Source organism: Nansenia antarctica (assembly GCF_963989245.1).
Source record: "Nansenia antarctica genome assembly, chromosome: 2".
Lineage (NCBI taxonomy): Eukaryota > Metazoa > Chordata > Actinopteri > Argentiniformes > Microstomatidae > Nansenia > Nansenia antarctica.
In genome coordinates, this window is record NC_137675.1 from 81,936,749 (window position 1) to 82,008,837 (window position 72,089).

At 44.2% G+C, this 72,089-nt stretch overlaps 5 protein-coding genes across 5 annotated transcripts in view; all 5 read left to right on the plus strand.

Moving 5' to 3' along the window:
* Positions 1-1,774: 1,774 nt before the first annotated feature.
* On the plus strand, positions 1,775-14,516 carry LOC308150737 (E3 ubiquitin-protein ligase rififylin-like). Its single transcript, XM_080523537.1, has 7 exons — positions 1,775-1,883; positions 3,597-3,775; positions 4,857-5,015; positions 7,858-8,343; positions 12,138-12,348; positions 13,203-13,226; positions 14,297-14,516. Exons 2-7 carry the CDS (start codon positions 3,605-3,607, stop codon positions 14,476-14,478), a joined length of 1,233 nt encoding a protein of 410 aa, XP_080379663.1. The 5' UTR covers positions 1,775-1,883; positions 3,597-3,604; the 3' UTR covers positions 14,479-14,516.
* A 4,173-nt stretch (positions 14,517-18,689) lies between these two features.
* LOC308150738 (inactive peptidyl-prolyl cis-trans isomerase FKBP6-like) lies at positions 18,690-27,678 on the plus strand (the record flags this gene model as incomplete). Its single annotated transcript, XM_080523538.1, has 9 exons — positions 18,690-18,761; positions 21,082-21,199; positions 23,164-23,253; positions 24,204-24,424; positions 25,143-25,262; positions 25,743-25,940; positions 26,365-26,474; positions 26,561-26,643; positions 27,497-27,678. The coding sequence occupies 9 exons, from the start codon at positions 18,690-18,692 to the stop codon at positions 27,676-27,678; spliced, it is 1,194 nt and encodes a 397-aa protein (XP_080379664.1).
* Positions 27,679-29,260: 1,582 nt separating this feature from the next.
* Positions 29,261-39,792, plus strand: LOC308150739 (inactive peptidyl-prolyl cis-trans isomerase FKBP6-like; the record flags this gene model as incomplete). Its single annotated transcript, XM_080523539.1, has 10 exons — positions 29,261-29,332; positions 30,105-30,233; positions 31,766-31,883; positions 33,614-33,703; positions 35,037-35,263; positions 36,852-36,971; positions 37,582-37,779; positions 38,204-38,313; positions 38,400-38,482; positions 39,611-39,792. The coding sequence occupies 10 exons, from the start codon at positions 29,261-29,263 to the stop codon at positions 39,790-39,792; spliced, it is 1,329 nt and encodes a 442-aa protein (XP_080379665.1).
* Positions 39,793-41,274: 1,482 nt separating this feature from the next.
* Positions 41,275-53,033, plus strand: LOC308150740 (inactive peptidyl-prolyl cis-trans isomerase FKBP6-like; the record flags this gene model as incomplete). Its single annotated transcript, XM_080523540.1, has 9 exons — positions 41,275-41,346; positions 42,885-43,002; positions 43,580-43,669; positions 50,384-50,586; positions 50,951-51,070; positions 51,907-52,104; positions 52,568-52,677; positions 52,764-52,841; positions 52,970-53,033. 9 exons carry the CDS (start codon positions 41,275-41,277, stop codon positions 53,031-53,033), a joined length of 1,053 nt encoding a protein of 350 aa, XP_080379666.1.
* A 14,891-nt stretch (positions 53,034-67,924) lies between these two features.
* The window catches only part of LOC308150741 (beta-1,4 N-acetylgalactosaminyltransferase 2-like), a gene marked incomplete at both ends in the record, with an annotated part of 16,538 nt that continues 12,373 nt past the window's right edge, over positions 67,925-72,089 (plus strand). The window contains 3 exons of the mRNA XM_080523541.1: positions 67,925-68,064; positions 68,348-68,426; positions 69,253-69,430. Coding sequence (XP_080379667.1) covers positions 67,925-68,064; positions 68,348-68,426; positions 69,253-69,430 — 397 coding nt within the window. The remainder of the gene's footprint in view (positions 68,065-68,347; positions 68,427-69,252; positions 69,431-72,089) is intronic.

Below are 72,089 nucleotides of genomic sequence, written 5' to 3' on the forward strand. Positions count from 1 at the left end.
CCAGCGGAGAAAAACTTTAGACGGGATACTGTCATTTACCTTATTAGGCCTATTACCAGGCAGTGACAGTCTATGGCTGCAAAAGACACGGTCGCCCCTAAGCTTTAGCAAATATATTGTGGTTTACTTAATACTGCTCAGCACTTAAGGTTACATTCAATGCATGACTTGTGCATATAGGCTAAATAAAAAATATGAAAGCGGCAAGTAGCAAGTGTGCGCATCAAAGGCATTAGTCACGTAACATCCATGCTGTGTAAATACGTGACAACCGTGATGCGTTATTTCCCGAACTTTGCCCGAACCCGCCCCGCCTCCCCCCTGCTATCAGACTGGCCGCAGAAAATCTGAAAAACTGAATCATGAATAGAGATTCAAATTATGTGATTCAAATTCATTTAAAAAATTAAAGTATTCAAATTGAGCCATTCAAGTTCAAACGTCAGTAATTCAAATTCAGTGTCTAGTGGCACAGATCTCTGCCCATACTATCCTTCAGTTTACCCTGCTCAAGTCGACTTGAGCTACTGATTCAGTGACTGTATTGTAGCCGCTGTAGTTGAGGAAAAACACTTGGAATTTAAACATATTTATATATTGTTCACATATTTGTATTTTGCAAAGCATTACTTTATCTAATGCTTTTGGATACATTTGTTAATTCATCCTGAAAAGATTGGGAAAATACCACTCCCGAGTGTTGATATTAAAAACACCCACCTGCACAAGCGTAACACGCCCAAGTCTTCCATCTGCGCTCCATTCCTTTTTCATTCAAACGTTTTCATCAGAGGCGGCCACAGGTAATACCACTTGCAGTTTAGTTAAATGATGATATTTGTGCTTGTTTTTTCATGATATTGAGTCTTAAAATGTAAATTGGCTATATATCCAGCTTGTATCGTTTTGGAACATTAAAACAATAGGCTATTTGTCTCCTAATGTATTATTGTATTGCTAAACAAGTAATTTCTTACGAAGAAAGACAAATTAGAAAGACAAAAAAAGTTAACCAGATGGTGATTTGTGTTTAATTTGGCATTGTATTAGAGAGCATGTCCTGTGTGGGAGGCACTATAACGGGTAAATGTAACTTGAACTACACTGATTAACAACTGTTTAGTTACTGAAGACCCGTTTTCTATCCCTTTTTTCTCATCCGGACCAATATTTTTAATCGCAGGCGACGACAGGTTAATGCTTTAGGTAAATGAAGATATTTATTATGGTCAATTGACATTGTCGTGTTTGTTTCATGATGTTGGGTTTTGAAATGTCTCCATGGGCTCTCCTGCATATCCTATATTATATATCAGACGTAGAATCGTGTTTTTCGTAAGGTTTTTAATATATTCAAATGAGTCAAGAAAGACTAGGCTATGGTCGAATTAGAAACACAAACAGGTTAACCAGAATGGCATTTTGTGTTTAGTTTAACACTGTACAGGGGAACTGAAATTAATTCCAACAACTTAGAAAATAATCTGTTTTTATGAGTATAGGCGGTTCATTGTATTTCCTGGATAATTAACGACATACATGCATATTATGTGCTTGCAGCTACAGACAGCCGTCTTGCCAGTGGAGAGCGGAGTTATCTAAAACCTGTTCGATACTGCTGGGGAGGCTGCTGCCCGGCAGGGGGCGCTGATAGGCGGAGAGGGGAGGAGGAGAGGGAGGGAGGAGGAGAGGGAGGGAGGAAGGGAGGGTTTGTTGTGTCACCTTCTTCCTGGAGTTCGCTATGATCGAAAAGTTGTTTGGTTGCCTCTCCTAACTCGACTCTAGTAATACTTTGTTGTTGTTTAATGTGAATCAAAACGTCATCTTGTCTGCTGATCGCCTGTGGACGCGGAGGTCAGTTTTACCTTCAACCTGCAAGAGAGGTTTGTTCTGGAGCTCCAGAGACTCTGATAGTTACAGAGACTCTGATAGTTACAGAGACATTGTTAGTGTTCAGACATAGACATTGTTAGTGTTCAGAGACATTGTTAGTGTTCAGAGACATTGTTAGTGTTCAGTTCAGTTGTTAAGTAGCAGCAACTTGATACCAGAAACCGAACTTCGACCGGCTGGTTCAGTGCCAGAAGTTGGGACATATCCTGGAAAGGTAAAAAGTAGCAGGGGCAAGAAATACATACAGAAATACTCCAAACTGTTTCATTGTGATGAAGAAATGATAAAATAATTGACAGCATTTGATGAAATTGAAAAAGAAAATGAAAAAGTCTAACCCTAAACAAAGTCTGTTTGATGATGACATCACACATGACATCACACATGACACTGAATACCTTCAGCCTCTCCTCCTGCCCCAGCCCAGCCTCTTCTGCTGCCCCAGCCCAGCCCAGCCCAGCCTCTCTTCTCTCTGCACAGCACATCCAGAGGGTTAGGGTTAGAGAGGGTCTGGCCTCTCCAGAGGGTTAGGGTTAGAGAGGGTCTGGTGTTTCCAGAGGGTTAGGGTTAGAGAGGGTCTGGCCTCTCCAGAGGGTTAGGGTTAGAGAGGGTCTGGCAGAGGGTTAGGGTTAGAGAGGCTCTGGTGTTTCCAGAGGGTTAGGGTTAGAGAGGCTCTGGCAGAGGGTTAGGGTTAGAGAGGGTCTGGCCTCTCCAGAGGGTTAGGGTTAGAGAGGGTCTGGCAGAGGGTTAGGGTTAGAGAGGCTCTGGTGTTTCCAGAGGGTTAGGGTTAGAGAGGCTCTGGCAGAGGGTTAGGGTTAGAGAGGGTCTGGCCTCTCCAGAGGGTTAGGGTTAGAGAGGGTCTGGTGTTTCCAGAGGGTTAGGGTTAGAGAGGGTCTGGTGTTTCCAGAGGGTTAGGGTTAGAGAGGCTCTGGCAGAGGGTTAGGGTTAGAGAGGGTCTGGTGTTTCCAGAGGGTTAGGGTTAGAGAGGGGCTGGCAGAGGGTTAGGGTTAGAGCGGGTCTGGCGTTTCCAGCATAATTCTGGGCCTTGAGAACAATGACACACAGTTCTCATTGTCCCTGAGCCCAGTTGGCAGCAGATCTGATCAGACACTTGTTCCTCTTTTCCTGTTTTCATGTTTCAGCGGCGTAGGAGAACATTACAGCCCACTGTGGAAAGGCTCTGGTATTATTTTTGAAAGTCAGAGTTGTGCTGCTGAGACTGTGAGGGTTAGGGTTAGACTGTGAGGTTTGAGACTGTGAGGTTTGGAAAACATTCAAGTCACACATTGAATCCACAGGATGTATCACCTCAGCATTTTCTTGACTTTCAGATCTAAAATGGTGGCTGAAGGTTTCTTGGGAATGTTGTTCTACTTAAATACAATCATTCCTTTGCACGTCACTGCAGCCTGCAGGAGTCATAGACAGTTAAAGTCGATCTCGTTTTAAACTGCTAATGCTGCAAATTCGTGACTAACAGGTTTAAATGGTTTATTGAAATATCGCTCCTTCAATGTTGTGTGTGTCAACTCATTTGTTTGTTGTAAGTGATGTTCAGGGTTGGTGTTAGCTTAGGTCACATGACACACTGTCCAGCACTGAACATTCCTGCTGCTCCACTTTCTCTTCCCATGAAACTTTGTATGCAAATGTCTCCGTCAGAGTAACAAGAACGTGATGTCATTTCCTGTTTGTGTGGACAGGCAGGAGCATGTTTACATCCTGTTGTAGCTGGTCCTGTTTGGAAACCACCGCCACCGTGGATGAGAACGGCAGCGCATGGCGCCAGGCCTACAGCAACTCAGGCTACAGCCAGTCCCCCACCTCCCCCGGACACCTCTGCCAGGCCTGCGGAGGACACTTTGACACCATCGCTAGGAAGGTAAGGCTAACCCTAACCCTAACCCAGCCAACGGTAATGAGCCACTGATAAATATTGTAGAGTGAGGCTCTGAGCCTGACGCTGGGGGTGTGAAGCGAATGGAAGCACAAAGTGTCCAAAGCAACAAGTTATCATCCGGGGATAGGGATGTCCCGATACTGGTACCTGGGCTTCAGATACCTGTCTCTAATAGATACCTGTCTCTAATAGATACCTGGGCTTCAGGTACCTGCGATACCGATATCAATCCCATATTTGTATTTCTTTTTTTACTCCTGAATAATAACAAATACTTCCCCAGTATATAGTCCACAACAACAGTTGGCTATTAAAGACTGCCAGCCTTTATTCAAGCAACAAAACCAGTACTCTGCAGTACTCAGTGACCACCTGGTTTAAAGTTTAAAACATGTAAACAGCAGCATTCAGCATTGTAGGAAAAAAGTTACTGTCTGATTTCTAGTTTTAGTGCCTTCAGGTTTTTATTCTATTTATCTTCTCTTATCCAAATCAATTATAGCACCCTTTTATAAATGTAGCCTAGTGACACCCGCTGGTGAGACCACAAACCAGTCCTGTCCCTCCTCCTCTTCCTCAGCATGTGTAACATGTCCCTCCTCCTCCTCCTCCTCCTCCTCCCCCTCCTCCTCCTCCCCCTCCTCCTCCTCCCCCTCCTCCTCCTCCCCCTCCTCCTCCTCCTCCTCCCCCCCCCTCCTCCTCCTCCTCCTCCCCCTCCTCCTCCTCCTCCTCCTCCCCCTCCTCCTCCTCCTCCCCCTCCTCCTCCTCCCCCTCCTCCTCCTCCTCCTCCTCCTCCTCCTCCCCCTCCTCCTCCTCCTCCTCCCCCTCCTCCTCCTCCTTCTCCTCCTCCTCCTCCTCCTCCTCCTCAGCATGTGTAACATGTCCCTCCTCCTCCTCCTCCTCCTCCCCCTCCTCCTCCTCCTCCTCCTCCTCCTCTTCCTCAGCATGTGTAACATGTCCCTCCTCCTCCTCCTCCTCCCCCTCCTCCTCCTCCTCCTCCTCCTCCTCCCCTCCTCCTCCTCCTCTTCCTCAGCATGTGTAACATGTCCTTCCTCTTCCTCAGCATGTGTGTGTGGACTGTAAGAAGAGTTTCTGCGGGCGTTGCTCCGTGCAGCTGGACCCCCCCCGGCCCCCCCTGGACCCCCCCCGGCCGCGCCTCTGCCACACCTGCCAGCGTTTCCACGGCACCCTGTTCGACCGCGCCCAGCTGATGAGGCTCAAGGTCTGTCACCTGACCTCTGACCTAACCCAGCTACCTGACCTCTGACCTAACCCACCTGACCTCTGACCTAACCCACCTGACCTCTGACCTAACCCACCTGACCTCTGACCTAACCCACCTGACCTGACCTAACCCAGCTACCTGACCTCTGACCTAACCCACCTGACCTCTGACCTAACCCAGCTACCTGACCTCTGACCTAACCCACCTGACCTCTGACCTAACCCAGCTACCTGACCTCTGACCTAACCCACCTGACCTCTGACCTAACCCTAACCCAGCTTCAAACAGACCTGTCATGCTGTGTTGATGTTGATGGTTAAACTGATTGAAACATCGTCCTTGTTGTCCTTGTTCTCCATGTTAGACTGTAGTTGAGGGTTATATACAGTATATCTCAAAAGTGAGTACACCCTTTAGATTTTTGCAAATATTCTGTTATATCCTTTCTGGGGATAACATTATCCTACTGAAACTTTGATATAACTTAAAGTAGTCAGTATGCTGCTTGAATAACAGTATAGATTTATTGTCCTTTGAAAATTACTCAGTACACAGCTGTTAATGTCTAAACAGCTGGCAACAAAAGTGTGTACACCCCATAGTGAACATGTCCTAATTGTGCCCAATGATGTTGTTTTCCTGCCCTGGTGTCATGTGACTCGTTAGTGTTACAAGGATTCAGGTGTAAATGATAAGCAGGGCTGTTAAATTTGGTGTTTTGGGCAAAATTCTCTCTGAATGCTGGACAACATGGCACCTCATGGCAAGGAACTCTCTGAGCGGCTGAAAAAAAAAGGATTATTGTGCTTCACAAAGATGGCCTTGGCTATAGGAAGATTGCCAACACCCTGAAAATGAGTTGCAGCACAGTGGCTAAGATCATACAGCGGTTTTCCAGGACAGGTTCCACTCGGAACAGGCCTCGCCAGGGTCGACCAAAGAAGTTGAGTCCACGTGCTCAGCGTCATATCCAGAGGTTGGTTTCCAAAAATAGACGTGCGAGTGCTTCCAGCATTGCTGCAGAGGTTGCAGAAGTGGGATGTCAGCCTGTCAGTGCCCAGACCATACGCCGCACACTGCATCAAATCGGTTTGTATGGCCGTCGCCCCAGACAGAAGCCTCTTCTGAAACCGATGCATAAGAAAGCCCGCAAACAGTTTGCTGAAGACAATGAATCCAAGAGCATGAGTTACTGGAACCATGTCCTGTGGTCTGATGAGACCAAAATAAACCTGTTTGGGTCAGATGGTGTCCGGCGTGTGTGGCGGCACCCTGGTGAGGAGTACCAAGACAAATGTGTTTTGCCTACAGTCAAGCATGGTGGTGGCAGCATCATGGTCTGGGGCTGCATGAGTGCTGCCGGCACTGGGGAGCTGCATTTCATTGAGGGACACATGAATTCCAATATATACTGTGACATCCTGCAGCAGAGCATGATCCCCTCTCTTCGGAAACTGGGCCGTAGGGCAGTTTTCCAACATGATAATGATCCTAAACACACCTCCAAGATGACAACGGCCTTGCTGAAGAAGCTGAAGGTTAAGGTGATGGACTGGCCAAGTATGTCTCCAGACCTAAACCCAATTGAGCACATGTGGGGCATCCTCAAGAGGAAGGTGGAGGAGTGCAAGGTGTCCAACATCCGTGGGCTCCGTGATGTCGTCATGGAGGAGTGGAAGAAGATTCCAGAAGCAACCTGTGCAGCTCTGGTGAATTCCATGCCCAGGAGGGTTAAAGCAGTGCTAGATAACAATGGTGGTCACACAAAATATTGACACTTTGGGCACAATTTAGACATGTTCACTATGGGGTGTACTCACTTTTGTTGCCAGCTGTTTAGACATTAACAGCTGTGTACTGAGTAATGTTCAATGGACAATAAATCTATACTGTTATTCAAGCAGCACACTGACTACTTTAAGTTATATCAAAGTTTCATTAAGATAGTGTTATCCCCTGAAAGGATATGACAGAATATTTGCAAAAATCTAAGGGGTGTACTCACTTTTGAGATATAGTATATATATATTATATGAGGGTTATATATATATATATATATATATATATATATTATATGAGGGTTATTTTGGGATGTGCAGCACAGTAACGGGACAGAGAAGCATCTTTCTTCCTCTGGCTCTACAGTCCTAACATGTTGGATTTTAAATCAAACCATGACTGAGGTTAACGTAGAGATGACCAGGTTTTATCTGAGGGTATTTGTGTACATGTTGGTTCCACCGTGCCCTCCTATTTTAGGGTTCCCAAAAGTAATGGGACAAGCCAAGTGTATTCTGTCACATCATTTGTTTAGGCATAAGAGAGCTCAGAGAGATAATAGAGTCAACATGCTGTCAATATGTACTTCCTGTCCTTGTCCGTCAACATGAGGACTAAAGAGTCATTATTATCAACCCTCAGGCCTCCAGTAGCAACAGTTTGAAACATTGGTGAGCTCAGGACGACCCTAACCTCCCTCCAGGTGCGGGAGCTGCGTGACTACCTGCACCCTAACCCTGTACCCTCCCTCCAGGTGCCCTAACCCTAACCCTCCCTCCAGGTGCCCCCTAACCCTGTACCCTCCCTCCAGGTGCCCTAACCCTGTACCCTCCCTCCAGGTGCACCCTAACCCTGTACCCTCCCTCCAGGTGCCCTAACCCTGTACCCTCCCTCCAGGTGCCCCCTAACCCTGTACCCTCCCTCCAGGTGCACCCTAACCCTGTACCCTCCCTCCAGGTGCCCTAACCCTCCCCCTCCCTCCAGGTGCCCTAACCCTGTACCCTCCCCCTCCCTCCAGGTGCACCCTAACCCTGTACCCTCCCCCTCCCCCTCCCTCCAGGTGCGGGAGCTGCGTGACTACCTGCACCTACATGAGGTGGAGACGCAGACCTGCCGGGAGAAGGAGGAGCTGGTGGAGCTGGTCCTGGGCCAGCAGACGGTCCTGGGCCAGCAGACGGTCCTGGGCCAGCAGACGCCCAGCAGCAGCAGCAGCAGCGAGACGGTGTCCCACCCTGGTGCTTCCCTGGACACCACACCTCAGCACGGCCCCCCCACACCTCACCACGGCCCTCCCAGCTTCCTTGCGCCTCACCATGGCCCCCCCACACCTCACCACGGCCCCCCCAGCCTCCCTACACCTCACCACGGCCCCCCCGCACCTCACCGCGGCCCTCCCAGCCTCCCTACACCTCACCACGGCCCCCCCAGCCAGCAGCCACCACCAGAGGAGCCAGAGACACCTGGACTGGAGCCTGAAGCTGAGCCTGAGCAGACCTCTGACGATGATGAGGAGGAGGAAGAGGAAGAAGATGATGATGAGGAGGAGGTAAAAGTTGTGTACAAAGTTGTGACATTGATTGGTTGGTTGCTGTTGGATTATTAACCGGACGTCATTTCTCAGTTCAGCTAGGAGAATGTTTCTCCTCTAAGGCCCCTCTCACCTGCGGGGTTCCTCATGGGTCGATACTGGGCCGGCTTCTATTTCTCCTCTACATGCTGCTGCTAGGCTCTATACATGCTGCTAGGCTCTATACATGCTGCCCCTAGGCCCTATAGATGCTGCTAGGCTCTATACATGCTGCTAGGCCCTATACATGCTGCTAGGCTCTATACATGCTGCTAGGCCCTATACATGCTGCTAGGCTCTATACATGCTGCTAGGCCCTATAGATGCTGCTAGGCTCTATACATGCTGCTAGACTGTTAAACGTTGGTTATTGCGTATTGGCTAAGACCTTCAGCTGTCTTTGGACTCGCGTCCCTTTGCTTAGTCGTGCTGGCCCTTTGTGGCACATCACAGTCCTCATCATCTATTGATATCTCAGTCTGTGTCTGCTGCTCACCCATCGTCTTTGGCATAAATCTGACCAGTCTGTGCTTCCTCACCTTTCCACTGTCAGAATAGAAAACCAGGTAAGCTGGGCTTTTCTTGTCATGCCCTACAAAGAAGCCCTTCTCACTCCTTGGGTCTAGCTTTTTCTTATCCTGTTTGTAGGCATAACACACTGTTCCAAACTTCTGCATCCTAGACATATTGGGACGTCTCCCTGTCAGCATCATGTAAGGTGTCTGTTTTGTGCGATTGTTAAAACACCTATTTCTCACTACAGATGCAGTCTGTACTGCATAAGGCCATAACACCTTGGGTAGCTTGCTCTCTAATAACATGCATCGAGCCATGTCAAAGAGAGTCCTAAACTGGCGTTCTGCAGTGCCATTCTGATGTGGCGAATATGGAGATGATGTCTCATGTCTGATACCATTTCTTCTCAGTAGCCCTTGGTACTCTTTCCCTGTAAATTCAGTACCATTATCTGACCTGATACGTCTGATCCTACCATACGGGGCGTTGTCAGCTATGAACTGCTCTGTCGCCTGTACAGTATCACTCTTGTGCTTAAGAAAGTAGAAAAACACAGTACTAGTATAGTCATCTGTGAACGAAAGTGCAAATCTATGTCCATCTATGGACACTGGGTCAATTGGACTCGCTAGGTCTGTGTGCACCAACTCTAGAGCATTTTTGGCCCTTCTATCAGGCTTCCTGTTGAAGCTCTGTACAAACTTTCCCCGAGTGCACACTTCACAGTTCAGGTTAGACTTATCAAATTTTCCCTTAATTGACATACCATCAACAACATTCTGGAGTTTCAGAACATCCTCAAAATTACAATGTCCTAGAATTTCATGCCATGTCTTTAGATCAAAACAGCTCTTACTTTGATCACATTGGTCATCCACTGTGGGCAAATAATATAGTCTATTATGCTCATGGATGTGAAATGCAGTACCGTCTCTGTGCTGTAGAATGTCTTCTCCTGTTCTGAAGATCACAGTTGCCCCAGTGTCTGTGGCTGCTCTCACCGAGAAGATGTCCTGGGGGAATGAGGGGATGTACAGCGCCCCTCGCAGCGTTGTAGTCAGTCGCCTTCCTCGGCTGTCCACCAAGCACACCTCCGCATCTCCTCTGCGCTCTGCGACCCCTTTGCTCCTCGTGCCGTCCGCCAGCTCCACGCAGTGCGTCTCGGCCTGGAAACCGTCATCGAACACCTTGAACCTGGCCAGGTCGGTGATAATATGCGCAGTCGCACCGGTGTCCACCATCAGGCCCCTCGTAACACTGCGTCCTGGCTTGTCCTTAGCCAGAAACGCGTAAGTGTTGTCATGACCACTCACTTGCTCGGACACCCCTCGCGCGTCGTCCTGGTCCGGTCTCCTCCTGCAGGCGGCTCCTTGATGTGTGGAGCTCCTACAGTGGTTACACCACACCTTGCGTCGACAGGTCCTTTTGATATGTCCCTTTTGGCCACATTTGTAGCACACAATGTCTGTTCGCTGTGCGCTCTGGCTACGTGCGCTTTGGGCGTTCTGGGCACCCCGGTCAGACAGGGCTTGGGCTCGCATAACATTGTCCTCCGACGCCGTTACGCGCATTTTCTCAGTGTCCTCAAAACTCCTGAGCTTAGTTTTAAACACAGAAAAAGGCATGGTCTCGTCACTCTGTGTGACATGTATCGCAAAGGGTTTAAATGACTCGGGCAGTCCTTTCAATACCATAGCCACAAGTAGGCTATCACTCAAAGTCTCATCTGCATTCCTCAGTGCAGTTATTGCCCTTTCTGCACGAATGATATAGTCGGTCACTGTTTCACTGTTAGACTTTTGCAGTGTGGTCAACTCTGTATAGAGACTTATAACCCTTGGCTTCCCTGAACCCGCATAATAATTGCGCAATATCTCTAGGGCTTTTCGTCCGTCATCTGGTGCGTCTCGCATTATGAGCGACAAACTTTTGTCATCTAGAAACTGAATGAGCTCTGCGTAAATCTCTGCATTTTTCTCCTCATCTTCTCTCAACTCCTGAGCCGAAGCTGTTAAGGGAAGGTCTGTTTTGAGAGTGTCTTTCAGTTTCTGTAGCCGGAGATGGCCCATGAACTTTGTTTCCCACAGTTCGTACCTTTCCTCATCTCCGTCAAACGCTAGTCGAGACCAACGCGAACTTCTTTCCGATTGTCTCGCCATGGTAGCACTCTGGGCCCATAACCTGTTAAACGTTGGTTATTGCGTATTGGCTAAGACCATAACGATCGGACTACACACTGAACGGAGGAATCATACGCTGTCAGACAGGGTTCATGTTATCAAATAAGTAACTTTTATTGTGGGAATGGTCACATATATAGGATCAGCTGGCTCAATCATTCATGTCACACAGCTGGTGTCAATCAACCAATTATGCCCCACTCACACTGGGATAGGGATGACTGGAGAGCACACTCATGTCAACATAGACTCTATACATGCTGCTAGACTCTATACATGCTGCTAGACTCTATACATGCTGCTAGACTCTATACATGCTGCTAGGCCCTATAGATGCTGCTAGGCCCTATAGATGCTGCTAGACTCTATACATGCTGCTAGGCTCTATACATTCTGCTAGACTCTATACATGCTGCTAGACTCTATACATGCTGCTAGACTCTATACATGCTGCTAGACTCTATACATGCTGCTAGACTCTATACATGCTGCTAGGCCCTATACATGCTGCTAGGCTCTATACATGCTGCCCCTAGGCTCTATACATGCTGCTAGACTCTATACATGCTGCTAGGCCCTATACATGCTGCTAGACTCTATACATGCTGCTAGGCTCTATACATGCTGCTAGGCTCTATACATGCTGCCCCTAGGCCCTATACATGCTGCTAGACTCTATACATGCTGCTAGGCTCTATACATGCTGCTAGACTCTATACATGCTGCTAGACTCTATACATGCTGCTAGACTCTATACATGCTGCTAGACTCTATACATGCTGCTAGACTCTATACATGCTGCTAGACTCTATACATGCTGCTAGGCCCTATACATGCTGCTAGGCTCTATACATGCTGCCCCTAGGCCCTATACATGCTGCTAGGCCCTATACATGCTGCCCCTAGGCCCTATACATGCTGCTAGGCTCTATACATGCTGCTAGACTCTATACATTCTGCTAGGCTCTATACATGCTGCCCCTAGGCCCTATACATGCTGTACCTAACCCTGTACCTCTGTACCCTAACCCTGTACCCTAACCCTGTACCCTAACCCTGTACCTCTGTACCCTGTAGTCGTCAGACAGCGAGGAGACCCTGATGCCGGGCCGCAGGGCGAGCCTGTCAGACCTGGCCCGGGTGGAGGACATCGAGGGGCTGAGCGTTCGCCAGCTGAAGGAGATCCTCGCCCGCAACTTCGTCAACTTCAAGGGCTGCTGTGAGAAGTGGGAGCTGATGGAGAGGGTGACCCGCCTCTACAACGACCAGAAAGACCTCCAGAACCTCGGTAACCCTGACCCTAACCCTGACTCTGACTCTGACTCTGACCCTGACCCTAACCCTAACCCTGACCCTAACCCTGACTCTGACTCTGACCCTAACCCTAACCCTAACCCTAACCCTGACCCTGACCCTAACCCTGACTCTGACTCTGACTCTGACCCTGACCCTAACCCTAACCCTGACCCTGACCCTAACCCTAACCCTAACCCTAACCCTAACCCTAACCCTGACCCTGACCCTGACCCTGACCCTAACCCTGACTCTAACCCTGACCCTGACTCTGACCCTGACCCTGACCCTGGCCCTGACCCTAACCTTGAACCTGACCCTTACCCTGACCTTGACCCTAACCCTGACCCTGACTCTGACCCTGACTCTGACCCTAACCCTGACCCTAACCCTGACCCTAACCCTGACCCTGACCCTGACCTTGACCTTGGTTGTAGTTGATCAGCCCAGACAGTTTTGTTGCTTCCTTTGATACTGAGTAGTAATATAACTGAGTAGTAATATAACTGAGTAGTAATATAACTGAGTAGTAATATAACTGTAATATTACTGAGTAGTAATATTTCTGCATGAAAATATGTCAGAAACACTATCAGACTGAATGGCCACTCAGTGTCCAAGGAAGCAGCATACTGTATCTGGACTCAGACCCCTTTTTCCACATGTTGTTATAGACTCAAATGGATTAAAATTGGACTTAAAAAATAATAATTAAAAGAATGTGCCATAAATCCACACACAACACCCCAGAATGACAAAGCAAAAACATATATATATATATATATACGTTGATATAACATTTGAGTCTGTTTTTGAGGTGTTACATTAAATGGTGTTTCTTTCCTACAGTTTCAAATACCAGGAATAAAGAAGGTAAGTGTCTTTTTTAAGCATATCCTGTCAGGGAACCCTAACCCTAGCCTCAGGAACTAGCCTCAGGAACTAGCCTCGTGAACTAGCCTCGTGAACTAGCCTCGTGAACTAGCCTCGTGAACTAGCCTCGTGAACTAGCCTCGTGAACTAGCCTCAGGAACTAGCTTCAGGAACTAGTCTCATGAACTAGCCTCAGGAACTAGCCTCAGGAACTAGTCTCATGAACTAGCCTCAGGAACTAGCCTCAGGAACTAGCCTCAGGAACTAGCCTCAGGAACTAGCCTCATGAACTAGCCTCATGAACTAGCCTCAGGAACTAGCCTCATGAACTAGCCTCAGGAACTAGCCTCAGGAACTAGCCTCAGGAACTAGCATCATAAGTACATGGTCCTAACCCTAAAGTACTGGTCTACTTGAGACTCCTAACTAAAGAGCTCCTGGCGTAACTTGAATCAAGAACTTCTGCCACTAGTACCTCATACCTATATATACACCTATATACCTATACATACCTATATATACCTATATACACCTATACATACCTATATACACCTATATACACCTATATACACCTATATACACTTATATATACCTATATATACCTATATACACCTATATACACCTATACATACCTATATATACACCTATATACACCTATATATACCTATACATACCTATATACACACCTATACATACATACACACCTATATACACCTATATATACCTATACATACCTATATACACCTATATATACCTATACATACCTATATACACCTATATATACCTATATACCTATATATACCTATATACACCTATATATACCTCATACAAGCCTTCATCCCTTCAGTCAGGACGTTTACTCTGCTAAGGGGAAAATCTGAAACAATGGATGATGATGATGATGATGATGATGATGATGATGGTGATGATGATGATGATGATGATGGTGATGATGATGATGGTGATGATGATGATGATGATGATGATGATGATGGTGATGGTGATGATGATGGTGATGATGATGATGATGAAGGTGACCCATATAGAGTTATTTATCCTCCCTGTCTCAGCCTCTGCGGCCCCTCAGACTCAGGAGGAGAACATCTGTCGTATCTGCATGGACGCGCCCATCGACTGTGTGCTGCTGGAGTGCGGTCACATGGTCACATGCAGCAAGTGTGGCAAGCGCATGTCTGAGTGTCCCATCTGCAGGCAGTACGTGGTGCGGGCTGTGCACGTCTTCAGGTCCTGATGCATTGTGGGACACGTGGGGACATGTTGGACATGTTGGACATGTGGGACACAGAAGACAACGGCACTGTCGCTCAGAGACGCTCACGGCTTATTTTACAGTCAAGCAAGCAAACGCACACACAAACACACACACACACACACACACACACACACACACACACACACACACTCTTACACTTTCTTAATACCATTCCAGAGCAATTACCTGTCTATCACATTTTTCAAAAATAACAATTAGCATCACGATGGCTTATGTTCAGTTTTGTAAAAGAGATTTTGGGAATGACCTTATGACCTTTAGACCATATCAATTAAATCAACTTGGTTCTACGAAAGAGTTGAGCAGATGACATCATGTTAGAGGTATCCCACATACCTAACATACCTAACAACACAGACACCCAGCATGAGGAGCAGGAGCTCATTGGAAGGGCTTCTGTCTTCCTCTAAACAACACAAGGCTGCATCTCTCTGGCGCTGGTCTCTACGCCTGTAGGTGTGTGTGGATGAGAGGCTCATAGCTGAAGAACATGGGGGGGGTAGAGAGGAACTGAACAATGTTCTCACTCTGAAGTGGGTTAGGGTTAGGGTTCATACATCTTCATAGAGCGTGAGGCTGTTCTGCTGTACATATCAATAATAAAACAGATTGAGTGACAGCCCGACCAAGGCAGGGAGCTGAACCACCAGACAAGGCAAGGTGCTATCTGTCCAGAGGAGACCCCTCAGCGCTATCTGTCCAGAGGAGACCCCTCAGTGCTATCTGTCCAGAGGAGGCCCCTCAGGGCCCAGCTGTTCTTCAGGTTACAGTTCTGCTGAGCGTAGAACCCAGGTCTCTCTTATTCACTCTTCAGCATTGTGCTTCCCTGGAGGGAGAATAACCCTTTAAATACAAGTGTCTGCTTGGAGCTCATCTGCAGTACCTGAGGGTCAGGGAGTGATGAGGGTTAGGGGTAGGAGGGTTGGGGTCAGGGAGTGATGAGGGTTAGGGGTAGGAGGGTTGGGGTCAGGGAGTGATGAGGGTTAGGGGTAGGAGGGTTGAGGGTCAGGGAGTGATGAGGGTTAGGGGTAGGAGGGTTGAGGGTCAGGGAGTGATGAGGGTTAAGGGTAGGAGGGTTGGGGTCAGGGAGTGATGAGGTTTGGTTTCTTTCGCTCTTTCATCCAAATCCGTGTCACCCTGCCCTTCTGTACCGTAACCCTTCTGTACCTCAACCCTTCTGTACCTCAACCCTTCTGTACCTCAACCCTTCTGTACCTCAACCCTTCTGTACCGTAACCCTTCTGTAACCCTGTGCATAAGCAACATAGGGTGAGTTTTCTAAGATGCAAACTATATACTGTAGAAACTTGTATGTCGTTTTTCTGTTCTTTGAAGGTCATGGGTTCTCGACTCCTACACCATTGTTTGCTGTAGTTTGAGGTTGCTGCCATGACCTTACTTCAAATTCAGTTTGGGGTAAAGAGAGCTGATCTCATTTGGCAAAATGTTTAATTTCGAGACTTTTATGACCTTTCTCCTTTCAGCAAGTACCTGGAACAGAATGCTCATTGGCAAACCAGCCACTTCTTTGGCAAATATCTTCCACAGAACCACAGAACTCACTCATTCCATAAGTTAATGGATTGTGGAAACAACAATTTCTGCGCTTGACTAAGTTTGTGAATGTTTTTTTAGTAGGACTGAGGTCAATTCCATTCTAGCTTCAGCTCATTCAAGAAATTAATTGATACAGTATTGATACAGTATTGATGCAGTATTGATACAGTATTGATGCAGTATTGATACAGTACTGATACAGTATTGATACAGTATTGATGCAGTATTGCTACAGTATTGATGCAGTATTGATACAGTACTGATACAATATTGATACAGTATTGATACAGTATTGATACAGTATTAGGGTCGGTTTTAAATCATGAGTGGAAATTCAATATTGTGATGGTATCAACCCCAACATGTTGTTTAAATCATGGACATGGTCTTTCTACATGTCCAGTAGGTAATGAATGTACTATAAAACTGCACTTATACTAATTACTATGTCTGTTTTAGGAATGCATTTCTCATCCCAAATACTTGGTCTGCCTCAACTGAATGTAACTGGGTTTAAGTTGTTTTCAATAACAAAACTGTTTCTTACGCTCCAACTGTGACTGCCAATATCACAAATAGATTTTTACAATAGCCCATTTTGATATGTTTGTTGTCTGACTAAGCTCATATAATGATGCTCATATAACCAAGGACAACAATGGATCTTTTCACTTCCCATTTCCTGTTTTCACCCACTACATGTTTTCACCCCCTACATGGGTCTTCAGTGTATACAAGATCAGCTGTCAGTTAAGCCTCATACATTCTCTGTGTAGAGTTATCCTCTCTGGAGAGTCAGGGTCAGGGTTAGGATTAGGGTCAGGGTCAGGGTCAGGTTATCCTTACATGTGAGAAGGTAAAGCCAGGACTGCGTACAGTACACTTAGCTAACACCAACTCAACATGGAGATATTCAGCAGATAACCATTAACCGAACACTCAACAAAGACAGCTCATGGGAAATTTCCACGAACAGAATACTTGATGAGTAGTATGGTACTACTACTGCTGCTTGAGTATCAGATTTACTTTCAAGGCAAGGTCTGTTGAATCGTCTCTTAAAGTATATCAAATGTGTGACAGACTTAGGGTTTGGGTCGTAGTTAGGGTTGTAACAGAGTTAGGGTTATGGGTTAGGGTTGTAGTTAGGGTTATGGGTTAGGGTTAGGGTTATGGGTTAGGGTTGTAACAGAGTTAAGGTTAGGGTTGTAGTTAGGGTTATGGGTTAGGGTTGTAACAGAGTTAAGGTTAGGGTTGTAACAGAGTTAGGGTTATTGCTGTCAGAGGGTTAGGGTGATTTTAAGATGCAGGTGTTTTTGAATTTGGAAGACAATGTACCGTTGAGCTTTTTCTGACATGTCTGTCTTTATATTGGAAGTCTGACGACATTTACTGTATCTTTGATGCTCCACTATGTCAGTGAGTCCAAATTCTGAATCAAATGTATTGCCTTGGAGTGCTGTGTAACACCCCACCAGTTTTAGATTAGAGATTGCTTCACTAGCCTTCCCCAAGGAGAAACATGGCTCCTTATTACTATGAAGTTCAACTTTAATGGAGAGATCTGCATGCAGACTGAAACACCTGGAATGACGTGTGTATCTGTATGTGTGGATACTTCTGTTGTGTTTTGACTCATTTAACTTTTTTGTTGTTCAGCGTTTGTGAAATTGTATAAAATTATCCCATGCCACAGTATCATCTTAAATATGTTTGAGTGTGTTGCACATTTGTCAGTTTTCGAGCATGGACCATCATGGACCATCATGGACCATCATGGACCATCATGGACCATCATGGACTATTGCCTTTGTTGTAGTTTGAACATCAGCTGGATCAGTTCTGAAAGCTACAATGGAAGCTAATAGGATTTATAATTCAGAAAAACATATCTTTTTGAAAATGTAATATATGATATTGATGTTCTCTTGTGCATATATTTTGTTTGACATTTTTATATTGCTAAAGGTATAATAAAGTAAACACACTTGACACTTTCTTTCTTTATAATTGATTATTAACCAGGATATATTAAAAACACAAAGGGCAATGTTAGAGTAGTTTCATTGATATCATTAAATGATAGTAAATGTGTCATATTTCGGTTGAATGAATGAATGGTCTTTATTTGTCATTGCTATAGTACAGGTACCAAACAACGAAATTTAGGAGGGGCCTAATTGAACAACCCACATCTGAATCCGCTTGTTAAGTCTGACGTCAAAAGTGACGTTTAGCCATTTCCGTGTCCAAACCAGAAATTCCCTGCGCCAGAGTACCTCTGAACTACAGCGGTAGAATGACAGTTTAATCGTTTTTTAGACTCGGATCTATTCATACAACAAGGGACACAATACTTTCCCGTTTTCTCCATATTGTCAGGGTATTTGAGCCTCGGAAAAGCGCTATATAAATATAATTAATTATTATTATTATTTCTCATTTCGAAGACAGCGCCTCAGCCAACGTTGGCCCCGGAAATACGTCACGACTTAACAAGCGGATACTGTTAGAATCTGCTTCCGGATTTAATTGAATACAGCTGAGCGGAGAGGAGCACGTGGTCTGAGCAGATTGATTGTCCGCAATTGATTAATCATCCATCAAGGAACATGTCGGGAAACGGCCTGTCGTCCAGACTCCGTCAGTGCTTACACCCCAGAGAGACCAGGGAAGGTCAGCAGGTAACTAGCCTGTTAGCGCATTACATACGTGTACTAGCCTGTTAGCGCATTACAAACATGTACTAGCCTGTTAGCCTGTTAGCCTGTTAGCCTGTTAGCGCATTACATCCATGTACTAGCCTGTTAGCGCATTACATCCGTTTCTTTTAAACCAAGTGATCTCAGCAAACTCACCATCTTATTGATTGATTGATTGAAAACTTTATTAGAAGATTTGCAGAAGTAGGTACATGAATGTACATATTACATACAAGGTCAACTAACAGGATAAAAACCCAAGAAAGCCACTGGCTTATTTCAATTGGGGTCCTTGATTCTCAATTCATCGTCACATGTAAGACATGACTGTATTGCTGGAATAAATAATTGGATGGCACAAAACTTCCTACAGTTAAATGCAGATAAAACTGAGATACTAGTTATAGGCCCTCAGAGTACCTCGAATGAAATTCGGCGGTCCCTCGGTTCATTGGCATCCAATGTAAGTAACACCGCCAAAAATCTGGGAGTCTTTTTTGATAGCCACTTGAATTTTGAATACCATGTAAAAAAGGTCACACAGTCATGTTTCTACCATCTTCGAAATATCGCAAAAATCAAACCAATCCTTACTTCTCAAGACCTCGAAAAAATCATGCACGCATTTATCTCCTCACGTCTACACTACTGTAACGGACTGTAAGGCATTACACGGGCTGGCCCCTCTCTATATCTCGGAATTATTACAGGCAAAGCCCAATGTGAGATCTCACAGTACTCAACATGTTCTGTCCTGCTGGGTAACATGCTAACATGTCCTGTCCTGCTGGGTAACATGCTAACATGTCCTGTCCTGCTGGGTAACATGCTAACATGTCCTGTCCTGCTGGGTAACATGCTAACATGTCCTGCTGGGTAACATGCTAACATGTCCTGTCCTGCTGGGTAACATGCTAACATGTCCTGTCCTGCTGGGTAACATGCTAACATGTTCTGTCCTGCTGGGTAACATGCTAACATGTCCTGTCCTGCTGGGTAACATGCTAACATGTCCTGTCCTGCTGGGTAACATGCTAACATGTCCTGCTGGGTAACATGCTAACATGTTCTGTCCTGCTGGGTAACATGCTAACATGTCCTGCTGGGTAACATGCTAACATGTCCTGCTGGGTAACATGCTAACATGTCCTGTCCTGCTGGGTAACATGCTAACATGTCCTGCTTGGTAACATGCTAACATGTCCTGTCCTGCTGGGTAACATGCTGTCCTGTCCTGCTGGGTAACATGCTAACATGTCCTGCTGGGTAACATGCTAACATGTCCTGTTCTGCTGGGTAACATGCTAACATGTCCTGTCCTGCTGGGTAACATGCTAACATGTCCTGTCCTGCTGGGTAACATGCTAACATGCCCTGTCCTGCTGGGTAACATGCTAACATGTCCTGTCCTGCTGGGTAACATGCTAACATGTCCTGTCCTGCTGGGTAACATGCTAACATGTCCTGTCCTGCTGGGTAACATGCTAACATGTCCTGTCCTGCTGGGTAACATGCTAACATGTCCTGTCCTGCTGGGTAACATGCTAACATGTCCTGTCCTGCTGGGTAACATGCTAACATGTCCTGTCCTGCTGGGTAACATGCTAACATGTCCTGTCCTGCTGGGTAACATGCTAACATGTCCTGTCCTGCTGGGTAACATGCTAACATGTCCTGTCCTGCTGGGTAACATGCTAACATGTCCTGTCCTGCTGGGTAACATTCTAACATGTTCTGTCCTGCTGGGTAACATGCTAACATGTCCTGTCCTGCTGGGTAACATGCTAACATGTCCTGTCCTGCTGGGTAACATGCTAACATGTCCTGTCCTGCTGGGTAACATGCTAACATGTCCTGTCCTGCTGGGTAACATGCTAACATGTCCTGTCCTGCTGGGTAACATGCTAACATGTCCTGTCCTGCTGGGTAACATGCTAACATGTCCTGTCCTGCTGGGTAACATGCTAACATGTCCTGTCCTGCTGGGTAACATGCTAACATGTCCTGTCCTGCTGGGTAACATGCTAACATGTCCTGTCCTGCTGGGTAACATGCTAACATGTCCTGCTGGGTAACATGCTAACATGTCCTGTCCTGCTGGGTAACATGCTAACATGTCCTGTCCTGCTGGGTAACATGCTAACATGTCATGTCCTGCTGGGTAACATGCTAACATGTTCTGTCCTGCTGGGTAACATGCTAACATGTCCTGTCCTGCTGGGTAACAAGCTAACCTGTCCTGCTGGGTAACATGCTAACCTGTTCTATCCTGCTGGGTAACATGTTGCATGCTGGGTAACAGAGCCCGTTCCAGCGCCTGGCCCAGCAGATGCAGGACGTCCTGGGAGACGGAGGTGTGCTGAAGGAGGTGGTCCAGCCTGGAGACGGCCCGCCTGTCCCCGGAGACGCCTCAGTGTCATGTAACCCTAACCCTTAATGTAGCATAACATGCTAACCCTAACCCTTAATGTAGGATAACCCTAACCCTTAATGTAGCATAACTGGTTAATGTAGGATAACTGGTTAATGTAGGATAACTGGTTAATGTAGCATAACTGGTTAATGTAGGATAACTGGTTAATGTAGCATAACTGGTTAATGTAGGATAACTGGTTAATGTAGCATAACTGGTTAATGTAGAATAACTGTTTAATGTAGCATAACTGGTTAATGTAGCATAACTGGTTAATGTAGGATAACTGTTTAATGTAGCATAACTGGTTAATGTAGCATAACTGGTTAATGTAGCATAACTGGTTAATGTAGGATAACTGGTTAATGTAGCATAACTGGTTAATGTAGCATAACTGGTTAATGTAGCATAACTGGTTAATGTAGGATAACTGGTTAATGTAGCATAACTGGTTAATGTAGGATAACTGGTTAATGTAGCATAACTGGTTAATGTAGGATAACTGTTTAATGTAGCATAACTGGTTAATGTAGAATAACTGGTTAATGTAGAATAACTGTTTAATGTAGCATAACTGGTTAATGTAGGATAACTGGTTAATGTAGCATAACTGGTTAATGTAGGATAACTGGTTAATGTAGCATAACTGGTTAATGTAGGATAACTGGTTAATGTAGAATAACTGGTTAATGTAGCATAACTGGTTAATGTAGGATAACTGGTTAATGTAGCATAACTGGTTAATGTAGGATAACTGGTTAATGTAGCATAACTGGTTAATGTAGGATAACTGTTTAATGTAGCATAACTGGTTAATGTAGCATAACTGGTTAATGTAGAATAACTGTTTAATGTAGGATAACTGGTTAATGTAGGATAACTGGTTAATGTAGGATAACTGGTTAATGTAGCATAACTGGTTAATGTAGGATAACTGGTTAATGTAGGATAACTGGTTAATGTAGGATAACTGGTTAATGTAGCATAACTGGTTAATGTAGCATAACTGGTTAATGTAGCATAACTGGTTAATGTAGCATAACTGGTTAATGTAGGATAACTGGTTAATGTAAGATAACTGGTTAATGTAGGATAACTGGTTAATGTAGGATAACTGGTTAATGTAGAATAACTGTTTAATGTAGCATAACTGGTTAATGTAGGATAACTGGTTAATGTAGCATAACTGGTTAATGTAGGATAACTGGTTAATGTAGCATAACTGGTTAATGTAGCATAACTGGTTAATGTAAGATAACTGGTTAATGTAGCATAACTGGTTAATGTAGCATAACTGGTTAATGTAGGATAACTGGTTAATGTAGGATAACTGGTTAATGTAGAATAACTGGTTAATGTAGGATAACTGGTTAATGTAGCATAACTGGTTAATGTAGGATAACTGGTTAATGTAGCATAACTGGTTAATGTAGGATAACTGGTTAATGTAGGATAACTGGTTAATGTAGGATAACTGGTTAATGTAGCATAACTGGTTAATGTAGCATAACTGGTTAATGTAGCATAACTGGTTAATGTAGGATAACTGGTTAATGTAGCATAACTGGTTAATGTAGCATAACTGGTTAATGTAGCATAACTGGTTAATGTAGCATAACTGGTTAATGTAGCATAACTGGTTAATGTAGGATAACTGGTTAATGTAGCATAACTGGTTAATGTAGGATAACTGGTTAATGTAGGATAACTGGTTAATGTAGGAGAACTGTTTAATGTAGGAGAACTGTTTAATGTAGGAGAACTGGTTCATAACAGCCTATAGAGAGCGTTGTGGACATGATACGGGTTAGGGTTAGCGTGATGTGACTATAGGGCTGTGATCTAATCTAAGCTAAAGTTTAGTAGCAACATGTTAGGGTTAGGGTTCCTTTGACTCCCAGTGAAGGTTAGGGTTAGTGAAGGTTAGGGTGTTGATGTTCCGTAGTAACACATTCTCATATCTGTCCGTAGTCCATTTCTCTGGGTTTCTGGAATACTGTGACAGCCCCTTTGACACCACAAACCACCTGAAGTATCCTCGCTGGCGCAAGATTGGAAGAGGTAAGATACTGCTATGTACTGCTATGTACTGCTATGTCAGATGTACTGCTATGTAACCCCCAAAGAGCCATTGCTTTTTGGTCAGGCTGCATTTGCAAATAAGAATTTGTTCTTACATGTTTGCCTGGTTAAATAAAGGTTAAATAAAGGTTAAGTAAAGGTTAAATAAAATAAAATAAAAAATAAAAATGTACTGCTATTTCAGATGTACTGCTAGGAGTTATAGGGGTGTCATAGGGGTGTCATAGGGGAGTCATAGGGGAGTCATAGGGGAGTCATAGAGGAGTCATAGGGGAGTCATAGGGGAGTCATAGGGGAGTCATAGGGGTGTCATAGGGGTGTCATAGGGGTGTCATAGGGGTGTCATAGGGGTGTCATCGGGGAGTTCTAGGGGAGTGGACTCACCTTTCTGTCTCTGGTAGCTGCCTCTTCCAATATTGCACGCCTGCAGAAACTCCACAGCTAATGTCCAACCCTGCCAAGTCCAGTCCAGGGGTTATATTATTATTTATATTATTATTATGTTTTTGTTGGGAACTTCAAACTGAACTTCACCTGGGTGTCCAGAGGTGGCAGCACCTCATACCGCCTGGAGCTGCTCATCCTAACCCTGACCTTTGACCTCATCCTCCACAGACGTGACCCTGCCAGGCCTGGAGCTGCTCATCCTAACCCTGACCTTTGACCTCATCCTCCACAGACGTGACTCTGCCAGGCCTGGAGCTGCTCATCCTAACCCTGACCTTTGACCTCCTCCACAGACGTGACCCTGCCAGGCCTGGAGCTGCTCATCCTAACCCTGACCTTTGACCTCCTCCACAGACGTGACCCTGCCAGGCCTGGAGCTGCTCATCCTAACCCTGACCTTTGACCTCCTCCTCCACAGACGTGACCCTGCCAGGCCTGGAGCTGCTCATCCTAACCCTGACCTTTGACCTCATCCTCCACAGACACGACCCTGCTAGGCCTGGATCTGGGCCTGCTGACCATGAAGAAAGGAGAACACTCTCGCTTCCTCCTCCGGCCCCAGTACGCCTTCGGGGAGATGGGCTGCCCCCCGCTCATCCCTCCTGCTGCCTCCGTCCTGTACGAGGTGCAGCTGCTGGACTTCCTGGGCTCTGCTGAGTCTTCTCTGCTGGACTACTCTGACCGGTTCTTTGCTATGAGCCCGGTAAGGACAGAGGTGTATACTCAGGGTTAGGGTCAGAGGTTTAGGGTCAGGGTCAGGGTTAGGGACAGAGGTGTATACTCAGGGTCAGGGACAGAGGTGTATACTCAGGGTTAGGGTCAGAGGTTTAGGGTCAGGGTCAGGGTTAGGGACAGAGGTGTATACTCAGGGTTAGGGTCAGAGGTTTAGGGTCAGGGTCAGGGTTAGGGACAGAGGTGTATACTCAGGGTCAGGGTTAGGGTTAGGGTCAGGGTCAGGGTTAGGGACAGAGGTTTATACTCAGGGTCAGAGTCAGAGGTTTAGGGTCAGGGTTAGGGTTAGGGACAGAGGTGTATACTCAGGGTTAGGGTCAGAGGTTTAGGGTCAGGGTCAGGGTTAGGGACAGAGGTGTATACTCAGGGTTAGGGTCAGAGGTTTAGGGTCAGGGTCAGGGTTAGGGACAGAGGTGTATACTCAGGGTTAGGGTCAGAGGTTTAGGGTCAGGGTTAGGGACAGAGGTGTATACTCAGGGTTGGGGACAGAGGTTTAGGGTCAGGGACAGAGGTTTAGGGTTAGGGTCAGGGTCAGGGACAGAGGTTTAGGGTCAGGGACAGAGGTTTAGGGTCAGGGACAGAGGTTTAGGGTTAGGGTCAGGGTTAGGGACAGAGGTTTAGTAACTGGTAAGGACAGAGGTTTATAACTGGTAAGGTCAGAGGTTTATAACCTGTCTCTCTCTCCTCAGGAGCAGCAGAACAGCGTGTCTCTCTCGTCCCTCCTCAGCGTCGTGGATATGGAGCGCAGCTTTGGTAACCAGTGCTTCAACCAGAGCCGCTTTCACGACGCTAAAAACCGCTACAAGCAGGTAGGAAACACCCTAATAACACCCCTATAACACCCTAATAACACCCCTATAACACCCTAATAACACCCTAATAACACCCTAATAACACCCCTATAACACCCCTATAACCCTGTTACACCCTAATAACACCCCTATAACCCTGTTACACCCTAATAACACCCCTATAACCGTGTTACACCCTAATAACACCCCTCTAACCCTGTTACACCCTAATAACACCCATATAACACTGTTACACCCTAATAACACCCCTATAACCCTGTTACACCCTAATAACACCCTAATAACACCCCTATAACCCTGTTACACCCTAATAACACCCATATAACCCTGTTACACCCTAATAACCCTGTTACACCCTAATAACACCCATATAACCCTTTAAAATAAAGACCATTCATTCATACACCATGTTATATCCTGTTATACCCTAATAACATCCTCCCCTCCCCTCCTCCTCCTCCCCCCCCCCCCTCCCAGGCGGTGACCCTCCTGGGTAACTGGCAGGCAGCAGATGAGGAGGAGGAGAGGAGGGTGAGAGAGATGCAGCTGCCCGTCCTGCTGAACCTGTCCCTGGTCCACCTGCGCCTGGCCCGACCCGGCAGGGCGCTGGACTACAGCCTCCGGGCCCTGGAGCTCTGCAGCACCAGCACCAAGGCCCTGTACAGATGTGGACAGGTCAGAACAAACACCAAGGTCAGGTCAGACCAGCTGACAGGCTGAACTCTGGCCCGCCCCCTCTGTACCTGTCTGGAAGAGTGCACCTGTTCTCTGTCCGGCAGGGCGTTAACACCCTGGGTGTGTCAGCCTTGGTAGAGGGCGTTAACACCCTGGGTGTGTCAGGCTTGGTAGAGGGCGTTAACACCCTGGGTGTGTCAGGCTTGGTACAGGGAGTTAACAGCCTGGGTTAGGGTTAGCACACTACTGGAGAAGGAAACTTTACTTCTGTAAGGAAACTTTATTGGAATCGAGCAATAAGCAAAACCTTGTTGTCTTTCACCTTGTGGTTATGGTTAGGGTTAGGGTTAGGGTTGTGGTTGTGGTTAGGGTTAGGGTTGTGTGTTTATCTAACCTCCACTTACAGCAGACGGTTTGTCCTCAGGCGTACCTGGACATGAACGACTATGAGAAGGCGCGGGACTACCTCACCATGGCTCAGGCTAACAAGCCCTTCGACATCGACATCAACAAGTCTCTGAGGAAGCTCGCCATGCAAGTCTCTGTTTCTTTGCATTCATTGTTCAGGCTAGGCTAGTTCTCAGAGCTAGCTCTCTAACGATGTGTCATGCTGTCTGCAGACGCTTCCTGGACCAGGAGAAGGAGATGTTAACCAAGATGTTTGCAGACAGTCCTACAGTTTCAAATACCAGGAATAAAGAAGGTAAGTGTCTTTTTTAAGCATATCCTGTCAGGGAACCCTAACCCTAGCCTCAGGAACTAGCCTCAGGAACTAGCCTCATGAACTAGCCTCATGAACTAGCCTCGTGAACTAGCTTCAGGAACTAGTCTCATGAACTAGCCTCATGAACTAGCCTCAGGAACTAGCCTCAGGAACTAGCCTCAGGAACTAGCCTCATGAACTAGCCTCATGAACTAACCTCAGGAACTAGCCTCAGGAACTAGCATCATAAGTACATGGTCCTAACCCTAAAGTAATGGTCTACTTGAGACTCCTAACTAAAGAGCTCCTGGCGTAACTTGAATCAAGAACTTCTGCCACTAGTACCTCATACCTATACATACCTATACATACCTATATATACCTATATACACCTATACATACCTATATACACCTATATACACCTATATATACCTATATATACCTATATACACCTATATACACATATACACCTATATACACCTAGATATACCTATACATACCTATATACACACCTATATACATACCTATATACACACCTATATACACCTATATACACCTATATATACCTATACATACCTATATACACCTATATATACCTATATACACCTCTATATACATATATATACCTATATACACCTATATATACCTCATACAAGCCTTCATCCCTTCAGTCAGGACGTTTACTCTGCTAAGGGAAAAATCTGAAACAATGGATGATGATGATGATGATGGTGATGATGGTGATGATGATGAAGGTGATGATGATGGTGATAATGATGGTGATGGTGATGGTGATGATGATGATGATGACGAAGGTGACCCATATAGAGTTATTGTATCCTCCCTGTCTCAGCCTCTGCGGCCCCTCAGACTCAGGAGGAGAACATCTGTCGTATCTGCATGGACGCGCCCATCGACTGCGTGCTGCTGGAGTGCGGTCACATGGTCACATGCAGCAAGTGTGGCAAGCGCATGTCTGAGTGTCCCATCTGCAGGCAGTACGTGGTGCGGGCTGTGCACGTCTTCAGGTCCTGATGCATTGTGGGACACGTGGGGACATGTGGGACACAGAAGACAACGGCACTGTCGCTCAGAGACGCTCACGGCTTATTTTACAGTCAAGCAAGCAAACGCACACACAAACACACACACACACACACACACACACACACTCTTACACTTTCTTAATACCATTCCAGAGCAATTACCTGTCTATCTACACATTTTTAAAAAATACTCTGTTGAATCGTCTGTTGAATCGTCTCTTAAAGTATATCAAATGTGTGACAGACTTAGGGTTTGGGTCGTAGTTAGGGTTGTAACAGAGTTAGGGTTATGGGTTAGGGTTGTAGTTAGGGTTATGGGTTAGGGTTATGGGTTAGGGTTGTAACAGAGTTAAGGTTAGGGTTGTAGTTAGGGTTATGGGTTAGGGTTGTAACAGAGTTAAGGTTAGGGTTGTAGTTAGGGTTATGGGTTAGGGTTGTAACAGAGTTAAGGTTAGGGTTGTAACAGAGTTAGGGTTATTGCTGTCAGAGGGTTAGGGTGATTTTAAGATGCAGGTGTTTTTGAATTTGGAAGACAATGTACCGTTGAGCTTTTTCTGACATGTCTGTCTTTATATTGGAAGTCTGACGACATTTACTGTATCTTTGATGCTCCACTATGTCAGTGAGTCCAAATTCTGAATCAAATGTATTGCCTTGGAGTGCTGTGTAACACCCCACCAGTTTTAGATTAGAGATTGCTTCACTAGCCTTCCCCAAGGAGAAACATGGCTCCTTATTACTATGAAGTTCAACTTTAATGGAGAGATCTGCATGCAGACTGAAACACCTGGAATGACGTGTGTATCTGTATGTGTGGATACTTCTGTTGTGTTTTGACTCATTTAACTTTTTTGTTGTTCAGCGTTTGTGAAATTGTATAAAATTATCCCATGCCACAGTATCATCTTAAATATGTTTGAGTGTGTTGCACATTTGTCAGTTTTCGAGCATGGAACATCATGGACCATCATGGACCATCATGGACCATCATGGACCATCATGGACCATCATGGACCATCATGGACCATCATGGACCATCATGGACCATCATGGACCATCATGGACTATTGCCTTTGTTGTAGTTTGAACATCAGCTGGATCAGTTCTGAAAGCTACAATGGAAGCTAATAGGATTTATAATTCAGAAAAACATATCTTTTTGAAAATGTAATATATGATATTGATGTTCTCTTGTGCATATATTTTGTTTGACATTTTTATATTGCTAAAGGTATAATAAAGTAAACACACTTGACACTTTCTTTCTTTATAATTGATTATTAACCAGGATATATTAAAAACACAAAGGGCAATGTTAGAGTAGTTTCATTGATATCATTAAATGATAGTAAATGTGTCATATTTCGGTTGAATGAATGAATGGTCTTTATTTGTCATTGCTATAGTACAGGTACCAAACAACGAAATTTAGGAGGGGCCTAATTGAACAACCCACATCTGAATACTGTTAGAATCTGCTTCCGGATTTAATTGAATACAGCTGAGCGGAGAGGAGCACGTGGTCTGAGCAGATTGATTGTCCGCAATTGATTAATCATCCATCAAGGAACATGTCGGGAAACGGCCTGTCGTCGAGACTCCGTCAGTTCTTACACCCCAGAGAGACCAGGGAAGGTCAGCAGGTAACTAGCCTGTTAGCGCATTACATACGTGTACTAGCCTGTTAGCGCATTACAAACATGTACTAGCCTGTTAGCGCATTACATCCATGTACTAGCCTGTTAGCGCATTACAAACATGTACTAGCCTGTTAGCGCATTACAAACATGTACTAGCCTGTTAGCCTGTTAGCGCATTACATCCGTTTCTTTTAAACCAAGTGATCTCAGCAAACTCACCATCTTACATGACTGTATTGCTGGAATAAATAATTGGATGGCACAAAACTTCCTACAGTTAAATGCAGATAAAACTGAGATACTAGTTATAGGCCCTGAGAGTATCTCGAATGAAATTCGGCGGTCCCTCGGTTCATTGGCATCCAATGTAAGTAACACCGCCAACAATCTGGGAGTCTTTTTTGATAGCCACTTGAATTTTGAATACCATGTAAAAAAGGTCACAGTCATGTTTCTACCATCTTCGAAATATCGCAAAAATCAAACCAATCCTTACTTCTCAAGACCTCGAAAAAACCATGCACGCATTTATCTCCTCACGTCTACACTACTGTAACGGACTCTACTCTATCCTCAGCCGCTCTTCTATTAACCGACTACAATTAGTACAAAACACAGCTGCCAGAATTCTCACTAACACACATCGCAGAGCTCATATAACCCCGGTTTTGGCCGCTCTTCACTGGCTAAATCCAGAATTGATTTTAAAATCCTTTTAATAACTTATAAGGCATTACACGGGCTGGCCCCTCTCTATATCTCGGAATTATTACAGGCAAAGCCCAATGTGAGATCTCTCAGGTCCTCGGACAAGGGCCTTCTGGTCATACCCTCGACCAACCTCAGAACCAAGGGTGACCGAGCTTTTGTAGTAGTGGCTCCCACACTGTGGAACGCCCTCCCAGTATCGATAAAGAATGCTCAATCTGTTAATTGTTTTAAGAACTTGTTAAAAACACACCTGTTTTGTTTGCACTTTATTTTATGACATTTTCACCTGACCCACTTCTATAGGTCATTGTTTTGTTTGATCTCTTGTTGTTTTATTGCTCTTATGCCCTTATGTGCCTTGTGTTAACTAAACATGTCCTGCTGGGTAACATGCTAACATGTCCTGTCCTGCTGGGTAACATGCTAACATGTCCTGTCCTGCTGGGTAACATGCTAACATGTCCTGCTGGGTAACATGCTAACATGTCCTGTCCTGCTGGGTAACATGCTAACATGTTCTGTCCTGCTGGGTAACATGCTAACATGTCCTGTCCTGCTGGGTAACATGCTAACATGTCCTGCTGGGTAACATGCTAACATGTCCTGTCCTGCTGGGTAACATGCTAACATGTCCTGTCCTGCTGGGTAACATGCTAACATGTCCTGCTGGGTAACATGCTAACATGTCCTGTCCTGCTGGGTAACATGCTAACATGTTCTGTCCTGCTGGGTAACATGCTAACATGTCCTGCTGGGTAACATGCTAACATGTCCTGCTGGGTAACATGCTAACATGTCCTGTCCTGCTGGGTAACATGCTAACATGTCCTGCTTGGTAACATGCTAACATGTCCTGTCCTGCTGGGTAACATGCTGTCCTGTCCTGCTGGGTAACATGCTAACATGTCCTGCTGGGTAACATGCTAACATGTCCTGCTGGGTAACATGCTAACATGTCCTGTTCTGCTGGGTAACATGCTAACATGTCCTGTCCTGCTGGGTAACATGCTAACATGTCCTGTCCTGCTGGGTAACATGCTAACATGTCCTGTCCTGCTGGGTAACATTCTAACATGTTCTGTCCTGCTGGGTAACATGCTAACATATCCTGTCCTGCTGGGTAACATGCTGTCCTGTCCTGCTGGGTAACATGCTAACATGTCCTGCTGGGTAACATGCTAACATGTCCTGCTGGGTAACATGCTAACATGTCCTGTCCTGCTGGGTAACATGCTAACATGTCCTGTCCTGCTGGGTAACATGCTAACTAACATGTCCTGTCCTGCTGGGTAACATGCTAACATGTCCTGTCCTGCTGGGTAACATGCTAACATGTCCTGTCCTGCTGGGTAACATGCTAACATGTCCTGTCCTGCTGGGTAACATGCTAACATGTCCTGTCCTGCTGGGTAACATGCTAACATGTCCTGTCCTGCTGGGTAACATGCTAACATGTCCTGTCCTGCTGGGTAACATGCTAACATGTCCTGCTGGGTAACATGCTAACATGTCCTGTCCTGCTGGGTAACATGCTAACATGTCCTGTCCTGCTGGGTAACATGCTAACATGTCCTGTCCTGCTGGGTAACATGCTAACATGTTCTGTCCTGCTGGGTAACATGCTAACATGTCCTGTCCTGCTGGGTAACATGCTAACCTGTCCTGCTGGGTAACATGCTAACCTGTTCTATCCTGCTGGGTAACATGTTGCATGCTGGGTAACAGAGCCCGTTCCAGCGCCTGGCCCAGCAGATGCAGGACGTCCTGGGAGACGGAGGTGTGCTGAAGGAGGTGGTCCAGCCTGGAGACGGCCCGCCTGTCCCCGGAGACGCCTCAGTGTCATGTAACCCTAACCCTTAATGTAGCATAACATGCTAACCCTAACCCTTAATGTAGGATAACCCTAACCCTTAATGTAGCATAACTGGTTAATGTAGGATAACTGGTTAATGTAGGATAACTGGTTAATGTAGCATAACTGGTTAATGTAGCATAACTGGTTAATGTAGGATAACTGGTTAATGTAGCATAACTGGTAAATGTAGGATAACTGTTTAATGTAGCATAACTGGTTAATGTAGAATAACTGGTTAATGTAGAATAACTGTTTAATGTAGCATAACTGGTTAATGTAGGATAACTGGTTAATGTAGCATAACTGGTTAATGTAGCATAACTGGTTAATGTAGCATAACTGGTTAATGTAGCATAACTGGTTAATGTAGCATAACTGGTTAATGTAGGATAACTGGTTAATGTAGCATAACTGGTTAATGTAGCATAACTGGTTAATGTAGCATAACTGGTTAATGTAGCATAACTGGTTAATGTAGGATAACTGGTTAATGTAGGATAACTGGTTAATGTAGGATAACTGGTTAATGTAGGATAACTGGTTAATGTAGGATAACTGGTTAATGTAGCATAACTGGTTAATGTAGAATAACTGGTTAATGTAGAATAACTGTTTAATGTAGCATAACTGGTTAATGTAGGATAACTGGTTAATGTAGCATAACTGGTTAATGTAGGATAACTGGTTAATGTAGCATAACTGGTTAATGTAGGATAACTGGTTAATGTAGAATAACTGGTTAATGTAGCATAACTGGTTAATGTAGGATAACTGGTTAATGTAGAATAACTGGTTAATGTAGCATAACTGGTTAATGTAGGATAACTGGTTAATGTAGCATAACTGGTTAATGTAGGATAACTGGTTAATGTAGCATAACTGGTTAATGTAGGATAACTGTTTAATGTAGCATAACTGGTTAATGTAGAATAACTGTTTAATGTAGGATAACTGGTTAATGTAGGATAACTGGTTAATGTAGGATAACTGGTTAATGTAGCATAACTGGTTAATGTAGGATAACTGGTTAATGTAGGATAACTGGTTAATGTAGGATAACTGGTTAATGTAGCATAACTGGTTAATGTAGCATAACTGGTTAATGTAGCATAACTGGTTAATGTAGGATAACTGGTTAATGTAAGATAACTGGTTAATGTAGGATAACTGGTTAATGTAGAATAACTGTTTAATGTAGCATAACTGGTTAATGTAGGATAACTGGTTAATGTAGCATAACTGGTTAATGTAGGATAACTGGTTAATGTAGGATAACTGGTTAATGTAGCATAACTGGTTAATGTAGCATATCTGGTTAATGTAAGATAACTGGTTAATGTAGCATAACTGGTTAATGTAGCATAACTGGTTAATGTAGGATAACTGGTTAATGTAGGATAACTGGTTAATGTAGAATAACTGGTTAATGTAGGATAACTGGTTAATGTAGGATAACTGGTTAATGTAGGAGAACTGTTTAATGTAGGAGAACTGTTTAATGTAGGAGAACTGGTTCATAACAGCCTATAGAGAGCGTTGTGGACATGATACGGGTTAGGGTTAGCGTGATGTGACTATAGGGCTGTGATCTAATCTAAGCTAAAGTTTAGTAGCAACATGTTAGGGTTAGGGTTCCTCTGACTCCCAGTGAAGGTTAGGGTTAGTGAAGGTTAGGGTGTTGATGTTCCGTAGTAACACATTCTCATATCTGTCCGTAGTCCATTTCTCTGGGTTTCTGGAATACTGTGACAGCCCCTTTGACACCACAAACCACCTGAAGTATCCTCGCTGGTTTAAGATTGGAAGAGGTAAGATACTGCTATGTACTGCTATGTACTGCTATGTCAGATGTACTGCTATGTAACCCCCAAAGAGCCATTGCTTTTTGGTCAGGCTGCATTTGCAAATAAGAATTTGTTCTTACATGTTTGCCTGGTTAAATAAAGGTTAAGTAAAGGTTAAATAAAATAAAATAAAAAATAAAAATGTACTGCTATTTCAGATGTACTGCTAGGAGTTATAGGGGTGTCATAGGGGAGTCATAGGGGTGTCATAGGGGAATCATAGGGGTGTCATCGGGGAGTTCTAGGGGTGTCATAGGGGAATCATAGGGGAATCATAGGGGAGTCATAGGGGAGTCATAGGGGAGTCATAGGGGAGTCATAGGGGAGTCATAGGGGTGTCATAGGGGTGTCATAGGGGTGTCATCGGGGAGTCATAGGGGAGTCATAGGGGAGTCATAGGGGAGTCATAGGGGTGTCATAGGGGAGTCATCGGGGAGTTATAGGGGTGTCATAGGGGAGTCATAGGGGTGTCATAGGGGAGTCATAGGGGTGTCATCGGGGAGTTCTAGGGGTGTCATAGGGGAGTCATAGGGGAGTCATAGGGGTGTCATCGGGGAGTTCTAGGGGTGTCATAGGGGAATCATAGGGGAGTCATAGGGGAGTCATAGGGGAGTCATAGGGGTGTCATAGGGGTGTCATCGGGGAGTCATAGGGGTGTCATCGGGGAGTTCTAGGGGAGTGGACTCACCTTTCTGTCTCTGGTAGCTGCCTCTTTCAATATTGCACGCCTGCAGAAACTCCACAGCTAATGTCCAACCCTGCCAAGTCCAGTCCAGGGGTTATATTATTATTTATATTATTATTATGTTTTTGTTGGGAACTTCAAACTGAACTTCACCTGGGTGTCCAGAGGTGGCAGCACCTCATACCGCCTGGAGCTGCTCATCCTAACCCTGACCTTTGACCTCATCCTCCACAGACGTGACTCTGCCAGGCCTGGAGCTGCTCATCCTAACCCTGACCTTTGACCTCATCCTCCACAGACGTGACTCTGCCAGGCCTGGAGCTGCTCATCCTAACCCTGACCTTTGACCTCCTCCACAGACGTGACCCTGCCAGGCCTGGAGCTGCTCATCCTAACCCTGACCTTTGACCTCCTCCTCCACAGACGTGACTCTGCCAGGCCTGGAGCTGCTCATCCTAACCCTGACCTTTGACCTCCTCCACAGACGTGACCCTGCCAGGCCTGGAGCTGCTCATCCTAACCCTGACCTTTGACCTCCTCCTCCACAGACGTGACCCTGCCAGGCCTGGAGCTGCTCATCCTAACCCTGACCTTTGACCTCATCCTCCACAGACACGACCCTGCCAGGCCTGGTGCTGGGCCTGCTGACCATGAAGAAAGGAGAACACTCTCTCTTCCTCCTCCGGCCCCAGTACGCCTTCGGGGAGATGGGCTGCCCCCCGCTCATCCCTCCTGCTGCCTCCGTCCTGTACGAGGTGCAGCTGCTGGACTTCCTGGACTCTGCTGAGGCTTCTCTGCTGGACTTCCTGGACTCTCACCCGTTCTTTGCTCTGAGCCCGGTAAGGACAGAGGTGTATACTCAGGGTTAGGGTTAGGGTCAGGGTTAGGGACAGAGGTGTATACTCAGGGTCAGGGTTAGGGACAGAGGTGTATACTCAGGGTTAGGGTCAGAGGTTTAGGGTCAGGGTCAGGGTTAGGGACAGAGGTGTATACTCAGGGTTAGGGTCAGGGTCAGGGTTAGGGACAGAGGTGTATACTCAGGGTTAGGGTCAGAGGTTTAGGGTCAGGGTCAGGGACAGAGGTTTATGGTTAGGGTCAGGGTTAGGGTTAGGGTCAGGGTTGGGGACAGAGGTTTAGGGTCAGGGACAGAGGTTTAGGGTTAGGGTCAGGGACAGAGGTTTAGGGTCAGGGACAGAGGTTTAGGGTCAGGGACAGAGGTTTAGGGTTAGGGTCAGGGTTAGGGACAGAGGTTTAGTAACTGGTAAGGACAGAGGTTTATAACTGGTAAGGACAGAGGTTTATAACTGGTAAGGACAGAGGTTTATAGATCAAGATGGCGTCGCGCTTAGTCGCGAGGCTCGGGGTGGCTTCCACGCTGGTGTTTTTTTGTGCTTTTAAGAATATTTGTATGTACATTTTTATTTTAATACTTATAGGGAACAGTTGTGTAAATGACCCAGGAACTCATCGTAGACTACAGGAGGAAAAAGTCCGAGATCCTGCCCCTGCTCATCGACGGAGAGAGCGTAGAGATGGTCTCAAACCTCCGTTTCCTGGGACACATCATACGGGATGACCTGGCCTGGAAGGACAACACTAAAGGCACCATCAAGAGGGCACAACAGCGGCTATACACCCTGAGATGCCTCAAGAAACAACACAGCAAGCAGGAGATGCTGGTGGCCTTCTACCACGGCGCAGTGGAGAGCATCCTCACCTTCGGCATCTCCAACTGGTACCACAGCTGCACGGCAGCGGAGAGAAACGATCTACAGAGAGTCGTGAGAACAGCACAGGGGATCACCGGCGCCACCCTCCCCTCTCTGGAGAAGCTGTACGAAACACGCTGTCTCAGGAGGGCCTCCAAGATCTCCAAGGACCCGACCCACCCTGGGCACGAACACTTTGTCAAGCTGCCCTCGAACAGGAGGTACAGGACCCCGGCCGCTAAGACAAACAGACTGAAGAACTGCTTCTACCACAGGGCCGTCAAGGCCCTGAACACAGAAAAGGCCTAAGTTCTGGGCCCAGGACAAGTCCGGACGGATTGTAATGGCAGCTAGTGCTGAGGCACAAACATGTACATTTTCAAGCCTGCAAACTGTGACACTTTAAAAAAATGTGAAAAAATACTTTCTTGTGCAATATGACAACCCTAGTTGACTATCTGTGCAGTATAGTACAGTGGATTGTGTACATAGCCTCTATTGATGTAAACCAGCTCTTTATCTTCTTGTGATTTTATGCATCTATGCTTTTTCCAAAATGTGTTTCTTTTTCCTTTCTTAAACACCAGGGGAGCCTCCCCTCCTAAATTTCGTTGTTTGGTACCTGTACTGTAACAATGACAAATAAAGTCTATCTATCTATCTATCTATCTTATAACTGGTAAGGACAGAGGTTTATAACCTGTCTCTCTCTCCTCAGGAGCAGCAGAACAGCGTGTCTCTCTCGTCCCTCCTCAGCGTCGTGGATATGGAGCGCAGCTTTGGTAACCAGTGCTTCAACCAGAGCCGCTTTCACGACGCTAAAAACCGCTACAAGCAGGTAGGAAACACCCTAATAACACCCCTATAACACCCTAATAACACCCTAATAACACCCTAATAACACCCCTATAACACCCCTATAACCCTGTTACACCCTAATAACACCCCTATAACCCTGTTACACCCTAATAACACCCATATAACCCTGTTACACCCTAATAACACCCCTATAACCCTGTTACACCCTAATAACACCCATATAACCCTGTTACACCCTAATAACACCCCTATAACCGTGTTACACCCTAATAACACCCCTATAACCGTGTTACACCCTAATAACACCCCTCTAACCCTGTTACACCCTAATAACACCCCTATAACCCTGTTACACCCTAATAACACCCTAATAACACCCCTATAACCCTGTTACACCCTAATAACACCCATATAACCCTGTTACACCCTAATAACACCCATATAACCCTGTTACACCCTAATAACCCTGTTACACCCTAATAACACCCATATAACCCTTTAAAATAAAGACCATACATTCATACACCATGTTATATCCTGTTATACCCTAATAACATCCTCCCCTCCCCTCCTCCTCCTCCCCTCCTCCTCCTCCCCCCCCCCCCCCTCCCCCCCCCCCCCCCTCCCAGGCGGTGACCCTCCTGGGTAACTGGCAGGCAGCAGATGAGGAGGAGGAGAGGAGGGTGAGAGAGATGCAGCTGCCCGTCCTGCTGAACCTGTCCCTGGTCCACCTGCGCCTGGCCCGACCCGGCAGGGCGCTGGACTACAGCCTCCGGGCCCTGGAGCTCTGCAGCACCAGCACCAAGGCCCTGTTCAGATGTGGACAGGTCAGAACAAACACCAAGGTCAGGTCAGACCAGCTGACAGGCTGAACTCTGGCCCGCCCCCTCTGTACCTGTCTGGAAGAGTGCACCTGTTCTCTGTCCGGCAGGGCGTTAACACCCTGGGTGTGTCAGCCTTGGTAGAGGGCGTTAACACCCTGGGTGTGTCGGGCTTGGTAGAGGGCGTTAACACCCTGGGTGTGTCAGGCTTGGTACAGGGAGTTAACAGCCTGGGTTAGGGTTAGCACACTACTGGAGAAGGAAACTTTACTTCTGTAAGGAAACTTTATTGGAATCGAGCAATAAGCAAAACCTTGTTGTCTTTCACCTTGTGGTTATGGTTAGGGTTAGGGTTAGGGTTGTGGTTGTGGTTAGGGTTAGGGTTGTGTGTTTATCTAACCTCCACTTACAGCAGACGGTTTGTCCTCAGGCGTACCTGGACATGAACGACTATGAGAAGGCGCGGGACTACCTCACCATGGCTCAGGCTAACAAGCCCTTCGACATCGACATCAACAAGTCTCTGAGGAAGCTCGCCATGCAAGTCTCTGTTTCTTTGCATTCATTGTTCAGGCTAGGCTAGTTCTCAGAGCTAGCTTTCTAACGATGTGTCATGCTGTCTGCAGACGCTTCCTGGACCAGGAGAAGGAGATGTTAACCAAGATGTTTGCAGACAGTCCTACAGTTTCAAATACCAGGAATAAAGAAGGTAAGTGTCTTTTTTAAGCATATCCTGTCAGGGAACCCTAACCCTAGCCTCAGGAACTAGCCTCAGGAACTAGCCTCGTGAACTAGCCTCGTGAACTAGCCTCGTGAACTAGCCTCGTGAACTAGCTTCAGGAACTAGTCTCATGAACTAGCCTCATGAACTAGCCTCAGGAACTAGCCTCAGGAACTAGCCTCAGGAACTAGCCTCAGGAACTAGCCTCATGAACTAGCCTCATGAACTAACCTCAGGAACTAGCCTCAGGAACTAGCCTCATGAACTAGCATCATGAACTAGCCTCAGGAACTAGCCTCATGAACTAGCCTCAGGAACTAGCATCATAAGTACATGGTCCTAACCCTAAAGTAATGGTCTACTTGAGACTCCTAACTAAAGAGCTCCTGGCGTAACTTGAATCAAGAACTTCTGCCACTAGTACCTCATACCTATATATACCTATATACCTATACATACCTATATATACCTATATACACCTATACATACCTATATACACCTATATACACCTATATACACCTATATACACCTATATATACCTATATATACCTATATACACCTATATACACCTATACATACCTATATACACCTATATATACCTATACATACCTATACATACCTATATATACCTATATACACCTATACATACCTATATACACCTATATACACCTATATACACCTATATATACCTATATACACCTATATACACCTATACATACCTATATACACCTATATACACCTAGATATACCTATACATACCTATATACACACCTATACATACCTATATACACACCTATATACACCTATATACACCTATATATACCTATACATACCTATATACACCTATATATACCTATATACACCTCTATATACATATATATACCTATATACACCTATATATACCTCATACAAGCCTTCATCCCTTCAGTCAGGACGTTTACTCTGCTAAGGGAAAAATCTGAAACAATGGATGATGATGATGATGGTGATGATGATGATGGTGATGATGGTGATGATGATGAAGGTGATGATGATGGTGATAATGATGGTGATGGTGATGATGATGATGATGACGAAGGTGACCCATATAGAGTTATTGTATCCTCCCTGTCTCAGCCTCTGCGGCCCCTCAGACTCAGGAGGAGAACATCTGTCGTATCTGCATGGACGCGCCCATCGACTGCGTGCTGCTGGAGTGCGGTCACATGGTCACATGCAGCAAGTGTGGCAAGCGCATGTCTGAGTGTCCCATCTGCAGGCAGTACGTGGTGCGGGCTGTGCACGTCTTCAGGTCCTGATGCATTGTGGGACACGTGGGGACATGTTGGACATGTGGGACACAGAAGACAACGGCACTGTCGCTCAGAGACGCTCACGGCTTATTTTACAGTCAAGCAAGCAAACGCACACACAAACACACACACACACACACACACTCTTACACTTTCTTAATACCATTCCAGAGCAATTACCTGTCTATCTACACATTTTTCAAAAATACTCTGTTGAATCGTCTGTTGAATCGTCTCTTAAAGTATATCAAATGTGTGACAGACTTAGGGTTTGGGTCGTAGTTAGGGTTGTAACAGAGTTAGGGTTATGGGTTAGGGTTGTAGTTAGGGTTATGGGTTAGGGTTATGGGTTAGGGTTGTAACAGAGTTAAGGTTAGGGTTGTAGTTAGGGTTATGGGTTAGGGTTGTAACAGAGTTAAGGTTAGGGTTGTAGTTAGGGTTATGGGTTAGGGTTGTAACAGAGTTAAGGTTAGGGTTGTAACAGAGTTAGGGTTATTGCTGTCAGAGGGTTAGGGTGATTTTAAGATGCAGGTGTTTTTGAATTTGGAAGACAATGTACCGTTGAGCTTTTTCTGACATGTCTGTCTTTATATTGGAAGTCTGACGACATTTACTGTATCTTTGATGCTCCACTATGTCAGTGAGTCCAAATTCTGAATCAAATGTATTGCCTTGGAGTGCTGTGTAACACCCCACCAGTTTTAGATTAGAGATTGCTTCACTAGCCTTCCCCAAGGAGAAACATGGCTCCTTATTACTATGAAGTTCAACTTTAATGGAGAGATCTGCATGCAGACTGAAACACCTGGAATGACGTGTGTATCTGTATGTGTGGATACTTCTGTTGTGTTTTGACTCATTTAACTTTTTTGTTGTTCAGCGTTTGTGAAATTGTATAAAATTATCCCATGCCACAGTATCATCTTAAATATGTTTGAGTGTGTTGCACATTTGTCAGTTTTCGAGCATGGAACATCATGGAACATCATGGACTATTGCCTTTGTTGTAGTTTGAACATCAGCTGGATCAGTTCTGAAAGCTACAATGGAAGCTAATAGGATTTATAATTCAGAAAAACATATATTTTTGAAAATGTAATATATGATATTGATGTTCTCTTGTGCATATATTTTGTTTGACATTTTTATATTGCTAAAGGTATAATAAAGTAAACACACTTGACACTTTCTTTCTTTATAATTGATTATTAACCAGGATATATTAAAACACAAAGGGCAATGTTAGAGTAGTTTCATTGATATCATTAAATGATAGTAAATGTGTCATATTTCGGTTGAATGAATGAATGGTCTTTATTTGACATTGCTATAGTACAGGTACCAAACAAGGGGGGCCTAATTGAACAACCCACATCTGAATACTGTTAGAATCTGCTTCCGGATTTAATTGAATACAGCTGAGCGGAGAGGAGCACGTGGTCTGAGCAGATTGATTGTCCGCAATTGATTAATCATCCATCAAGGAACATGTCGGGAAACGGCCTGTCGTCCAGACTCCGTCAGTTCTTACACCCCAGAGAGACCAGGGAAGGTCAGCAGGTAACTAGCCTGTTAGCGCATTACATACGTGTACTAGCCTGTTAGCGCATTACAAACATGTACTAGCCTGTTAGCGCATTACATCCATGTACTAGCCTGTTAGCCTGTTAGCGCATTACATCCATGTACTAGCCTGTTAGCCTGTTAGCGCATTACATCCGTTTCTTTTAAACCAAGTGATCTCAGCAAACTCACCATCTTACATGACTGTATTGCTGGAATAAATAATTGGATGGCACAAAACTTCCTACAGTTAAATGCAGATAAAACTGAGATACTAGTTATAGGCCCTGAGAGTACCTCGAATGAAATTCGGCGGTCCCTCGGTTCATTGGCATCCAATGTAAGTAACACCGCCAAAAATCTGGGAGTCTTTTTTGATAGCCACTTGAATTTTGAATACCATGTAAAAAAGGTCACACAGTCATGTTTCTACCATCTTCGAAATATCGCAAAAATCAAACCAATCCTTACTTCTCAAGACCTCGAAAAAATCATGCACGCATTTATCTCCTCACGTCTACACTACTGTAACGGACTCTACTCTATCCTCAGCCGCTCTTCTATTAACCGACTACAATTAGTACAAAACACAGCTGCCAGAATTCTCACTAACACACATCGCAGAGCTCATATAACCCCGGTTTTGGCCGCTCTTCACTGGCTAAATCCAGAATTGATTTTAAAATCCTTTTAATAACTTATAAGGCATTACACGGGCTGGCCCCTCTCTATATCTCGGAATTATTACAGGCAAAGCCCAATGTGAGATCTCTCAGGTCCTTCTGGTCATACCCTCGACCAACCTCAGAACCAAGGGTGACCGAGCTTTTGTAGTAGTGGCTCCCACACTGTGGAACGCCCTCCCAGTATCGATAAAGAATGCTCAATCTGTTAATTGTTTTAAGAACTTGTTAAAAACACACCTGTTTTGTTTGCACTTTATTTTATGACATTTTCACCTGACCCACTTCTATAGGTCATTGTTTTGTTTGATCTCTTGTTGTTTTATTGCTCTTATGCCCTTATGTGCCTTGTGTTAACTAAACATGCTAACATGTTACCCAGCAGGACAGGACATGTTAGCATGTTACCCAGCAGGACATGTTAGCATGTTACCCAGCAGGACAGGACATGTTAGCATGTTACCCAGCAGGACAGGACATGTTAGCATGTTACCCAGCAGGACAGGACATGTTAGCATGTTACCCAGCAGGACAGGACATGTTAGAATGCTAACATGTCCTGTCCTGCTGGGTAACATGCTAACATGTCCTGCTGGATAACATGCTAACATGTCCTGCTGGGTAACATGCTAACATGTCCTGTCCTGCTGGGTAACATGCTAACATGTCCTGTCCTGCTGGGTAACATGCTAACATGTTCTGTCCTGCTGGGTAACATGCTAACATGTTCTGTCCTGCTGGGTAACATGCTAACATGTCCTGTCCTGCTGGGTAACAAGCTAACCTGTCCTGCTGGGTAACATGCTAACCTGTTCTATCCTGCTGGGTAACATGTTGCATGCTGGGTAACAGAGCCCGTTCCAGCGCCTGGCCCAGCAGATGCAGGACGTCCTGGGAGACGGAGGTGTGCTGAAGGAGGTGGTCCAGCCTGGAGACGGCCCGCCTGTCCCCGGAGACGCCTCAGTGTCATGTAACCCTAACCCTTAATGTAGCATAACATGCTAACCCTAACCCTTAATGTAGGATAACCCTAACCCTTAATGTAGCATAACTGGTTAATGTAGGATAACTGGTTAATGTAGCATAACTGGTTAATGTAGCATAACTGGTTAATGTAGCTCAACTGGTTAATGTAGGATAACTGGTTAATGTAGCATAACTGTTTAATGTAGCATAACTGGTTAATGTAGCATAACTGGTTAATGTAGCTAACTGGTTAATGTAGAATAACTGTTTAATGTAGCATAACTGTTTAATGTAGGATAGCTGTTTAATGTAGGATAGCTGTTTAATGTAGGATAGCTGTTTAATGTAGGATAGCTGTTTAATGTAGGAGAACTGGTTCATAACAGCCTATAGAGTGCGTTGGGGACATGATACGGGTTAGGGTTAGCGTGATGTGACTATAGGGCTGTGATCTAATCTAAGCTAAAGTTTAGTAGCAACATGTTAGGGTTAGGGTTCCTCTGACTCCCAGTGAAGGTTAGGGTTAGTGAAGGTTAGGGTGTTGATGTTCCGTAGTAACACATTCTCATATCTGTCCGTAGTCCATTTCTCTGGGTTTCTGGAATACTCTGACAGCCCCTTTGACACCACAAACCACCTGAAGTATCCTCCCTTGCGCAAGATTGGAAGAGGTAAGATACTGCTATGTACTGCTATGTCAGATGTACTGCTATGTAACCCCCAAAGAGCCATTGCTTTTTGGTCAGGCTGCATTTGCAAATAAGCATTTGTTCTTACATGTTTGCCTGGTTAAATAAAGGTTAAATAAAAAAATTTAAAAAATGTACTGCTATTTCAGATGTACTGCTAGGAGTTATAGGGGTGTCATAGGGGAGTCATACTGGTGTCATAGGGGAGTCATAGGGCAGGGTTTGACGCTTACCTTTTCCCCAGGTAGCACTGCTACCATGTCAAAAAATTTAGTAGCACACCAAGAATTTCAGTAGCACAATGAAAATTCCACAATTTTCGTATGACGACAACAAATTATCATAATCATAACATATCAGAATTATCATAACCGGCTCTTGGCCGTAATAAAAATGGAGACTCACACAATGTAAAGGGGAAGTAAGAATATTCATTTATTAATAAATGATTCATGAATAAATAAATAATTAAGCCCAGGCTTTCATATAAAATTCATAAATTCTGAGCAATTAAATGCAAAGAATGTCTGTGGTCCAGCAGTCTTGATAATCTGGTCGCCTGGCCCGCTTAGAGCTATCAAGCCATCTTTCAACCGCTGGACTTGGATCACACTGCTCAAGCGGAGGCCCCTCCAAACTGATTCGCATTAGGTCTTCTGTGGTAGAAACGGCCAGCCTACTTCTGGTTGCACTTTTAATGCGGTTCTGGGCTGAAAACCCCCTCTCACATTGGGCAGCCGAGATTGGGAGCACCAACATAATTTGGACCAGTTCCAGTATGTTCTAAGGGGAGAACAATTTTCATTTTTAATTAATTTTTAACCCTCACCTCTCACTATTCAAAAACAACATACATACAATAAACATGAATGTGTTTAAGTGTTGGGCTATCTGGATCTACTTTGCCTTACTTGGTAGTCTTTCTTATAGGGGTCCTTTGTGAGGAGAACCTCCCACAGCTCAGCATAGCTTTTGTCGCTGAAGTTCTCGCTTACGAGTACTTTCAGCCCTTCCCATTCCTGTTGCAGGGCAGGAATATCACACCCCGCTCTGAAGGATAGAAGAGAGCAATTGGGTTAGCACATATGCAACTAGTGTCTCACGTCTGTCAATGCAATGTCTTAAAATGCATTCTTACCCTGTCAGAGGCTCATGGAAATGCCTTGCCAGATCTGCAACGCTCTCATTTCCATAAGTGAGTAGGCTGGCTTGGTCTTTTGGCCAGGCATCAGGGTTGAAGACTTTGAAAGAGTCCAGCGTAGACTTGACGCCCTCATCTGACACCAAACTACCAAACCTAAAAAAGAAGATTTATTGCGATGTCAACACAATCGATTTGTGATTTACCTTGGTCTGATGCTTTTAAAAACAAAAGAGAGCACAGAGCTCCTTTAGTGTTTGTTGCCCATACCTCGCTTTGATAGCATCCATGCTGATGTCAATGGCAGCATCCACATGTCGCTTCAGCTGTGGATGTGTGAGGCCGTTCATGTTCCCCTTCAGGGTCATTCCCTTCAAAAGACACACACACACACACACACAAAATCTTGGTTGTGACCATAGCAGTATTTCATCCTCAAACTCTCTCAACCCTGCATAATCCTCAAGATGATCAATGTTAAACCCTGACATCACAAACACTGACTTATCCTAAACTAACCTGGAATCTCATCTCATTTCCCTGCTGCTGTGCGAATGTGGCCAGGATTCTCTCAAACAAGCCACCTTCCTTTGGCTGTGTCTTGAGTGCCTGAAGCTTGGTTAACGTTTTTCTTATTTCTGAAGTGGCTGTGGGGAGGATTAAACTGTTCCTCTCCAGTGTGAGGCTGAGGCTGGCTAGCAGGCCAAACAGGTCACAGAGAAAGTGGCAGCATACACAGAAAAGTGTAGTATCCATTTCCTTCTTTATCTGTTGAGTAGTTGAGTAAATGGATACGATAAAAAATGGTTAGCTGTTGAAAATAAACTTAACCATCTAACAACTTGATGACAGTAGTGTTTGCGTTTTTAACCTATTCTTTAAAGCCTAACTTTAGTTTATTTATTCATAGTGGTCAACACAAGAAAACTGACCTTTTTGGCCCGTCCTTGCACTTCCACAGAAGTGGACTGTGAGGCTGCCAGATGCTCCATATGTTGGAGAACCACAGAGTATTGATCAGGATCACTGGCAAGGTCCTTCCCCTCTCCATACTGCAGGAATACCTTCAGCGCCCGGTGAATGTGGGGGATCCACCGAGTTCCCTTAATAATAATTATTATTATTAAGTGTTTTACAGGGTAAAACATCTGAATCATGTCCATAACAAAACAACATTCCAGATAAGTATTAAATACAACACCTTGACACTGCTGGGATTGTGGACATCCACTCCAAGCTCCTGTCCAAGAGCACAGAGCTCTCGTTTAGATTTTCCACTGTAGTGGTAGGTCTTCCAGATGAGGTGCAGGAGATCATAGACTATCGACACCTTTGGCTCTGTCTTCTGTAGAGTGAGTATGGCAAGCTCCAATCTGTGTAAGAAGCAGACATATTCTTCCAACACAAGAGACTCAAACAAATGTGTTGCCACTTAATTAAAAATGTTTTCAAGGTTAAGAGTATGGAGATTGTAATGCAACTATGAATGGTTGTGTTCATGAGTATTTATTTAAAGTGTAGTATTTATTAAGTGTATAGTATTTATAGTGTACAGTATTTATGTATATGGTAGTGTTATCATAGGCTTATTTATTTAGTGCATAGTATTTATAGTTTACAGTAGGTAGTAATTATTTATGTATAGTGTAGCGTTATGCATTTACACTCACCTGTGTGGCATACAATGGATGGGTATGATGTGAGGCCCTGCCTCTCGCTGAAGATGGGCTATCACCCCCCCCTGCCTGCCCATGTTCACTGCGGCCCCATCAGCACCAAACGACACACACTTCTGCATCCATGCTGCTCCATCACCTTCACAAACAGCTGCAAAGGCAGCCTTTGTGGCCTTCAGAACCCCTTTACAGAAAAAAACACAATTAGAAAAACACAATAGTCTCCAAAACCAAATAGACTAATTACAACTTACATAAATTAAGACTATTAAAAAAAAACTTACCAATGGCATGGGCATGTTCGAGGGCTTGTCCCACCAGAAGGTTCACAGGCTTCCCGTTGTCAAGAAGACGTACATATACAATCTCACACTCTGTGTTCGTGATGTCCATGTCCCCGTCTATCAGTACGGCGAGATAGTGTGCGGAATTGATCTTCACAGCAAGGTCTTCTCTCATGGCATCCGCTATCTGCCCGATCATGTCAGCGCATCGTTTGTCATTACTATAGGTTGGATTTAATTCAACGCCATTTTTCTTGTGAAGGGCGAATAATTTGTGGAATTTAATAAATGGGATCTCTTCTTTTGCCACGTAGTAAGCGATGTTAAACTTTAACTTGAGCTGTCTTTTAATTTCCTCACTGGAGCTAGCCTTCTGGCGTCCAACAGCTTTCTCAAGGGGCTTGTTCTGAGCTGACATGAAAGCTTCCCTGCATTTCACATGTTTGCGAGACAGACCATGTTTTTTCACTGTGTCGCGTTTCAGCTGTGCGTCTCCTGACACAAACACGGTCTTTCCAGCTAACTTCATGTGGGCGACACACCACTTGCAATACATCTTCCCTTCCTTCAGCAACAGCCACGGGAAAGATGTTTGCCACTCGGCACTGTACCTGTAGACAGGGCCGCTTGGGAGATATGCGAGGCCCTGTGCGAAGTCAGATTTGCGAGGCCTTTTATAATGATGTAGGCTACTGTTATAACCGCGCGACACGCACGCACCGATATATTGCAAGAAATGCGCTCACATGCTGTGCTGATAGACAATAGCATATCTACTTATTTAGATAGTTTACAACCATGTTTGTTTCATTTCAAACCTTTTATACTCGTAAAGGATTAGGATTTAGGATAAAGCAGTCATCATACCCAACATTAAATACGCACAAGCCATTATTGAATGGAATGGAATGGAATGGAATGGAATGGAATGGACTTTATTTGTCATTGCTACAGTACAGGTACCAAACAACGAAATTTAGGAGGGGTGGCTCCCCCGGTTTTAGGAAAGGGAAAAAAAACACATTTTAGAAAAAGCATAAATGCATAAAATCACAAGAAGGTAAGGAGCTGGTTTACATCAATAAAGGCTATGTACACAATCCACTGTACTATACTGCACAGATAGTCAACTAGGGTTGTCATATTGCACAAAGAGTATTTTTTCACATTATTTTAAAGTGTCACAGTTTGCAGGCTTGAAAATGTACATGTTTGTGCCTCAGCACTAGCTGCCATACAATCCGTCCGGACTGTCCTGGGCCCAGAACTTAGGCCTTTTCTGTGTTCAGGGCCTTGACGGCCCTGTGGTAGAAGCAGTCCTTCAGTCTGTTTGTCTTAGCGGCCGGGGTCCTGTACCTCCTGTTCGAGGGCAGCTTGACAAAGTGTACGTGCCCAGGGTGGGTCGGGTCCCTGGAGATCTTGGAGGCCCTCCTGAGACAGCGTGTGTTGTACAGCTCCTCCAGAGAGGGGAGGGGGGCGCCGGTGATCTTCTGTGCTGTTCTCACGACTCTCTGTAGCGCGTTTCTCCTGGCATGAATAGAGATGTTACTCACCACCATGTAGGCCTATCCTTTATGTTGAAAAGCTTACAGCAAAAGCAAAAAGACATGTCCCGTTTTTGAGAGTACACAAGCCACTTTCTTTCTATTTTTTCCCCATTTGGTAGTTTTCTGAGAAATAAAGTTTCACTAAAGTTCCTGTTCTCATTATTTTTAGGATAACTAAATCCAGGTTTCATCTTTGGGGGACCTCTTCTAATGATCACTTCTGTAACTGTAGAGATATGTACCGGCCAATTTACCAGGATCATCATACATGACATATCTAACACCGTAGGCTCGTCTTGCGTTCCATCACTCTCAGCCCTGCTGCTGCTCTGAGTAGCTCCATCTTCCGCCTCCGTATCCTCTACTTCGCCACTCCTGACCATCATCACCTGGGGCTGGGCAGCCCCACTGCTGCCGGTGTAGCAGTTGTCCTCCTCCACCTCAGAGACATCATCTTTGCCTCTCAGGGGGGGCTGTGCCGTGCTACTACTAGCATTGCTAGTGCTAGCAGTAACGTTAGCTTCTTCGGTGCTAACGGGAGCCTCACTTGTTTTTAGAAATGTTTCGAACGAACCTCTAAGCGAGGCCCTGAAGCCTTCCTGTCTTTTATTTGTATTTCTTTTTTCAGCACCCGATTAACATTTTCTTCCTCGGTCTCGTTCCCTCTGCATTTTGGCCGTTGCACTAAGCAGTCACTATGCACAACAAGTGTCAACGCGCGCCCAAAAATTATTTTCACGTTTCACGTAAGGTGTCATAGGGGGAAATTACTTTTTTCTGTTGCTAAGAATCTCCCTGTCCTACAGGTATGCTAGATTTTAGATGTATGATTGACTATGATTATCACGTGTGAACATTTAGAAATGTATTAAAGGCAAAAATAATAATATGGTCCCTTGCCTGGCGCTTTGGAGTTTTATTTTTTTATTTTTTACCCTGCCTCACGCGAGGCCCTGTGCCACCGCCCCAGCTAGCCCCCCCTTAAAGCGGCCCTGCCTGTAGACCTTTGTCACTTTTGTCAGACCAGACTTCGCGTTGGCAGTGGCACCCCCATTATCACCGCGCGGATAATGACCTTCCCCCTCCCCTGACACACTTTCTGACCGGGCGCTCTCATCCTCGCTTTCCCCGTCTCTGTCTTCTTCGTCCCTCTCGTCTCCAGCTGTAATGTTGACTCCACTACCCCCCTCTACCTCCTCTCTGTCTGGAACGCTGCTAACATTAGCCTTCTTGCTAAAGTATGCCGTAATCGGATTCATTTTAACAGCGGTCTTTTTCTGACAGGATTTTCAAATGTAAATGCGCGCTTGTTGTGCTTGCGGGTCACGTGTCTGTCACGTTTAGATGCGCTGTGATCTTATTAACGAACATAAGATTGACTGCGCATGACAGTAGTTCAGTTTTTTTTTTTTTTTGTCGCACTGGTGCGATTGAATGTATTTCAAGTCGCACAGAAATATATTCACTCGCAAATGCGACCAAAACAGTCGCACTGTCGAACCCTGCATAGGGGTGTCATAGGGGTGTCATAGGGGAATCATAGGGGTGTCATAGGGGTGTCATAGGGGTGTCATAGGGGTGTCATAGGGGTGTCATAGGGGTGTCATCGGGGAGTCATAGGGGAGTGGACTCACCTTTCTGTCTCTGGTAGCTGCCTCTTCCAATATTGCACGCCTGCAGAAACTCCACAGCTAATGTCCAACCCTGCCAAGTCCAGTCCAGGGGTTATATTATTATTTATATTATTATTATGTTTTTGTTGGGAACTTCAAACTGAACTTCACCTGGGTGTCCAGAGGTGGCAGCACCTCATACCGCCTGGAGCTGCTCATCCTAACCCTGACCTTTGACCTCATCCTCCACAGACGTGACTCTGCCAGGCCTGGAGCTGCTCATCCTAACCCTGACCTTTGACCTCCACAGACGTGACCCTGCCAGGCCTGGAGCTGCTCATCCTAACCCTGACCTTTGACCTCCTCCACAGACGTGACCCTGCCAGGCCTGGAGCTGCTCATCCTAACCCTGACCTTTGACCTCATCCTCCACAGACATGACCCTGCCAGGCCTGGAGCTGGGCCTGCTGACCATGAAGAAAGGAGAACACTCTCTCTTCCTCCTCCGGCCCCAGTACGCCTTCGGGGAGATGGGCTGCCCCCCGCTCATCCCTCCTGCTGCCTCCGTCCTGTACGAGGTGCAGCTGCTGGACTTCCTGGACTCTGCTGAGGTGGACCGGTTCTTTGCTCTGAGCCCGGTAAGGACAGAGGTGTATACTCAGGGTTAGGGTCAGAGGTTTAGGGTCAGGGTCAGGGTTAGGGACAGAGGTTTATACTCAGGGTCAGGGTTAGGGTTAGGGTCAGGGTTGGGGACAGAGGTTTAGGGTCAGGGACAGAGGTTTAGGGTCAGGGTCAGGGACAGAGGTTTAGGGTTAGGGTCAGGGACAGAGGTTTAGGGTCAGGGACAGAGGTTTAGGGTTAGGGTCAGGGTTAGGGACAGAGGTTTAGTAACTGGTAAGGACAGAGGTTTATAACTGGTAAGGACAGAGGTTTATAACTGGTAAGGACAGAGGTTTATAACTGGTAAGGACAGAGGTTTATAACCTGTCTCTCTCTCCTCAGGAGCAGCAGAACAGCGTGTCTCTCTCGTCCCTCCTCAGCGTCGTGGATATGGAGCGCAGCTTTGGTAACCGGTGCTTCAACCAGAGCCGCTTCCACGACGCTAAAAACCGCTACAAGCAGGTAGGAAACACCCTAATAACACCCCTATAACACCCTAATAACACCCCTATAACCCTGTTACACCCTAATAACACCCTAATAACACCCCTATAACACCCCTATAACACCCCTATAACCCTGTTACACCCTAATAACACCCATATAACACTGTTACACCCTAATAACACCCCTATAACCCTGTTACACCCTAATAACACCCTAATAACACCCCTATAACCCTGTTACACCCTAATAACACCCATACAACACTGTTACACCCTAATAACACCCCTATAACCCTGTTACTCCCTAATAACACCCTAATAACCCTGTTACACCCTTATAACACCCCTATAACCCTGTTACACCCTAATAACACCATAATAACACCCTAATAACCGTGTTACACCATAATAACACCCTAATAACACCCCTATAACCCTGTTACACCATAATAACACCCTAATAATACCCCTATAACCCTGTTACACCCTAATAACACCACTATAACCCTGTTACACCCATATAACCCTGTTACACCCTAATAACACCCTAGTAACACCACTATAACCCTGTTACACCTAATAACACCCATATAACCCTGTTACACCCTAATAACACCCTAATAACCCTGTTACACCCTAATAACACCCATATAACCCTGTTACACCCTAATAACACCCCTATAACCCTGTTACACCCTAATAACCCTGTTACACCCTAATAACACCCATATAACCCTTTAAAATAAAGACCATTCATTCATACACCATGTTATATCCTGTTATACCCTAATAACATCCTCCCCTCCCCTCCTCCTCCTCCCCTCCTCCTCCTCCCCCCCCCCCCCCTCCCAGGTGGTGACCCTCCTGGGTAACTGGCAGGCAGCAGATGAGGAAGAGGAGAGGAGGGTGAGAGAGATGCAGCTGCCCGTCCTGCTGAACCTGTCCCTGGTCCACCTGCGCCTGGCCCGACCCGGCAGGGCGCTGGACTACAGCCTCCGGGCCCTGGAGCTCTGCAGCACCAGCACCAAGGCCCTGTTCAGATGTGGACAGGTCAGAACAAACACCAAGGCCCTGTTCAGATGTGGACCGGTCAGAACAAACACCAAGGTCAGGTCAGACCAGCTGACAGGCTGAACTCTGGCCCGCCCCCTCTGTACCTGTCTGGAAGAGTGCACCTGTTCTCTGTCCGGCAGGGCGTTAACACCCTGGGTGTGTCAGCCTTGGTAGAGGGCGTTAACACCCTGGGTGTGTCAGCCTTGGTAGAGGGCGTTAACACCCTGGGTGTGTCAGGCTTGGTACAGGGAGTTAACAGCCTGGGTTAGGGTTAGCACACTACTGGAGAAGGAAACTTTACTTCTGTAAGGAAACTTTATTGGAATCGAGCAATAAGCAAAACCTTGTTGTCTTTCACCTTGTGGTTATGGTTAGGGTTAGGGTTAGGGTTAGGGTTGTGGTTAGGGTTAGGGTTGTGTGTTTATCTAACCTCCACTTACAGCAGACGGTTTGTCCTCAGGCGTACCTGGACATGAACGACTATGAGAAGGCGCGGGACTACCTCACCATGGCTCAGGCTAACAAGCCCTTCGACATCGACATCAACAACTCTCTGAGGAAGCTCGCCATGCAAGTCTCTGTTTCTTTGCATTCATTGTTCAGGCTAGGCTAGTTCTCAGAGCTAGCTCTCTAACGATGTGTCATGCTGTCTGCAGACGCTACCAGGCCTTCCTGGACCAGGAGAAGGAGATGTGCTCCAAGATGTTTGCAGACCTGAACAGCCCAGTGAGGAAGTGAAGGTAAGCCTTAGTGTGGTGAGTGTGGAACCCTTTGCTGCTGTTGATGGTCATGCATGCATTCATAATATGCTGCACAGCAATTTGCAAGTTCCCTGTAGTTGTTATGTCTGTGCCGACCACAGGAGGGCGCTCTATGAGCAGATCCCAGAGCAGTGGTTCATGTTGCCACAGAAGCGTCCATACTAAACACTCTGCGATGGAGACCTGTGTTGCTCTTATACCCTAACCCTAACCCCATCATAACACTATCATAATACTATCATAACCCTATCATAACCCTATCATAACCCTACCATAACACTATCATAATACTATCATAATACTATCATTAGTGTTGTTCCGATACCATTTTTTGATCCCGATACCTGACCGTGCAGACCGTGCAGTACTTGCCGATACCGAGTACCGATCCGATACCACGGCGTTTGAAAAAACAAAACAAAAAAACATGTTTTTTGAGCCGCATACTCGCCTCGATGTAAAATTATTGCTAACACTTAGTCTGGCACTGCTCAAAACCTTTGTAAAACTCGTAAAGTTTTTGTAAAACTTAAGTAAAAAAAAAAAAAAAAAAATACGTTTTTGTAAAGTACTCGCCGATACCGATACCAGCATTTTTGTGCGTATCGGTGGCCATGCCGATACTAGTATCGGTATCGGAACAACACTAACTATCATAATACTATCATAACACTATCATAACACTATCATAACCCTATCATAATACTATCATAACACTATCATAATACTATCATAACACTATCATAACACTATCATAATACTATCATAACACTATCATAACCCTATCATAATACTATCATAACACTATCATAACACTATCATAATACTATCATAACACTATCATAACACTATCATAATACTATCATAACCATATCATAACTCTATCATAACACTATCATAACACTATCATAACACTATCATAACACTATCATAACACTATCATAACACTATCATAATACTATCATAACACTATCATAACACTATCATAACACTATCATAACACTATCATAATACTATCATAACACTATCATAACACTATCATAACACTATCATAATACTATCATAACACTATCATAACACTATCATAACACTATCATAACACTATCATAATACTATCATAACACTATCATAATACTATCATAACCCTATCATAACCCTATCATAATACTATCCACCCAGTCTAACCCTAACCCTAGTATATGTTTATGTTCATCATAGTCTCAGTGGGAATATCAGATTATTTAGTTTAAGGGAAATATTTAATGTATGATTAACTATGTACAGTAGATACATTTGCTTTAAGAATATTCAGTACAACTAGTAGTATGTTAGAGCATGTAGCACTACTATACTATAGCATACTATATACTACTGTATATATATATATATTAGAGCATATCACTAGTCTATATGTTACGGTACATGTGGGAAAACGGTACATGTGGGAAAACTAGGGTTAGGTGCTACGTCGACTTGGTACATGCTGGCATGTCTAACCCTAACCTTAACCCTAACATTAACCCTAGCACCCTAGCACCTAACCCTAACCCTAGTTTTCCCACATGTACCGTCTTCCCACATGTACCGTAACATATATATTAGAGCATATCACTAGTATTCTAGTAGTCTATATATTAGAGCATATCACTAGTCTATATATTAGAGCATATCACGAGTAGTCTATATATTAGAGCATATCACTAGTCTATATATTAGAGCATATCACTAGTAGTCTATATATTAGAGCACATCACTAGTAGCAGGGCTTAAAGTTCTCCGGCACGGATTTCCAACACTGTGCTGTACTCTATGCTATGCTATAAATATCCTAACTTGTCCTATTATCTGAACCTTATGTACACAAGGGTTGTCATATTGCACATAGTATTGTTGCACATTCATTTAAAGTATTAATGCATTTTAACATTGAGACATATATTTTGTATTGACTATAAAATAGTATTAATGCATTTAAACATTGAGACAAGAAGCTGTCTTCTGTACCAGGGTTTCCGTTAACCGTTAATTACCGGTCTTTGTCCGGTAAAATCTATTGAAGTCCGACAAATTGAAACCTCTTCGGTCATAATGTCCGGTGAAAATAATTCCCTCTAAGCACAATTTGAATACAATTCGCTAAAGTTGAATTGTCACATTCTGATTCCTTCTATATTAAAAAAGACGAATATATAGGCTATATATTTCTTTTATTATTATATGATTTGATGCCGGCATGATGATGACTCCGCGAAACAGCGGTGGCAGGGTTGCCAGATGGGATTTTACAGCCTAACCAGTCTATTACCGCTAAACCCAGTAGCCCATTCGGTGATAACCCGGCCCATCTGGCAACCCTGCTTTTAACCTGCAAACGTTGCAGCTCAAAGTGCACCATAGCGAGCGAGAGGTAAACATGGCAAGACAAAGTAAGCTTAACAATGACTTCATGAAACCAAGCTACATTGAGTCTGAGGAGAAGTCTGGCTCTAAAGAGATGGAGGTAGTGGCTCCTCCAGCCAGAAAGTCTCGAGGGTTCCGAGTTGAATGGAAAGAACATTTCCCCTGGCTGCGTTTAGATGGGGAAGGAAAAATGTTCTGCTCACCGTGCAAAAAATCGGGGAGGAATAACGGATTCACGAGAGGAGAAACGAATATGAGAATGTCGGCTCTCACTGATCACAGGCGGTGCAGTGACCACATATCGGCGGTCAGGCCACTGTGAGCAGGCTAATGAAACGGCTAACAATAAGCTGCACTCTCAGCTACAAGTTGCATTTCACATGGCAAAAAATGGCATCGCATGTCATCAGTATGTGGGACTGACTGAGCTACTGAAAGCAGTTATTTTAAAGCCTATTTATTTTCAAAGAGTTTTATTCTATTTTATTTTATCTGATAAAAGGCATATGAACGGAAATTAGGCTAGCCTATGTGTCACGCCAGAAGCCTACATGTAACCTCTTGCACTTTTCAATAAAATGTAATAAATCTAGACACTGTGGTATTTCTTTATATACGTATCCCAGCCTGCCTATCAATCGTTTCTCAATAAACAGTTATGTTCTCCTCATTGTCATACTCGCGAGTCCGATTAAGTATGATTTGACAGGCAGCTGAACTAAATGCCTTCCCAACCAGCGAGACCTGGTTATAGAAATGACGTTGTTTTATTGATAAAAAAGGGTAAAACTGGAAAGAGAAAATAGAAAACTCACATTAATCCCAAACAATTTAACAGACTTCAGTTAACGTAATGTGGAGTCCGTTCATTGATCGATGCAGTCTGTTCAGTTCCCAGTGTGGCGCGCGTTCAGCGCTGGACATAATATTATGGCATAGCGCATGCGAATCATGAAAGCCTATATTATATAGCTCGCATCTAATCGTATCGGATGAGAAATAGACATTAAACGGCATATACTGTATAGGCTACACAAGTAATCACCGCGACAAACAGCTATATTATATTTTAATATGATGACCGGAATTTCTCTTTGTCCGGTAAATTGAAATCTTCCCGGACACGTTGACCGGCACACATTTTTTCTAACGGAAACCCTGTTCTGTACCCGCTCTCCCAATATCTCAAACTGTGAGCCCCCTCCCCAAGAAAAAGTTTCAGGCACAGGATTTTTTCCCACTTTAAGCCCTGTAGTAGTCTATATATTAGAGCATATCACTAGTAGTCTAGGGCCGGTTTCACAGACAAGGCTTAAGCCTAATCCTAGACTAAAAAACATCTTCAATGGAGATTTTACATTGAAAGTGTGATTTAGTCCAGGACTAGGCTTAAGCCTTGTCTCTGAAACCGGCCCTCAATATTAGAGCATATCACTAGTAGTCTATATATTAGAGCATATCACTAGTAGTCTATATATTAGAGCATATCACTAGTAGTCTATATATTAGAGCATATCACTGGTAGTCTATATATTAGAGCATATCACTAGTAGTCAATCAGCTGGTTTCACAGACAAGGCTTAGGACTAATCCTAGACTAAAAAGCATCTTCAATGGAGATTTTACATTGAAAGTGTGATTTAGTCCAGGACTAGGCTTAAGCCTTGTCTGTGAAACCGGCCCTATATATTAGAGCGTATCACAAGTATATACTACAGCTTGTGAGATGTTTTGTTGTGACCTGCAGTGCTGTGAAGTGGGCGTGGACCTTCACTGTAATGCGTTGGAATTCTGTCCTGATTAGTTGTGAAATATTCACTATGGCTTAAATACCCAGACTGAATCTAAAACCCTAAAAAAAGACATGTTTGAAATGTAAAACATGACAAATGGATCAATGCATCTTTCATGTTTAATATGTGGAAAAACACCTGTGACATTTTCAGGGTTATGGATATTAACAACCGATAATTGCGGAGTTATTGGTGCTAAGGAGTGAGATGGCCGTGAGAGAGTGATAGTGTGCTACGGGCTTAGAGAGAGATCAGGTGGAACTGAAGACGCAACATGAGACGCTGGGCGTCTCTCCAAGAGGAGATATCTCGTCATCTGCAGAGCTGCTGACAGACACAATCGCAGGGTGATTTGTCTGAACATGTTTTTTCCAGTCGTACATAAATATGTCTGTACGGACCGGGCCACTTGTACCCAGAATGCCCCACGCAGCAGAACCCAGCAGAACATGTCAGCGTCAGGACAGCCTTGCTAGGCAGCGTCAGATCAAAGGCTTCTGATGTCGTCTGGGAGTCATGTTAACTACCAACACTCTGGACGCTCTTTAAACAGCTTTAAGACCTAACCCAGCAGAGTGTGTGTGTGTGTGGGTGTGTGGGTGTGTGTGTTAGTGTTAACACTCAGAGAGAAAGTGTTTTTTTTAGATGAAATGACAAGCTTTGTTTTCTAATACAGCATCATGTTATCTGGTCTAATACAACATCATGTTATCTGGTCTAATACAACATCATGTTATCTGGTCTAATACAGCATCATGTTATCTGGTCTAATACAGCATCATGTTATCTGGTCTAATACAGCATCATGTTATCTGGTCTAATACAGCATCATGTTATCTGGTCTAATACAGCATCATGTTATCTGGTCTAATACAACATCATGTTATCTGGTCTAATACAGCATCATGTTATCTGGTCTAATACAGCATCATGTTATCTGGTCTAATACAACATCATGTTTGGTCTCTGGTCTAATACAGCATCATGTTTGGTCTCTGGTCTAATACAACATCATGCTTTGCAGGTGATCAGGTGATGGTGTAAGGGGGTCGTATCAACGTCATTCCAGCCTTCCAAGTTGTAATTGTTAATGTTTATGTTTACGTCTAATAGTTCGATGGACAGTTATTGTACCGAAATTCATAAAAAATGTTTTGTAAATTGAACTTTGGATTCACCAAGTGAAAGTTGTTAATAATGAACATCCTCATTTCTGTTCTTGTGATGTTTTCACATGGCTCTATTGTTTGAGATGTATTCAAGAAGTTAAAACCTTCCAGTCTCATTCTAGTTTTCTGGTTCAAAATTTCCCACTCTCAATGTTGTTATTAATTTCAAATGCCTTTACATTTGAATAAATCTACCAAAACGTTTTGTAATATTTGACAGAGAACAATAAAATGAACCTGGGCAAAACATGTTAATGTAGTAAGTCCTTGATTGTGTCCAACCCTAACCCTTAATGTGATGTGATCCAGACTGATCCAGACTGACCCTAACCCTTAATGTGAGGTGAGCAGTGAAGACTAGACACCAGACTAGACACCAGACTATACACCAGACTAGACTAGACACCAGACTATACACCAGACTAGACTAGACACCAGACTAGACTAGACACCAGACTAGACTAGACACCAGACTATACACCAGACTAGACTAGACACCAGACTATACACCAGACTAGACTAGACACCAGACTAGACACCAGACTAAACACCAGACTAGACTAGACACCAGACTAGACACCAGACTAGACTAGACACCAGACTAGACACCAGACTAGACTAGACACCAGACTATATACCAGACTAGACACCAGACTAGACTAGACACCAGACTATACACCAGACTAGACTAGACACCAGACTATACACCAGACTAGACACCTGACTAGACACCAGACTAGACACCAGACTAGACTAGACACCAGACTAGACACCAGACTAGACACCAGACTAGACACCAGACTATACTAGACACCAGACTAGACACCAGACTAGACTAGACACCAGACTAGACACCAGACTAGACACCAGACTAGACTAGACACCAGACTAGACACCAGACTAGACTAGACACCAGACTATACACCAGACTAGACTAGACACCAGACTAGACTATAGACTAGACACCAGACTAGACTAGACACCAGACTAGACACCAGACTAGACACCAGACTAGACACCAGACTAGACACCAGAGTTTCTGAATATCTTGAACCTGGAAGACATTTTCCAAAAGGTCTGTTTCCAGTGACCTAAAATGTAGTTTGCGTGTGTGGACGAAAGCCCAAAACACATAGAAAAAGCTATGTTTAAAAAAAATACCATTGTAGGCTAAACACTGGACAGGGCCTTAATTTCTGTCTTTCATCAATCATCATCACATACAAAGGCAATAAGTTCAGCACTGGACAGCACACATGATCATATATCCATATAGCCTCTAGATGTCAGCCTTGTGCAGTTGATTGTAGGAGAGACATAGTCAGCTTTGTTTATTAGAATACATTCTTCATAGAGTAAATACAAAATAATTTGTGCACATACAACATAACATCATTCCAAACAAGAAAAACATTAAAGGTAGCCATCTTATCCAAGGAACGTTTAGCAAGTGCATCAATACAATTAAGTTTAAGCTGTCATCAGATAAGACAAGCCACAGCTGAATAATTGTAGTAGACCCAGCGATATGTTGTTATGCCTCACTCAATCCCAAACCAAGCCCTTATGAGGTGATGCACTAGAGGAGATGTGAGAGGATTGGATGGCAAAACTTCCACCTATCAGAGATCAAGTTGGATGAACAGGCTTTACTATGATGTAGAACAAAATGACACTCAATGGGAAAAAGTCGGTTGAGCTACGCATATGTTTTGCCCGGGACCCACCACAACCTCCCCCGCTGATGCTGGGGGGACAGGAAGTACCTGTTGTGGAAACAACAAAGTATCTGGGATACCATCTTGACCAAAAGCTGACTGGAGATGTGCACATTGAGAAGGCAATAAAAACTGCCTCCCAGCGGCTGCACTATCTCACGGTCATAGCGAGACACGGTCTACCTGCGGATGACCTCATCACCATCTACACCACTCTCATCAGGCCGTGTCTGGAATACAGCTCAGTGCTCTTGGTGGGCTGCTCTAAAAAAACAACAGGCTGAGCTAGAGCAAGTCCAGACGCGTGCCTGCAAAATCATCAGAAGGAGAGCTGGTGAGATCTCACAACCCCTACCATCACTCCAGACCATGCAGGAGGGAGGAGGCTGCAGTGAAGCTGGTCAGGAACATGTACGATGAGCAACACCCTCTGTACGACCTGGTACCTCCAACACGAGGCAGCTGCACTGCCAGCACACTGAGACCTGCTACCTCCAACACGAGGCAGCTGCACTGCCAGGACACACCTGTTAATCATTGTAGTATAAGGTTAGTCTGATAGTAGATGTAAGTAGATTGTTGTTTATTGCGCAAGCTTTGGATCATAGCCCTTCTTCAGGCATAAAGCAGACAACACATGACCGAAAGCTTGCGCAAAAAAAGATTGTTTATCTGGCAAAAAAAACTAGAATAGCCTTACGGATTAAATAGACTAGTCTTGATACAACGTTTATGCCCACTGTGATGGGGTACATTGCAGAAAGCTACAGTCTGTAGGATACAATACGAATTGTTTTTGGTAGCGCATATGCCTGAAGACTCTAATGCAACCCTAATGTAGCCCACACAAGCTTCACTCGTTGCAAGCCAGAGCCAGTCAAATACGTCTTGTGACAGTCCACAGGGTCCTGAACAACAGAGCTCCGGCCTACTTCAATCATTTCTTTGAGAGAATAGCACACTCACACAACACAAGAGGAAGCAGCAATAATCTAGATTCTAGTCCCCTGTAGACACAGTAAAAAATAGGACAAGTTTCATTCAGATATACAGGTGCAGTGGAATGGAACAAGTTGCCTTTAGTTTAAGCATCAAAGAAACTGACAGTACAGCAGCTTTCAAGGCTAAGATCAGAATACAGCTGTTTAGCAACATTCCACTGTAAACCAAATAGAGGGTTATAGGACAAGATAAGCACTTGTATATTCCATGCTAAATTATACAACAGTTAGTTCCGACCAAGTAATTTGATTGGACAAGAGGCATTCCGATATACAGTATAACAGCACTAGGACTTTGAACTATATGTATCACTCCGCCGCACAGGTGTTCTATTGTTTGTGTTCAGGTTACTAGGCACAGCCCAGTTGAAGTTGCGGAACTATTAATGATTCATGATTAATAGTAAATGACGCTATTTTTATCGTTATATTGTTTTACTTGCGCTTCCTCTTCGCACACCAAGGACCTTTTTGTCTGTCTGTTCTGTTGTACTGTATAGGAGTAAGGCCCCTTCCCCTCGTGGACCTTTTTAACACCCGGGACAACGACGGCCAAAGCCAATCACAGAAGCCAGGTAGGCTACCTGTGTATGCGCATTAAGCTGTGTATTAATGGATGGTTTAGCTACGGTTTGCATATTGACTTATATTTATGAAACGACTACTAATAGTATAATAGGGCTTCATTATTTGAAATTGGCGGCTCAACAATGTCATTTTGAATCCCGGTTAACGGGAAGCATGTTGGCTTCAATTTCTAGTTATTGTGCTGTTGGCCTTGAGTGTTCCTGCGTAAATCCTGTTGAGATGCAGGTGAATGTTGGCTATGTCTTAGGTAGGCCTATATGCTGTTGGCATTATGTTTATATGCGTGGTAAAATGTTGTGTGTGTGCGCTGGGGAGGAGGGGGTGGCCTTTCTACATGTCCAGGCCCAGGGGCCCATTTGTTCATAATCCGTCTATGAGTAGGGCAGATAACATAAGATGGACGTTAACAGTGCTAGGGGATGGGTGAGGCAAGTAAACATAGAACACACACAGACGGTTAGCTACAAGGGAGTGAGAATAGTGCAAAACAATGACAAGGAGACAAGGTCATAGTGTAATGATTATTTACTGTACGCCCTTGCACACCAATGCGTTTTTTACGTCCGTAAAAAAATAAAAAATAATTATAGAACTCATGTTGTGTCAATCACGCTTGCACACCGAATCCGAAATATTCGTCCGTCGTAATTTTTTTCTGAACAGGTTCGATTTTCTGCGTTTTTCGCGTCCGTCAAAAGCCTTTTGAGAGTTGTTTTTGACCACTCCGCCATAGAGGGACACATCATCAAATTAGAACTGCAGGACAGTTGGATTAATGTTTACGGAAGTAGCCTACATGTCTCAAGTATTATCTCGGCGGTTAGTCGAGTGAAAGAAAAACAATATATAGATGATAATTCACACAATATAATACCACGAAAGCGTACGTACGGCACTAAACAATAACATTCATTAGGGCAGCATCATACTCAGAAGGGCAAGGTCCGGGCAGGTGCACACTGTCACAGACGGCCAATGCATCATATAGGTATACATGATTCAGCATGGTTATAGGTGTTCCTTTTTCTATTCTACTATTCAACTAGAACTTCTACTTCTGCTGTCTGCGTCTCCCTGGGTATTCCAGATGGCAAACAGTAAAGAAATGCCACAATATACCAGGACTTAAGAAACGAGATGTCCAAAAAAGCCTTTTGACAGTTGTTATTGACCACTCCGCCATGGTATAGACTGGGACACATCGTCAAATTAGAACTTTAGGACAGTTGGATTAATGTTTACAGAAGTACATGTCTCAAGTATTATCTCGGCGGTTAGTCGAGTGAAAGAAAAACATACAGATGATAATTCACACAATATAATACCACGAAAGCGTACGGCACTAAACAATAACATTCATTTGGGGAGCATCACTAAACAATAACATTCATTTGGGCAGCATCATACTCAAACTCAGACAGAAGGTCCGGGCAGGTGCACACACTGTGACAGACTGCCAGTGCATCATACAGGTACATCATTCAGCTGGTTATAGACGTTTCTTTTTCTATTCTACTATTCAATTTCTACTTCTGCTGTCTGCGTCTCCCTGGGTATTCCACATGGCAAACAGTAAAGAAATGCCACAATATACCAGGACTTAAGAAACGAGATGTCCAACAAAGGATTTGACAAACCCTGGCCTATTTTGCGCAACAAGTAGACTCTGATGCAGCGGAGACAGGGTTGCCAGATGGGCTGGTTTTTGGTGGATTTAGCAGTTTTTAGACTGTGGTTAGGTTGGAAATTCTCAATCCCATCTGGCAACCCTGAGCGGAGAGTCTACACATGGTATGATTACAGATATCACACTGCAGGAGATGCACACCACGCTTTGTTAAAATAAATAAAGATTTATTGTACTTTTCTACTGATAATACATTCTACTGATGTGGTCTACCATTTGGTTTTAGTTACAGTATATTGCTCTCAGTTGTTTGTACCTTTTGCTAAATCAAGCATTTAGAATGTAGAGTGCATATTGCGAAAGTTCGCAACGTAAAAAAACGCAACGGACCGGTGTGCAAGGTCTCTGTGCGTAACGTTTTTTTCGGATGACGGATTAAAAAATACGCATGCGAAAACGCACGCATTGGTGTGCAAAGACCTTAAGACTAACCTAGCCTGTAAGCCCCCCAACTAACTAGTGTATATGATAGTGTAGATGCACGTATACGGAGGACCAAGTCTATATAAATGAATAATAACAATAAGGAAAAATAAATAAATATATATATTTTTTTTAACCATAAATAACCCTAACCCTTAATGTAATTATAAATACATGTATTTGTTTATTTATTCTTTTACGCATTCATTTCTGTATATATTTATTTCCTTCACCTATTATTCCCAAGTAATTTATTTCGGTAGCCTATTTATACATGTATTCTATATTTTATACATTTATTCTTTCTTTTATTCCCTCATTCCCGCAACTATGTGCATAAATGTATATATATATATATATATATATATATATATATATATACATACACACACACACACACACACACACACACACACACACACACACACCCAGACACACACCCATCCACCCACCCATCCACCCACACACACACACACACACACACACACACACACACACACACACACACACACACACACACACACACACGCACACACACACACACACACACACACACACACACACACACACACACACACACACACACACACACACACACAGAAGCAATCTTTGGCCACTTTTGAGCCATAACTGAACCACATGTCACATTTGAGTGTGTATTGATATGCACGCAAACTCAAGTTCACCATTTCAATAACTGGACACTTTATTAGACGTCACATCCAATATGGGATGGTGGGCCAACACCGCCCCCTGCAGGCTACAATCGGTACATTTCCCTTTTTCTAAAGAAGATGTCATGTGGTTCGTTGGAATAAACATAAACAAACATCTAATGATCTAATAACAAAAAAAAATCAATAATAAAATCTGTACCTGCAGGCCTACTAGTGAGAATTCTTAAAATTAACGTTTGGTCGTACAAATAAACATTTGTTAAACAAACCTCTATTATATCACATCATACAAATAAACATAGCCTAAACAACGGTCTGGATATTATTTCACATGTTTCCCCTACTCCTGTCAAACACATTATTTTTATTTTATTTTGTTCTCCTGTGCACAACCGTAACATAGTCCATAATGGCCTTGTACTAATCTTAACTCTTAACACTCCTCTACAAGCCTCTCTGAGGTTTGACAATGGTTCTCCTCGGCCTATCAGCTCGCTCTACCCCTGAGGATGGTGATTCTACTGATGGGCTGTAAGTGTTAGTTGGGATGTCTCCCTGTTCTTGTTGCCCCCCTAGGTGCGCTCTCGGCACCTCCATGGCATCGGCGTTCGCTGAACCCTGAAACTCCGTGCGTGGACTCTTCATCAGGGGCCTTCGATTCCCCCGGATCATGCTGCCATGTTCGGTAAGCACCTCGTCTGATCTTGGGGTTGTCTCTTTTAGAACTTGTGCAACCGGTCTCCATCTTAATTCCTTCACCAGATCATTATGGGCAATGTGCGTTCCTGTCATAAACACGTTTGGACCGGTGTTCTCTCTGCGCGCGTTGATCTGCGCTCTGAAGCAGTTCTAAACAATAACATTCATTAGGGCAGCATCATACTCAAATTCAGGCAGAAGGGCAAGGTCCGGGCATGTGCACACACTGTCACAGACTGCCAATGCATCATATAGGTATAATTCAGTATGGTTATAGGTGTTTCTTTTTCTATTCTCAAGTAGTGACAGGAGCACAAAATCATCCTCACAGCTTGATGACTCCATTCTGCATATTACGAAATTTCGCCAATAAGTCAATATAACAAAGAAAAATGCATCGCACTCTAATAAAATGCATCGGAGGTCAGTAATCAAGGTCTATGTGCGTAACGGTTTTTTCGGATAACGGATTTAAAAATACGACAGAATCCTAACACATTCATTCACTGCCCAACAACGTGCTAATGAATGTTCCCTTAATGCAACTAAGCCCTTTGTATAGCAAACAAAGCTTTTGAATGAATGAATGAATGAATGAATGAATGAATGAATGAATGGTCTTTATTGTCATTGCTATAGTACAGGTACCAAACAACGACATTTGGGAGGGGGGGCTCCCCTGGTGCTAGGAAAGAAAAAAAAATACAAAAAAAACAAGAAGGGAAAGGAGCTGGTTTACATAAATAAAGGCTATGTACACTATCCACTATACTATACTGTACAGATAAAACACTGTGCTGTACTCTATGCTATGCTATACCTATTCTAACATTTCCTATTTCTCTGCAACCTTATGTACCCAGGGTTGTCATATTGCACATAGTGTTATTGCACATTCATTTAAAGTGTCGCAGTTTGCAGGCTTGAAATGTACACATTTGTGCCTCAGCACTACACCTGATTTTTCAATCCAGCAGCTGCCATCAATTTTGGTGTTAAGAGGGAGCTAAAGCAAAACATTATTATTGCATTCCAAGCTTCCTTCATTGTTTTCAAGTTTCATTCTGAACATTAGGCTAATTGATGTTATCGCTATCGTTATTTGTCAATTCAACACCAATTGTAATTAGTCAACATGAAACTGCTTTGGAGGGCAAGGTGTTGTAAGTGTAGCCAGTATCATTCACACAATGGGCGACCGTGACTGTCACTGCCTGGTAATAATAAGGTAGGCAAATGGCAGTATCCACAATAAAATGTGTTCCCATTGATTAGTGGAATTCATTATCATAATTAATTCATAAATGTATGAAAAGTTTTTCTCCGCTGGAAATTATTGGCGGCTGGTCCATGAATTATTATAGGCTATATCTGTTCCCGCCTAGCGATTATTTTAAGCTCAAACAGATCAAGCTCAAACCTAATATTTCATGGACCAGTCGCCAATTATTTCCAGCAGAGAACAGCTTTAGACGGGATACTGTCATTTAGGCCTATCACCAGGCAGTGACAGTCTATGGCTGCAAAAGGCACGGTCGCCCCTAAGCTTTAGCAAATATATTGTGGTTTACTTAATACTGTTCAGCACTTAAGGTTACATTCAATGCATGACTTGTGCTATAGGCTAAATACAATTATGAAAGCGGCAAGTAGCAAGTGTGCGCATCAAAGGCATTAGTCACGTAACATCCATGCTGTATGAACACATGACAACCGTGCGTTATTTCCCGAACTTTGCCCGAACGAAAAATGAAAAATGAATTTGTATCACATAATTTGAATTTGTATTGTTTAACTTGAATAACTGAATTGAAAAACTGAATCAAGTTAAACAATAGAGATTCAAATTATGTGATTCAAATTCATTTTTAAAATTAAAGTATTCAAATTGAGCCATTCAAATCAAATTCAGTGTCTAGTGGCACAGATCTCTGCCCATACTATCTTTCGCAGTTTACCCTGCTCAAGTAGACTTCAGCTACTGATTCAGTGACTGTATTGTAGCCGCTGTAGTTGAGGAAAAACACTTGGAATTTAAACATATTTATATATTGTTCACATATTTGTATTTTGCAAAGCATTAATTTATCCAATGCTTTTGGATACATTTGTTAATTAATCCTGAAAAGATTGGGAAAATACCACTCCCGAGTGTCGATATTAAAAACACCCACCTGCACAAGCGTAACACGCCCAAGTCTTCCATCTGCGCTCCATTCCTTTTTCATTCAAACGTTTTCATCAGAGGCGGCCACAGGTAATACCACTTGCAGTTTAGTTAAATGATGATATTTGAAATGGTAAATTGATAAGATGATTGTGCTTGTTTTTTCATGATATTGAGTCTTAAAATGTCAATTGGCTATATATCCAGCTTGTATCGTTTTGGAACATTAAAACAATAAGCTATTTGTTTCCTAATGTATTATTGTATTGATATAGGCTAAGCAAGTAATTTCTTACGAAGAAAGACAAGCATTACAGTAGCCTAATGATTGAAGTTATCTAAAACCTGTTCGTTCCTAACAGATGGATCGACGCTGCAGACTGGTGGTCCTTCTCCTGTGTCTTCTCTCACCAGTGGGAATGATGTACTACTGGATGTCTTACCCAAGTCAGGTGTTCCCCCAAAGGAAGACAGTTACTCATCGTCTCAGGTGGATGATGTCAATATGAGTGTGTTTACATAGTCCTTACCATTACATTTACATAATCCTTACCATCCTAAGGATTTGGCTGTCCCTGTGAAAAAACCCTGTCAGTGCATCTCATTTTGTTTCCTGTTTCTTTTAATCTATTGTTTTTGTTGTATAGAGCTAAAAACAGACTTCCTCTTTCCAATACTTATGTAAGGCACTGTATGTCATGCTGTTTAGCTCATTCCTGTGTATTTCCAGCGCCATGCCATCCACCAGCTCCACACCACCGTCCCCGTGCTCCTGTCCAGCAGGCTCGTACATACTGAGAGATCACCTTCCCAAAGGCCAGTATGAGGACCTCGTCCAACGGAGAGCAGAGGAATACAGGAAACACCTCCTCAGGTGGGAGAGATGGCATTTACAGTGTCACAGAACATTCCTGTCTCTAACTGTAGGCTTGTTATGAGGGCAGGATGGCATTTATTATGGTGTGTGTGGGTGTGTGTGTGTGTGTGTGTGTGTGTGTGTGTGTGTGTGTGTGTGCATGTGCGTGTGTGTGTGCGTGTGTGTGTGTGTGTGTGTGCATGTGCTTGTTTACACGTGTGTGTTTACATGAGTGTGTGTCTGTGTGTGTACAAATATTTGAATTAAAATCTACCAAATATACCATGTCTGTCTCTTGTAGGACCAAGTCCAGTCTGAACAGGCTGCTCTTCGCTCCGTCTAACTCCCCTTTACACTACCCCATCCAGGGATTCACTGTGGTCCCTCTCCAGAAGAGCCTCATACCAGGTCACACACACACACACACACACACATACATACACACACACACACACACACACACACACACACACACACACACACACACACACACACACCACTAGTCATCGTTACTTCCTAAACTAGTTATCAATGGCATTTCCTTCAAAGGAAATGAATAAACTTGTTATTCAGGTAACTTTATTTTCAACAACATCATTTCAGGTTTAGCTCTGCATGCAACAGCAACAACAACAACAACAACAACAACAAGAACAACAACAACAACAACAAGAACAAATTACCAGGTTGGTTGGAAACTCAAGGGGCTTCAAGGGTCTTCGTCGCTACCGGGTGTAAAAACAAAACGTTAGTTGGTGATGGTTCGGAAAACCTGTTTTCAGTAATGGTTTTTCAACATGGATACTGAAAATACACTGAATGAATGAATGGTACATAAATGCTTTTACTGAAATTATGCCTATGTGCAGCAAGTATCACTATCAAATGTCCCATAAGGATGGCTGCAGTAACATTCAAACCTGTTTATTCATGTTAACTTCTGCTACTCAATCATATTATGATTTACCCTTATAATACACTTATAGTACAGTGCTTCGCTATTACACTATATGGTGGGACTCATCCAGGAAGTATAAGATGTCTATGGTGGGTCTTATCCAGGGAATATAAGATGTCTATGGTGGGTCTCATCCAGGGAATATAAGATGTCTATGGTGGGTCTCATCCAGGGAATATAAGATGTCTATGGTGGGTCTCACCCAGGGAATATAAGCCTATGGTGTGAGCCCTGTTCTGTACCTGCAGGTGAGTGTTAGTGTGTCCAGCGGTGTCCTGGCTGTAGAGGCCCCTGAGCCTGGCCAGGTGGAGGGTCAGGGTCAGGGTCGGATCACTCTCCAGTCCCCCAGCCTCGCTGACCTCAACAACCTCCTGGAACGACTCACCTACACCAGCACTGTGTATCACATACACACCGGAGACCTGGGTAAGACCTGGGTTAGAACTGGGTAAGACCTGGGTTAGAACTGGGTTAGACCTGGGTTAGATCCAGAGGTGTCAAAAGTATTCACATTCATTATTCAAGTAGAAGTATAGATACTATGGTTTAAAAAGACTTCTGTAGAAGTTGAAGTATCAACTCAAGCTTTTTACTCAAGTAAAAGTATAAAAGTACTGGTTTCAAAACTACTTAAAGTATAAAAGTAAAAGTAATGTAAGGGGAAAAAAAATGCCATTAAGGACAAAAGCTTAGGCCACGCCACAGGAGCCTATAGTGCACTACCCCACCTCCCCCCCAAAATTTTTTTTCTAAAGGCCATAATGACTATTATGTTATTATTAAAATGTTAATGTTGAACATTTTGGGATGCACTTATTTCAGACGCATTTATGCCCATTGAAAATGAACACATTTTAGTACAATGCAAATACATTAAAGAACCATATATGTGTACTACTGAGCATTAACATGTGAACACGGAAGATATGATGACTAGTTGCCTAAGTATTGTAATGGTGCAAAAAGTCAAACGTCAAAAGTCAAACGTCAAAAGTCAAACGTCAAAAGTCAAAAGTCAATAGCCTTTATTGGAACTGTGAGGGCAAAACCATACAAACCATAACAAAGTAGTGATTCAATATTTCCTGAAAAAACACACACATACACACAATCTACATCAGCATCAGAGTTACCAATAAGCTTTGTTCAGCCGCAAAAGCAGCAGGTTCTCAAAGTTCTTTGAGCCAATGCATGCTCTTTTTTGGCCTGAAGATCAGCCCTGCGACACTAAACAGTCTTTCACAGGCTGCTGAGGCAGGGAGTCCCGTATTAAGTTTGAGTGATAGCTGGCACACAGCTGGGAAGGTCTTCAGTACCTCTACTGTGTCTCCTGGGCACCCCAGGTACGCATCCAACTGCTGGGACGTTTCAAGAGGGCCGGTCTTCTTCAAGGAGGAAAATAAGTCCTCTTCCTCAGACGATTGGGAGCCCTCACTGAAGTATTTCTCGGCCTGACAGTCCAAGTGGCTTCTGATATAGTGAAGGCCTGTGGAATAAAAAACAAAAATCATGACAATTTAGACTATATGGCAGTATTGTAACTGTGTATTGGATAGTGTTGTGTGTGTGTGTCATTAAATGTAATTTCAAACTAATTTCACTGTCTTCATAGAAATTACACATATTAAGCGGAAGTGAGACACTTACCAAGTTTGAGGATATTTTCGTCACTTGTCCAACAGGTCTTAAATTTGGGAACTAGAATGGCTGCGGCTATCAGTTCTGGATCTGCAAGCATCTCTCCGAAGCGTTTCTCAAGGCCTGAAAGAAGTGCAGCAATCAAAGGCTCACAGAACTTGGAGGCGACTTGAAGGTGCTGTAGCTTGGTCCTTTGGTGGGGACCAACCATCCCATCTGCACACTGGTTTCTCCCTGAAGAACATCCAGTGCCTTTGCAACTGGGCTCATTGTCTTCGCATATTCTGCAAGAAATGCAAGTTCCACTGGAGTAAACCTGTACAAAGAAGAAGAGAAAAACACAACATGGAACATTAAGTCTACTTGATGTAGCACCTTCAACTGGAGGAACTGATCATTAAAAAGGAAAAATATTGTCATCTGAGACTTTTAGAAATGAAGTTGTGTTGCTACAAATCACATTCATAGTAAATATGGGGACTGCATATTGGCATAGTGCATACGTGTTCTACAGTATTCCAAGTATACAACTGTGACTTAATCTATTGTTAATCACTTCATTAACTGTAAGGCAGAAAAACAAGCACTTACTTGGGTGTATCTAGTTCACTGCAGACAGCTGCAAGGGCTCCCTCGCCTTGTTCTCGTGTTATTCTCACTATTCTTTCTACGGCTGAGAAGAGTGAATTCCACCTTGTAGCAACAGGCCTTACGAGTTGGAGTTTGCAGTGGTCTTCAATTACTTCAGATGCGGTGGTTGATCTTGAACTTTTATTCCACAGGCTAGAGCATTTGGCAAATGTGGACCTTGACACGCGCTTGTACAGTGGGTTGACCTCTGCTTTTGAAGCATCAACTGTGGACACTAAATTGAGGAGGTGGCAGGCGCAGCGATGGTGCTTGGGTAGCTGGTATTCTAAGTAGTCATCTTCTTCCAACAGGGCTCCGGCATCAACAAATTCAACACCCTCAAGGCTTTCCTCTTCTTCATCGTTATCATCATTTTGGCCACCATCATCCTCTTCATCACCCTCTCCTACAGGTTCAGCATTGTTGTTCTCGTCAGTCTGCCCATAAACTCTGAAGGCTTTCAGGAAGTTTGATCCGTTGTCAGTTGTAGTGCGAACGATCTTCTCTCTGACATTGAATTCTGTGTGAATATCATTTAGGGCACCAGCCAGGGCAGAAAAGGTATGTGACCCTTTAAGTTGCTTGCATGCCAGGGCAGCACAGGATCTCTGCATGGTCTGGGGGTTAAACCAGTGCGCAGTGACACCAATGAAACCGCGACGGTGTGCCATCCAGCAGTCTGTTGTTGTTGCTATGAACTCAATTTCACTAAGGGCAGCTTTCAGTTTTCTTTTCATTTCAACAGAGGCCTTTGTGACTTTGTTAACAACAGTATTACGCGTCATGACATTTGTATTTGGCTGAAGATGTTGCACAA

Coding starts and splice junctions, on each gene's coding strand:
- LOC308150737 (XM_080523537.1), top strand. CDS start 3,605: ATGTTTACATCCTGTTGTAGCTGGTCCTGTTTGGAAACCACCGCCACC. Junction 5,016..7,857: donor CCCAGCTGATGAGGCTCAAG/GTCTGTCACCTG, acceptor CCCTCCCTCCAG/GTGCGGGAGCTGCGTGACTA. Junction 12,349..13,202: donor GAAAGACCTCCAGAACCTCG/GTAACCCTGACC, acceptor TCTTTCCTACAG/TTTCAAATACCAGGAATAAA.